This window comes from Helianthus annuus, chromosome 14 (genome assembly GCF_002127325.2).
Source record: "Helianthus annuus cultivar XRQ/B chromosome 14, HanXRQr2.0-SUNRISE, whole genome shotgun sequence".
Classification (NCBI taxonomy): Eukaryota; Viridiplantae; Streptophyta; class Magnoliopsida; order Asterales; family Asteraceae; genus Helianthus; species Helianthus annuus.
In genome coordinates, this window is record NC_035446.2 from 125,820,462 (window position 1) to 125,891,886 (window position 71,425).

Genomic DNA, 71,425 nt, shown 5'->3' on the forward strand with positions numbered 1-71,425 from the left:
AACCAAATGGGTTTCTTGGGAGAGATTTATTCTTTGATGAGTTAGGAGATGATGGCCTTGTGAACACTTGCAGACTTTCAGACATTCTTTTGAATGCTTCTTCAATGACTTTGTTTGCTGCAGCTATGTCTTCTGCAGTTTCTTTCTCAATTTGCTCTTGCCTTTCAATTTCTGACATGTCTGTTGTAGTGTTTGGTGATGCAGGTTTGTTTAATACCTTCTTAACAAGGTTTTAAAGCTTTGTTGAGCTGTCTTCTTTTGGACCCATTTTCATGATGGTGTCCTTGAAGTACTCTGCTTCCTTTTCTTTGACCTCTTCTTCAGTCAGCTGTTTACCTTCTTCTTGGTTTGACACAAAAATAGGTTTGTCTGCTGATTTGAACAATGTTCTGAGGTTTTCAATCTGCTGTTCAAGCTTCATCATTTGTTCACGTTTCTTTGAAGCACTTGAAACAGTTATCTTTCTTTTCTTCAGCCTTTCATAGGCTTCATCAGGGCCATCAAACAAAATTCATCATTAGAAGCATATAGAGCAAATTTTTCATCACTAATCTCCTCAGGCATACTGCTCCAATCAACAAAGCCTTGTGTGAAAAAGCTTTGCTGATCTGGTTGTGTCACAGTTGGAGCAGTTGTTTGAGGTGCAGCAGGTTGCACTTGTGCCTGAGGGACAGGGGCTTGAACATACTGAATTTGTGGAACAGTGGTTTGAACATAATGCACCGGCACAGGGGTTGCAGCATAATGAGCAGTGTTAACATGTGCTGCAGGGGCATATTGGGTATAGTGCACAGTGTTTTGTTGTTGTGGTCTAGGATTTGTGCTAGGGTGAGTTATTATGGGACCAGTAGTTTGACTCCTACATTCTCTAGCAAAGTGACCTAGCCGACTACACTTGTAACACTTGATTTTCGATTTATCCAACCCCACCCTTAAATTTCCATGAAGCCCTGGAAATTTTCTCCCTGTTCTTTTATAGAACTTGCTTGTTCTTACACTAAGCAAGGCCAACTGATGCAAGATGTCCATCTCCTCTAAGTCAGTGGGATCAAAATGTTGCAAATCATTCAGCTCAAAACACAAATTATCTGACATCTGGTTCTCAGTATTTGCTGTGAAAGCATAATTTGTAGAGTGAGAATCAGAGTTGACGAAGTTACCCCCAGCTGTTATGTCAATAAAATGATCATAACTCTGATCCTTACTACTACTGCCAGATTCTTCCTGACCAAACAGAGCTGTGCTGCCGAATGAATAATCATCAGCAACTTTACCAGACTCTTGCAACCTCCTTTTTTGGTTCAACTCCCTTTCGTAGGTCAGGAGTCTACCATGGAGTTGGGTCAGGGCCAGATCTTTGAATTCAGCTGAATTCCTGGTGACAAAAACAATTGTGTCCCATTTTTCTGGCAGTGATCTAAGGAACCTGCTATTTTGGGTTGCATTTGGAAATGTAACCTTAACAAGCCTTAGCTCACTGATGAGACAACTGAAACGTTCAAATTGTTGGGTTAGTGATTCCCCTTTGATGTGACAAAACGTTTCATACTGCTGATTTAGAATTTCCCTATTGTTTTCGATAACCTCCTCTGTTCCTCCGAACTGTTCCTTCAATGCATCCCACAATTCTTTTGCACTGTCACAATGTAACAGTCCAGCGTAGATTTCTTTGGGGAGTGCAGAGGCTATGATGCTAAACGCTTTGGCATCCAGTTCAAACTTCTGAAAATCCAATTCAGTGTAATTTTCAGTTGGTTTAGGAACGGATTTTTTGGCGTCCTCTGCGCTTGGCACCATAGGAACATGAGGGCCGAAAACGACAGACCTCCAACATCCAGTGTTTTGTTGAGCGAGGATGTGACGCATCCTTCGCTCCCAGATGTTGTACTCATTTCTTTTCAGCATAGGTGGTTTAAACAAAGAGCCAATGTTATTTTTATCATCTTGAGATTGCGACATCTTTCTGGTTGTTTTACAGGTACTGATTAATCAACTTTGTCGGTGATTAAACCTTACTTTGTTTTTCAACACAACAAACGATCAGTATCAACAATTTTGAGCTGAACTATTTACGTCAAAATGATTGTTAGATCAAGTTTGACTGTCCAAGCTCTGATACCAATTGTTAGGATCGGAGGCTCTCATGATTGTGTTTGTTTGTATAAATTGAACAGTCAGAGAATATTTAAACAGTGAAAAATGCAGCGGAAATGGATACAAACTTTGTAAACACAATCAAAGAGGAAAATAGTTTGATAAACACATGCTTTTCAATAAGTTGAATGATTGAAATACAAAGCAAATGATTACAGCATGTTTACAGAACTAAGCTCCCCCTCAGCCTGATACCCTAAGGTTGGTTGCACAAGATGAAAGGATTGGACTGAAGAAGAAGAATCCACTCAGTCAATCAAATGTAACAGTACAGGGTACTGCTCCATTTATAGGCAAACCAAACCACTGAAGCATCTCAGCTGACGTCACCATGATAGTGACATCTAACAAACTAACAACCTATATACACTGTTCTAAACAAACTACTGATATGCAACATCTGATTATTAGTACAATACAAACCAAGAGATAACAACTGCTTCACGTTCCACTGTTGTAGCCTGAGCACTGATGTTGAACTTCAGTGCTTTCTTAAAAGGTGATCAGTCTTTGAGTGGCCAGTGCTTGTGTCTTTCAGCAGTACTTAGGAAACAGCAGTAGATAGAGCAACAGTGTCTGTCTTCAGCAGTTCTTTAGAGTTTCATCAGTGTTTGGTTCATCAGTTGTTATAGTGAGCAGTACTTAAGATCCATCAGCTGTTAGAATACCACTGTCAAGGGGAAAGCAAAGTGTAGGCTGCTGCTTATTGTTAGTCCACTGATGTGATCCGGTTTTGGCTTTACATTATCTGTTCCTCTGGTATGGTTCAATCCCAACACTTATGAAACACCTTGGGGAATGGGATACTCAACTCATGGGTATCCAATACCCGCTAGACCTCCGGCTCAGCACTTATCGTAGCAGCCGCGTTTTTCCCCACCAGAACAGGAAGAAATCCTCCACTATTTGAACAGAGTGGAACGAGACTTTGAGCAAGAGCGTAAGAACAATCGTGGATTCCTCAAAGGCCTAGCAAACCTGTTAAAAGGGAAGAAGAAGCGAGATCATTAGTCTCTATATGTACTATTGTATTTCCTATTTTAATCAAGTCCCTGTGTGGACATTTATTTGTTTTAGTCTCTGCGTGGACTTGCCTTTCAGTTCCTGCGTGGACTTGTCTTTCAGTCCCTGCGTGGACATCTATCCTAGTATTTGGTCCCTGCGAGGACTTGTTTTCTGTATAACCTCTGCGTAGGTATTTCGTCTTTTAAAAGTCCCGTTTAGGGCAGTGTGTAACTTTTTATATGTATTGAAATGTTAAGTTTATAAATTTCACCTCTGTCATTATATGCATAATTATATGAAATATATAAAACAAAAATCATTCCTTTTAAATCAATCTGCCTACCAGTTATTAAATAAAGAATCTTAGTGGTGAAACCTAGCCTGGTGTCGTTATAAGACCTGGCCAAGATGGTAAGACCTGATTAAAGGATTCAGATTCCGGTTAACCTCTGTAAACATGTTAACACTCCTGGCAGACGTGATTCGTTAAAATCACACGTGTCATTTTACACAAGGATCCTTCTAAGGATTCCAAAACCTAAATTAATGAATCATAAATCATGGGTTTAAAGCATCAAGTAAGATGATCGATTATCAAGCATCCATTAGCGATGTAGTGCCTACGGGCTATACTCATTGTCATATAAGACAAAGGACAGCGGTAGTCTATGACTCCCTGTCAGAAAGGTAAGGAACTATGTCCAAACCAGCATGCCTTGATTCTCTGGAATCCTGGCTTATAATATAAAATGTCCCTGTGACTAGGCTTCTGTGCCACTAACAATATTATTTGTAATTAGGATAAGTTATATTAAAATCCTAAATAAATGTGAGTAACAAATTAACCAGATATGGTCTATGTTTACCATGGTTGATGAATTACCCAATAAGGGTAATTCCATAATAAACTCCCGAATAAGACTTCTGTTATTATCTTTTGTAGCAGATCAAGATTTCAATGGCTGATTCGGACGAAAATAACAGTCATCCAAAGGAGAATGAGAATGATAACGCCCAAATTAATATAACGGGTGCTGAACTAAAAGCGTTAGTAGACGACGCTGTTAAAACGGCCTTAGAACGGTAGTATGAAGATTATAGCGAGTCTCGAAGTAGGACCCGATCTGCACCACACTCTAAACCAAGAACCCATTCTGAATCTCATAGCAAACCACCCTCTACCCAGTCTAAACCTAAGAAAGATGATGATTGGCATTCATCAAATGAGAATAATGTCCGTCCCAAGAAAATAGTGTTCGATGATGCACCTCGCGCCAAGGGTTGCACATACAAGTATTTTGTTTCCTGCAAGCCCCGAGATTTTACTGGGGAAAAAGGCGATGTGGATTGCATGACCTGGCTGGACGAAATGGACACTGTTGTGGACATTAGTGGTTGTGCTGAAAGGGATGTGGTAAAGTTTGTATCCCAGTCATTTAAGGGTGAAGCCCTAGCGTGGTGGAGGTCATTGGTTCAAGCCTCTGGAAAGGTTGCTTTGTACAGCATGTCATGGGAGCAATTTGTTGCTCTCATCAAAGAAAACTACTGCCCTCAACACGAGGTCGAGAAGATAGAATCTGACTTCCTATCTCTGGTCATGAAGAACTTGGATTGCCAGGCATATCTTACAAGTTTCAACACCCTGTCCAGATTGGTTCCGTACCTTGTGACCCCGGAACCCAAAAGGATCGCGCGTTTCATTGGGGGTCTGGCCCCAGAAATCAAAGCTAGCGTGAAGGCCTCTCGGCCCGCTACATTTAGATCCGTAGCAGATATATCTCTGTCTCTCACACTGGATGCAGTGAGGCAGAGATCATTGAGAAATGCTGACATTGAGAAAAGGAAACGTGAAGATGATAATTCACGTCGGTCAAGCAAGAAACATCGGGGGAACCGTGACCAAGAAGGGGTCTGAGGCCAAGAAGGGTGATCAGCAGTCGGGCGATGGGCCCAAGTGCAAAGTTTGCAAGAAGCACCATTTCGGGAGGTGCAGGTATGAACAGAAATCCCAGCCGAATGCATGTGGGATTTGCAAGTCCTCTGAGCATAGGACTCTTGAGTGCAAGAAACTAAAGGATGCAACTTGTTATAGTTGCAATGAAAAAGGGCACATCAAGACTAACTGCCCAAAGCTGGTGAAGAAGGCTGAAGAAGGGAAAAAGACCAATGCCAGGGTCTTTCAGATGAATGTTCAAGAGGCTATCCAGAACGACAACGTCATAACCGGTACGTTTCTCATTAATGATGTATTCACAAGAGTATTATTTGATTCTGGAGCAGATAAATCCTTTGTGGATAGTAAGTTTTGTGAGTTGTTAAAATTACCTGTTAAAGCCTTGAGTGTGAATTATGAGGTAGAGTTAGCTGATGGGACTATGGAAACAGTCTCAACTGTGTTAGATGGATGTGTCATATCCATTAGGAACCACTCATTTCCTTTATCCCTGTTACCCTTTAAGCTAGCTGGTTTCGACATAGTGTTGGTTATGGATTGGTTATCGCATAACCAAGTTCAGATTGTGTGCAACAAGAAACAAGTGGTGATCAAGACTCCGTCTGGAGAACCACTTACCATTCAGGGAGATACTCGGCATGGATTGCCTGCTCAAGTGTCTATGTTAAAGGCATCCAGATGTTTGAAGAAGGGATGTGTCATTTATATGGCACAGGTGACTATTGGTGAGGAGAAACCCAAGATTGAAGACATCCCAGTCATCTCTGACTACCCTGAAGTTTTCCCGGAAGAACTGCTTGGTTTGCCACCAGATAGGCAAGTGGAAATCAGTATCGACATCGTTCCAGGAGCAGTGCCTATTGCAAGAGCGCCTTATAGATTGGAACCAACAGAAATGAAAGAATTGAGAACGCAGCTAGATGATCTGCTAGCCAAAGGTTTTGTTAGACCTAGTTCGTCTCCATGGGGAGCACTAATCTTGTTCGTCAAAAAGAAAGATGGTTCGATGCTTCTATGCATCGATTACCGTGAGCTTAATAAGGTTACTATCAAGAATAGGTATCATTTGCCGAGGATCGACGATCTGTTCGATCAGTTGCAAGGAGCAAGCTACTTTTCCAAGATTGATCTAAGGTCAGGCTACCATCAATTGAAGGTCAAGGACGAAGATGTGCACAAGACTGCATTTAGGACTCGTTATGGTCATTTCGAGTTCCTAGTGATGCCTTTTGGGCTCACTAATGCACCTGCCGCATTCATGGATCTCATGAATCGCGTTTGTAAGCCTTATTTGGATAAATTTGTCATTGTCTTCATCGATGACATCCTCATATACTCAAAAAGTCAAGCTGACCACGAGAAGCATCTTCGATGTATTCTTAAACTGCTTCATCAGGAAAAGCTTTATGCCAAATTCTCTAAATGTGAATTTTGGCTACGAGAAAATCAATTCCTTGGACATGTAGTCAGTGAGCGTGGTATCCAAGTGGATCCCGACAAGGTTGAAGCCGTCATGAATTGGCAGGAACCGAAGACGCCTACGGAGATTCGCAGCTTCTTAGGGCTAGCGGGATACTACAGGCGCTTCATCGAAAATTTCTCAAGGATTGCTGCACCCCTAACTTCTTTAACTAGAAAGAATATAAAGTTTAATTGGGGCCCTAAGCAGCAAGAAGCTTTTGATATTGTTAAACAGAAGCTAAGCAATGCTCCTGTGTTGACATTGCCGGACGGAGTGGAAGAATTTGTAGTATACTGTGATGCATCACACACCGGGATGGGATGTGTGCTTATGCAGAAAGGCAAGGTCATTGCCTATGCTTCACGTCAGTTAAAAGTGCATGAAAAGAATTACACCACCCATGACTTGGAGTTGGGTGCCGTTGTATTTGCACTAAAGCTATGGAGGCACTATTTGTATGGCATTAAATTCGTGATCTATTCTGATCACAAGAGCCTGTAGCACCTGTTCAATCAGAAAGATTTGAATATGAGGCAACGACGTTGGATGGAAACTCTGAACGATTATGACTGTGAGATAAGATACCATCCAGGCAAAGCCAACGTAGTCGCAGATGCCTTGAGCAGAAAAGAAAAAGTGAAACCAATAAGGATCAATGCCAAGAGCATTGAAATCAAGAACAGTCTGAATGAAAGATTGTTAGCTGCACAGAAGGAAGCTGTGTCAGAAGCTAACTATCCTAACGAAAAGCTAGGGGTAACTGAAGAACAGTTATCCTATGGCAAAGACGGAATTCTGAGATTAAATGGAAGGATATGGGTTCCTGTTTATGGAGGTCTTCGGGACGTCATCCTTCAGGAAGCCCACAGTTCCAGATATTCCGTTCATCCTGGAGCTGACAAGATGTACCAGGATTTGAAGGCAAACTTTTGGTGGATAGGCTTGAAGAAGTCTATAGCCACCTATGTAGCAAAATGTTTGACTTGTGCGCAAGTAAAAGCTGAACATCAAAAGCCGTCAGGCTTGCTGCAACAGCCTGAACTCCCCGAGTGGAAATGGGAAATGGTGACGATGGATTTCATCACCAAGCTGCCAAAGACAAAGAAAGGAAATGATACAATATGGGTCATAGTTGATAGACTGACTAAGTCAGCACATTTCTTACCCATTAAAGAGACTTATAGCTCTGACATGTTGGCACAATTGTATGTCGACAAGATTGTATCTCTGCACGGAGTACCCGTGGCTATTATTTCGGATAGGGATACCAGATACACGTCACACTTTTGGAAAAGTTTCCAACAGTCTTTGGGCACGCACTTAAACTTCAGTACGGCTTACCATCCTCAAACGGACGGACAAAGTGAGCGTACTATCCAAACCTTAGAGGACATGCTTCGTGCATGTGTGATCGATTTAGGTGGTAATTGGGATAACCACCTACCATTAGTCGAGTTCTCATATAACAATAGCTACCATACGAGCATTAAGGCTGCTCCTTTCGAAGCCTTGTATGGTAGAAAGTGTAGAACGCCTGTTTGTTGGGCAGAAGTCGGAGATGTCCAGATGACAGGACCTGATATAATTTTTGAAACAACGGACAAGATTGTCCAAATTCGTGACCGTTTGAAAGTTGCCCGAGATAGGCAGAAAAGCTACGCAGATTTGAAGCGTAAACATTTTGACTTCGAAGTAGGTGACAAGGTATTGCTTAAAGTATCACCCTGGAAGGGAGTGATGCGATTTGGTAAGAAAGGCAAGTTAAGCCCGAGATACATTGGACCCTTCGAGATAATCGAACGTGTCGGATCGGTTGCCTATAAGGTAAACTTACCGGAAGAGCTCAGTAGTATTCATAATGTTTTCCACATCTGCAATCTAAAGAAGTGTTTCGCTGATGAATCACTGGTTATACCGCATACAGATGTACACATCGATGAGAGCTTAAAGTTTGTTGAAAAGCCGGTGTCGATCGAGGATCGACAGGTTAAGAAGCTTCGAAGGAAGTATATACCGATTGTAAAGGTAAAATGGGATGCCCGTAGAGGTCCCGAGTACACGTGGGAGGTAGAGTCCACGATGAAGGAAAAGTACCCTCATTTGTTTCAGTAAATCTCGAGGTCGAGATTTCTTTTAAGGGGTGAGGATGTAACACCTCGAAATTTTGCGTCCTACAAAGTAATGACACGTGTCATAAGTTTGCACGTGGTAATAAATACTACAGAGGGACTAAAGTTGACAAACATAGAAAGTATGTGAATTCAAGGGTTCAAGATGTCAACAAGGGATAAATACACTTCACAGTAACCCGACATGATGCTCGTACCTTCAAACGAATGAATCATGGATCATACGGAACGAAATGTGGAAGAAAGTGAGAGATTACAAACTACAGGGGTTAAGTGTGTCAACATGTTTACTTTATACCTCTGAGTGACCCTTTAACAAACCCGAAGCTTTGTAACGGTAAAATATGATCACTAGAATGCACGATATAAATTTCATCAAGTTTCGTTATAAAATGGGAAAGTTATGATCGAATTCGTATGAGAGGGGTGAAAAGCGTCAAACATTGAAAGTTATGACTTTTCAGGTAATAATAAAATAACCGAGGATTAATAAGTTGGGTAAAAGTCCCGAGGCCCTTATACGTAAATAAGAAAGGCCCAAAACGCAAAGTTACCCCTTCGAAACGCCAAGAGCCGACTGTAATATTTGAAAAAGATTTGAAAATCTTACAGCAAGTCTCAGGCAGGCCACATAAAGGTTGCAAAGGGCTATACGTGGGCCGCGCTAGCAGTAAAAGATATGAGCTCTGACAAAGAGATTCATACGGGCCGCGTAAGAGTTTCAGGACCTCTCACGCGGGCCGCGTCAATGGCCCAGATGCAGAAAGCGTGGACAGAAGCACTGCTTGGTGTTTTAACCGACTCTAGACATTATTGCAAGGGCATGGGCGCCCCCTAAATGACCCCTAGCACTCAGGGACACTTGTTGATGATCTGGTTACACTTGTAGAGTTGTGTGGCATGATCTAATGCATCTAAGACTACTATAAAAGGCCATGAGATGCACACATTGTAACCACACCTCATTTCAACACTTCTGATCATTTCTAGAGCTCAAGTGTCTTCACTACTCATCTCTGGTCGTGCATAGGACTTCAGTAAGTGTGCTCAACCCTTCTTAGTTAAGTTTTTGCTTAGTTATAGCTTTGAAGTCAATCCGTCGTAGTTAACGATTGACTTAACGATTAATCACAAATGGTCCAGTGATTTGTCGAATCAAAGGTAGTTATATGTTGGTAATTATGTGGGCATTAAACCCATAAAAGGGCACCCTCTGATTCCCACTCTAACTAGTCCAAATGTCGGGTCAAAGTTGCTTAGAAAAAGTCAACAGAATGCTAATTTTTGATTTAATGCATAATTAACAATGTAGATGGCATGTAACCTGTTTTATCACTCATATAACTTGATAATAAGTATTATAACTGGTCTAAGCTTGTTTGATCCGACCATTTACTGTTTTGACCCGGTTCGGAACCGAAAGTCGCAAAACTTTGACTTTTGCTTTGACTTCAGTTCTGACCCGATTTAGTATGTTTTAGATATGCCTTAGGAATCTCCTAGGACCAGGTTACATGATGGTATAACCCCCTGTGGCTGGTTCGTTGTTTGTCCGAGTCATTTACACATTTCCGTTAATGCTCGAATATTGACCATAATGCCCTTTTGACTTTAAAACGAGAATCTTGGATATGTGAAAGAACAATAACTTTAGTTACTGAATGTTGGTGCATATTTGTGACAACAGCTTAGATTTGGTCTTTGGACATCTTGTAATTAGTTAAACGATAAATGGTTAGCGGGTTTAGCTTTGTAATAGTTAGTTGTAATGTTTGGGCTTACTAAACCCAAGGAATTGGGTGATGGGGGTGAATTGGGCCTGTCCAATTCGCAGCCCAGGAGTCTTTGACCTAGCCCAGTTGTGAACCTTGTGTTATATAAACAAGGTTAAACATTAGGGTTTAGGTTAATCAGCCAAAACAGTTTGTGAGAGACATAATTTCGTGAGAACATTAGGGTTTGGACGAAATTAGGGTTTGGTTAGGGATCTTGGATTGATTGTAATCAGATTGATAGATAATCAATAAAGATCCAGTTTGAAAGTGAATTGCTGTTTCAGTTTCTACACGTTTTCTGCTAATTCTGATCAAGAGGATTCCGCACTCTTGATTGGAAAGACGATTCTGTGACGATCCATATACATCAAGGGGACCAACAATTGGTATCAGAGCGTTAGGCTCTTGATTGCTCGGTTCAGAATTGTTTGCTGCAGAAACAGGGAGATTTTTTCGAAATTTTTGAAACCTGAAAATTAGGGTTTTTAAAATTTTCGATTTTTTGTGTGTTTTGGTTTGATAAAATTTTCGAATTTTTTTTGGCTGTTTGATCTTCTGGTTTGTTTGTTTGGTGGTTTGCAGGTTTTCTGGAAAGATTTGGCTGATTCTGGAAAAGTTTTGGGGTGATAGACTTGAAGATTCGAAGACTGTTCTTCGTGTTCTTGAGTTTATTCAATCTGTTCTTGAAAAATTTTCGAAATTTTTTGCTGATTTGCTGCTTTGATTTTGCAGGAAGTTGTTAGAAAATCTGAAAAATCTTCAAAATTTTCGAACAGATCAAGTTTCCAGATTTAACTGGCGATTTTGATTAATTTTGCTGACTGACCAGCGAAATTGACAGACACAGCGAATTTAAAAGTTCCAGCATATTTGTCGGCGAAGTAAATCCAAAGGCGACTTTGGTGATCGTATAACTTTCCACAGCGAAGTTATTACGATTCTCGGCGAATTTACTGTTCGTCGTATTCGCGAAATAGAGCAGCAAAAATAACCAGCGAACCTTATCAGCGAAATTGACTGTTGAACCTTATCAGCGAAATTGACTGTTGAGTCTTACCAGCGAACCTTATCAGCGAATTTAACTGATTTCCTAGCGAATTTAAGCATAACCAGCGAAATTAAGAAAAAAGTTAAGGGGTGGAATTTAAGTTGGCAAGCGTCGGAAAATTTTCAGTGTTTCGCAAATAGAATTTGATCCGTAGCTCGTTTGACAGAACCGTTTGGACCGTTGAACTCGTGTGATTTTTAGGACAAAAAAAAGTCTGGAAAATCCCGATTTCGGTCTTTGACATTATATATCATTGGATTCGTCTTTTCGAGACGATTCTAACGGTGTAATTTGGTAACCACTGTTTTCGGACGACTTTTGTACGGTTTTCTCAGTCTGTTAACGTTAAAATGTCAAACATGTCTACTTTGAACGAGTTGTTGAAGATGGAGCATGAGGTTGGTACTACCAACAAACCACCTAAGATGATGAAGGTGGAAAACTATCTGACATGGAAGGATCGTTTTCAGTCCTTCATTGAATATCAGGATACGCGCATGTGGATATGCATCGAAGATGGTTACGTGAATCCTACACACGACTTTGAGGGCAGACCACGTCGAACAGAATATGTGAACATGCAAGATAATGATAAAAAGATGTATGAGGCTGAAAAGAGAGCCTTGGCTGCAATCAAAATGTCGTTGCCTGATAGCATCAAACATACCTTCAAAAAGTACACTAACTCAAAGGATATGTGGGATGCTTTGGAGAAAAGATACGCTGGTAATGCTGATGTCAAGAAGAACAAGATTGATCTACTGAAGAAGCAGTTTGCTGTTTTCAAGTACATGAAGCATGAGTCACTTGAAGACGTCATCACTCGTTACTACCATCTGATGTCAGAAATGGACAATTATGAGATCGATTGCTATTCTGATGTAGAGAAGAATGACAAGCTGCTAGATGCTTTGCCTACTAAGTGGGATATCTACACTTTAATGATCAAGGGTGAAGCAGATTATGAAACAAAAGAGCTTGAAGAGGTTGTAGGAAAGTTGAGAGCTTATGAGCTCAGCATGAAGAAGAAAGATACTGGATATGATCAGGTTCAAGATCCGGCAGTGTACAATGGGCTTACATCTTCTTCATCTCACAACGCTTCTAGCGACTCTGCTACTGCGTTTTTATCATGTGAGAATGAGCAGGTTATGGTGAATCAGGATGGTGATGTGTGTTTTGTTGCTGCTTCAGGAGGATCATCAGGAGTTAAGAAATCGTCAGCTTCTAAGCAGAGTACTACTGCTAAGTCAATGCCAATGAGTGTGAAGTCTGCTGAAGAGCATCTGGCTCTGCTTGCTTCGTTTGTTGCTTCCTATGAAAACTATATTCAGGGAAAGATTTCTGATCCTGCTACTTTAGATGAAGACTACGATCAGATTGACCCTGATGATCTTGAAGAGATGGATTTGCAATGGCAAATGGCCATGATTTCTAGGCGTGTGAAGAGGTTTATGAATAGAACTGGGAGGAAATTTGTTGGAAGGAGTGTTGGTTTCGACAAAACCAAAGTGAGGTGCTTTAATTGTCAAAGTTATGGGCACTTTGCTAGGGAATGTCAGAAACAAAAGCAAGATAATTCGAGCCAGAGTTCAAACAACAGGAATGCATCAAACAACTCTAGCTCAAAGGCGTTGATCTCTACTGCAAGAGAGGGTTCATATGATTGGAGCATTCACTTAGAAAATGATGGGGATGTCTCTCAAGCATTCATGGCAGAGATTACTCCAATCGATGATGGTGAAGCTAAAGTAGATGATGCAGAAGTGAAAGTGGATGCTGAGGTGAAGGTAGAGAATAGAGCTGAAGAAAAGAAAGTTGATCAGACAACAGGTGCTGAAGATGAAAAACAAAAGTCAGAATATTAAAGAGAAGCTGAGGAAAAGGATGCTAAGTATAAACAATTGGAAGCTCAGCTTGCTGCTCTAATGGCCAACCTTGACAAACAAACAGGAGAGGTAAAATCTAATTCTGTGTGTTTAAAATGTCGTGAACTGCAGGGTGAGGTTGACAGGTTGTCTGCACAAAACAAAAGTTTGGTAAGCGAAATGTCTAACATTAAAGAATCAAACTTTTTTGCTAAAAGAAACGAAACGTCATACTTGAAGAAAATAAAAGGTTATGAAAGTGAACTTGAAGCCGTAACCTGCAAATTAAATGAAAAACTTCAAGTCATTGACTTAGCTCATGACATGATGGCTGAAAAAACAAAAGAGATTTCTGATAAAAACAAAGAGTTGTCAGATGCTCAACTCAAAATTGTTGAACTTGAAAAGAAATTGGGTCAATTCAGGGATTCTGCTTTTGTTATGAAACACATGATGGGTGGGTTAAAGAAGAGTAATGACAAGACTAGTGTGGGATTCCAAGGCTATATTGAAGTCCCACCTCCTCTTAGTCATGATTATTCATTCCTACCTGATGAAGATGAGCTAACAAAGTTTATGTCAACAGCACCAAGTAGTTCCACAGCAAGTCGAGGTGATGAGACTGAGAGAGGTGATGCTAAGAAGGATAATAACAGCAAACCAGCTTTGAAAAAGAACACTTCACAACCTAAGAATAAAAATTCGACTTTTGCTAAAAAGATAAATTTTGTTCAAGGAAGTGACATGAAAAATGAGACAGCTGTTATTGAAAATGAATCGAACGTAGAGTTTGCTAAAAATAAAAACAAAGAAAATTCTGAAATTAAGCAAACTGAACCAAATCCTTCTAAAGCATCATCATCAAAGCCTGAATCTAGTTCAAAGGCTTCAGATAAGAAGTCTTCGAAAAGGATGTCGTGCTTCAAGTGTCACACCAAAGGACATGTAGCTAGCTGCTGTCCTAACAAAAATAATGAAGCACAGGTGAATGAGAGGAAAAGAGAGAAGTCACCAGAGAAAAGTGGTGATAAGCAGGAGAGAGAGTCCAACTCTCCAAAGAAATCTGCTCCTAAGCAACCAGAGACAGTTGCTGTTGGTGTGGATAAGGCTGAAAAAGGAACTCCACAAGTTCCTCGTTTTCAAAGAAATCAACCTAGATTTCAGCCTAGATCTCCACCAGGCAGATTTGAGAGACCTAGAAGCAGTTCACCAAGAATGAACAATCAAAATACAAATAATTTCAGAAGTCAAGGTCAATATCAAAATCGATACCAAAATAATGGTAGCCGAAATTTTTATAACAATGGCTTTAGAAATTATAACTATAATGCTTCTTGGAATCAAAATCAAAATTTTCAAAGGTCAAATAGTCCAAACACACATAGGAACCCTCAGGACCAAAGACCTAGTGGAAGTCAAAATCAATTTCCAACAGGTCTAAGATCCAAGACTCCAGTTAGGAGTAATGGATATTGGATGGACGTTCCGGTGGTTGGTGAATTTGGACGACCCAAGACCATTAAGGCTTGGGTCCCCCAATCTAACTAATCTTTTGGTTGGTGTGTGCAGGAGCTGCTAAGGAGGATTATCAACTTGTGGTATGTTGATAGTGGCTGCTCTAGGCACATGACGGGGGATGCGAGGTTGTTGACTGAATTTGAAGATTATGATGGAGGACATGTGAATTTTGCGGGTGCAAAAGGTGGTAGAATTACAGGCCGAGGAAAGGTGACCAATGGGAAGATCACACTGGACAAAGTGAACTATGTGGAGCAGCTTAAACACAATCTGATGAGCGTGTCACAAGTCTGCGACAAGGGTCACTCGGTCCATTTTACCAAGAATGAAGCATTAGTGTTGAAACCAGGTTTGAAGATACCGGACGATTGGATAGTGATGCGAGCGCCAAGGAGAAATGACACTTATGTCATGGACATGGGTGCTAAGGATCCAACTGCAGTGGTGGCGTGTTTACTATCAAAAGCATCTGAAGCTGAATCGATGTTGTGGCACAGACGCATGGCCCATATTCACTATCGGAAAATGAACTATCTTGTTAAAAATGAGCTAGTGAAAGGGGTTCCATTGCGGAGGTTTCAAGTGGAAGACAAATGTCTTCCATGTCAAAAGGGAAAACAACACAAGAAACCTCATAAATCAAAAACAGTAAATTCCATAGATGCCCCTTACGAATTACTTCACATGGACTTATTCGGTCCAGTGAACGTAAGGAGCATAGGTGGAAAGTACTATTGTTTAGTTGTCACTGATGATTACTCACGTTATTCATGGGTTTTCTTTTTAGGTACAAAAGATGAGACGGCAGAGATGCTGATAGATCTTTTTACAAAACTGGAAAACGTCCATGATGCAAAGATCAAGAGGATAAGGAGTGATAATGGCACGGAGTTTAAGAATCGTATTCTGGATCTCTACTGTCTTCGCAAGGGAATTGAACATCAATATTCTGCTCCTTATACGCCTCAACAGAATGGAGTTGCTGAGAGGAAAAACAGGACGTTGATTGAAGCCGCTAGGACAATGCTTTCAGATTCTAAGCTACCAGTTCTTTTCTGGGGAGAAGCTGTGAATACAGCATGCTATGTCCTAAACAAAGTTTTGACTGTTAAACGTTTTAACAAAACTTGTCATGAATTAATGTTTAACAAGAAACCAAACTTAGAAGGCTTTGAACCATTTGGATTACCCTGCACCATTGTGCGAAATAAAGATAAACAAAAATTTGGTGAGGTGGCTGACGAGGGCTACTTTCTAGGTTACGTACCTGGCGCACCGAATAAAAGGGTTTTTAATCTAAAAACTGGTAAAATTGAGGTTGTGTTTAATGTTGAAATCACTTCTTACAAACCTCAACAGTCAACAGTGGACCAGCTATATTATATGATTATGAAAGTGTCTTTAAATCATTTAATATTCCTGAGTTTTCCAATGCAGATGAGTCTCAGCTGATTCAAACAGTGATTGGTGATGATGAAGGCGAGTTCATGCCTAGATCGAATGTTGATACAACAGATGCTCCGGGACCTTCCCAAGATGCTGATACTGATTCAAGTGACGATGAACCCGAACCCAATCAGGGGGAGGATTTCATTAATCCGTTTGCGGATCAGCATATTCAGGGGGAGGTTGGCTCAAACCTTGGTGACAATTTAGAAGTCGATGCTGTTGCTACTACACGAGCAAATAGAGATCATCCAGTTGACATGATACTGGGAGATCCTGCTGCAGGTGTTCAAAAGAGAAGAAGCATAGCAGCGAATACAGGTTTATTTGTGTCGATTGAGAAGACTGGGATAGTGAATGAGTGCTTGTATAGTTGCTTTATTTCCCAAGAGGAGCCGAAGAACATTCATATGGCTCTTAAAGACAATTCATGGGTTGAAGCTATGCAAGAGGAATTGGCCCAGTTTGCTAAGTTGAAGGTTTGGGAGTTGGTTGATCTTCCTAAAGGTGAAAGAGAGATTGGCACTAAATGGGTGTTTAGGTGCAAGAAGGATGAAAGAGGTATAGTCACGCGAAACAAGGCTCGATTGGTGGTCAAAGGTTTCAATCAGCAAGAAGGGATTGATTACAATGAGGTGTTTGCACCAGTGGCAAGGTTGGAGGCAATTCGTTTGTTTCTGGCTTTCGCAACTTTCAAGGGCTTCAAAGTTTACCAACTAGACGTGAAGAGTGCGTTTCTTTACGGGAAAGTCCAAGAAGTGGTGTATGTCTCACAACCAGATGGGTCCGTTGATCCAGATTATCCAGATCGAGTGTACAAACTTGATAAGGCTTTGTATGGGTTACATCAAGCTCCCAGGGCGTGGTACGAGACACTGTCTACACATCTGATAAAGAATGGTTTTGAAAGAGGTCAGATTGACAGTACACTGTTCATCAAGAGGAAGAAGGAAGATTTTCTGCTGGTACAGGTGTACGTGGATGACATCATCTTTGGGTCATCTGATGAAAGCATGTGTAAAGAGTTCGAGCAGGTGATGAAGAGCAAGTTCGAAATGAGTGCTATGGGTGAGCTGTCTTACTTTCTGGGATTACAAGTTGAACAGAAGGCGGATGGGATGTTTATTCATCAAACAAAGTATGTGTATGACATTTTGAGTCGGTTCAAAATGAATGATTGCACTACTTCCAACACACCCATATGTGAAAATCACAATCTTGGCCCAGATCATGAAAGTACTGAAGATGTTGATCCTACTCAATACAGGGCAATGATTGGTTCTCTAATGTACTTGACTGCTTCAAGACCCGACATCATGTTTGCTGTATGCTTGTGTGCCAGATATCAGGCGAATCCTAAAGAGTCACACATGAAAGCAGTGAAGCGAATTATTCGTTACTTGAAGGGGAAACCTAAACTTGGGTTATGGTATCCAGCTGATAGTGATTTGACGTTTGTTGCTTACACTGACTCAGACTTTGGAGGATGCAAATCGAACAGGAAGTCTACAACAGGTGGTTGTCAGTTCTTAGGAGGCAGGATCGTGTCTTGGCAATGCAAGAAGCAATCCTGTGTGTCTACCTCTACGTGTGAAGCTGAATATATTGCTGCTGGAAGCTGCTGCTCTCAGGTTCTCTGGATTCAACAGCAGATGCGCGATTACGGTTTGGATTTCACTCGTACTCCTATTATGATAGACAATAATGCCACTATTTCAATAACTAATAATCCCGTGAACCACAGTCGCACAAAACATATTGACATACGTCATCATTTTATACGGGATTGTGCTGAAAAGAGACTAATTGAATTGCATCGAGTCGACACAGAGGATAACCTGGCAGATCTTTATACTAAAGCATTTGACAGGGCTCGCTTTGAACACTTAGTCGAACTCAACGGGATGAGGAATCCTGAATAACTGGTTTTTCATAAGAATTTTTGTAAATAGTTTACTGCTTTTCTTAAAAAAATCAAAAACACAAAAAAAAATTGAAAAATCAAAAACATAAAAAATAGAAAATCAAAAATGAGATATCACTGTGTGAAAAGGAGAAATGATAGTACATCAGCAAGTTAGACTGTCACACTGAAGTTGAACCAAAATTGCTTAAGTGTGATAGCAGCTTCATCATATGATGTACCAGTAGGCAAAAGCATGAAATAATCAAATTACCAATGTGATATAAACTTAAATGAACTGAATATGAGTGGGGAACACATTAGTGGTGTATGGTTTAATGACCTTAATTCTTGCGTTGATAGATTGCCAAAATCTGAAGTTTTGGGTCTTTATACTGTTGTTTTATCTAGGGATATCTTGGCTGTATGTCTGTTAGAACTAAAATTGTACATGACCCCAGAAAAGATAGTCACTTAGAATTAGCTCATTTCTATTTGAATGTCTGTATATTTCCCGATACACACAATTTTGATCTGATTCTGAAATCTTCTCTGAAAAAAGTCGTGTACCTCCTCTGCTGCATCCAGATATATGCTGACCTGGAGGTGCTAGGCAACGACAGCTTCTGCTGCATCCAGATACATGCTGACCTAGCTGTTCGTTGTCGCACTATAGATCTAATACACCCGAAAGAGGCCCTCTAGTGCCCAAAAGAAACCCAATAAACCTATATCAAACTGAGAAAATCTCATTTGATCTGTATATTATACCATCTCTACTAAAGATCTATTCTGTTCTCTTCTCAACCTATTCCCAGTTAAGATTTCAGAACTCAGGATTGGACTTGTGAAATATGTGGTAGGGAAGATACTTGCATGATAGAGTGTGCTGTTTATATTTCCAGGATTTGATTAGTATTTATTTGGGTGTTCATAGTTAAGCAATTAAAACATGATAAAAACAGTTTAAATGCAGAACTAGACACAGTCAGAATATCTTAAAGTATGACATCAGTATACTCACCTACTACGATGAATCTTTGTGCATACCTTGATCGTGGGGGTATATCCTGAAGTGGGACACGCTCGTATTTCAGAAAATAAAATTACCTTAATGTATCATATGGTAATGGTACTTGAAATGTTCATGCATTTTGTTTAAGTGGACAAACATACTGGTAATCGTCTTGAACTGCTTTTCACGAAAAATTACATAAAGAATTATCTAATTGTGTGAAACAGTTTGATTATGTTGATATGATCTTCTTACCAGTGATTCTCTCAAAAATAGAGTGTTTATTGCTTTTGTATTTACTTGCTTTCAGAAAATATAAAAAAATCCAAAAATAGTGTCTTTTTCTGTTTAAAATTCTTAACGTACGGAAAACTGTTATTCGTGGAGGAATTGTTACTGATAGGGGGAGACAGTGTAAGAAAGTGAGTTCAAAATTTTCAATCAGGCAGGTTCTTTTGTGTTGGACAAAAAGTTTTGCGTGTTGGTGATAAATTGAAAATGCTTAATCTGTTATACAGTTTAACTAATCTCTTGAAAAATAATAATTTATTTAACTTATGGTTTCTCGAGATGTTTGTTTTATAGTATACAGATTGAAGCAGTTTGTTGCTGAGAAGTTGCTGTGAAGTGTGAAGATGAGAGTTTGATTGGCTGCATGGTAGAACCTCCTTTCTATATTGCAGACAAGATTGAAGAGTTTGAAGATTACTGTGCAAATGCTGAACTGGAGTTTACTCAAGTGCTAACGTGTTGAAGATTTGGTGATTGGATGCATCAGCTTAGGGGGAGTCTGTTGCTGACAGTCTGTTGCTGACAGAAGCTATTGAAGCTGAAGCTATCCAAAGACCAAAGACAGTGCAAGATTACTTGAAGATTGCAAGAAGACTGAAGACAAAGTTTTGACTCAAGACAAAGTTTTTATGAAGCTATTGTCAAGGGGGAGTTTGTTGGTGCATATTTGTGACAACAGCTTAGATTTGGTCTTTGGATATCTTGTAATTAGTTAAACGATAAATGGTTAGCGGGTTTAGCTTTGTAATAGTTAGTTGTAATGTTTGGGCTTACTAAACCCAAGGAATTGGGTGATGGGGGCGAATTGGGCCTGTCCAATTCGCAGCCCAGGAGTCTTTGACCTAGCCCAGTTGTGAACCTTGTGTTATATAAACAAGGTTAAACATTAGGGTTTAGGTTAATCAGCCAAAACAGTTTGTGAGAGACATAATTTCGTGAGAACATTAGGGTTTGGACGAAATTAGGGTTTGGTTAGGGATCTTGGATTGATTGTAATCAGATTGATAGATAATCAATAAAGATCCAGTTTGAAAGTGAATTGTTGTTTCAGTTTCTACACGTTTTCTGCTAATTCTGATCAAGAGGATTCCGCACTCTTGATTGGAAAGACGATTCTGTGACGATCCATATACATCAAGGGGACCTACACTGAATTCTAAACATGTCCCTAAAATTTCATGTCAATCCGAGGTCTAGAATAGGAGTTATGCTAAATAGCGCAATTAAGAAAACTTTAATGATTAAACGGCGGAATTAGCATAAAGCCTATCTAAACCCAAATTTCGACACCAAACCTTTTACACCTTGATGTAAAATAATATTTTGGGATTTTAAAGATTTTTACTTATTTTTAACCTGCTCATAACCTGCGGTTATGGCGTTGATTCGGTAAATACCGAATATACCCTTTTCGGACATAAAATGAGTTCTACATGGTATTTCGACCCGAATCCAATTGCTACTGATTTCATATAATAAATAGAGTAGTTTGAACTTTATAACCTGGTCAGAAAACTCAGATTTCCTGTATAAACCGGAAATCCCTTTTATAACCTTTAAAATAACCAAAATACCCCTGCGGGGCGTATATTGGGATTAAACTCGTTATGGGCATAATGGAAGGTATCCTACTGATACCACAACCTCTTTGGAGCATATTAACTTAGGAAACCTGTGTAGGACTCTTTCGGTTACCCGTCACGCCATTTACGCGTTCGGTCCGGTTTATGTAACTAGTTTACATAAATTAGCCGAAACGGGTCCAACCTTGTCGTTTTTACCTCAAAACAGAATGTGTTTAGTTTACCCATAATATACAAGTCTCCGAACTTGTTGGGTCCAAACCACATTCCATTCCCGGTTTTCGCCTTTCATGCGACTAAACCGTATTTATCCTTTGAAACTAACCGGTCTAAGCTTAGGCTAAATTAAAGACCCGTTAGGATGCTAATAGGTTATTATGAACCTTCGTTCCAGAATAGGAGACCAGTAAAGATACTTGCATTTGCTTGTTGTGGTTATTACTTGCTCAGGTAAATACTTTTAACTTATTTCCCCTTATACGGGCTTGGGGTATGGTATATAAAATACCGCTTGGTCGGGCAATTGACCTTAACTTGTTAGTAGTTGAGTATTATCAATGTGACCCGTTTAAAAATTTGGTTTTGTTTGTTTTACGTTTTTGGGAGTTTAATGACCATGTCCTGGATATCCTTGGCATCATTTTACGAAATGGCCACGACCTTGGCACGCGGGTGTAGGCGTACACCTGACAATGTGTCCATATTTATAAAGTTATAACCGTTGGTTTTCCCGCCGCGGTTTTATACTATGTGGTGTGTCAATTAACCTTAAACCCGGCACGAACCGGGCGACTGAACGCATAACGAACATGTAATTCTTTTACAAGATTAGATTTGATTAATTATCCCAAGTTATAAAAATTTGTGCCACGTGCATTCAAATCAATTTCATTAAACTTTTTTTCTAAAAGTGTCGGTTGAATGTATTTACTAGTGTAAACTGACGTATTTTCCCCAAAAAGATTAAATGTAGGTTCTACACGAAATAGGCTGGCCACTCCTTAGCATCGTTAGAGTCTCGCAAGCCTGGATGCTACTATCTGTTGAACATTATTTCCTATTTTATTTTTGATCCCCTGTGGATTATTTCGACTACTTGTGATACTTGGATATTAAATTTGTTGGTTGAAATATATCTATCTTTATGCTTCCGTTGTGCATTTAAATATTGTGTTGTTTGACTGTATTGTTGCCAACTACGTCACAATAATCCCCCACCGGGCCCACCGGTGAAACGTGTGGAAATCGGGGTGTGACAATCTAATTCAGTCATGATTTCAACATGTAAACATTATTATTCTAATCATCCTAACCACTGAATCTTGTATTTGTCAATAGTCTATCATCATAGCAATACATCTATTATCATGTAACTTATCATCAAGTATGACCATAATCACCAATTTCAAACATGTATCGACACACTAGACATGCATGACACAAACAGCAAGCACATAGTCTCATAAACACAAAAGATATAAAGCACAGGAGCTAACCGAGATCCCAAGTTAAGCGAGATAGAGTCTCGCAGGGGGGGGGGGGGTATACCCACTGCCGTCGCACAATTCAAAAGAAAGGGAGTAACGCTTTAGGGTTTTATTATTATTTTTCTTTGAGTTCTCAGCTAAACAAGAATACAATTCGTGTATTATAATTGATAAGAAATTAGGGGGCGGTTACAAGCTAATCCGAAGTGGGCTTAAGCCCATTCACTTGGGCTGTCAAAACAATTTAGTAAATCTTCGGGCTTCACAGGTTTTGGGGATCCCATTTGGGCTTTAGTAAGCCCGTGCATAAATGTGATCCAATTAGACTAATTTACGTGCGCGCAAATCCGCGGCCTGAATCAGGTTAGTTCCCTAAACGACACCTAGAAACGTTTAACGGTTCCTTATAGTTAATCAGTCAAACACAGGTACACATACACAAACACGTTATTCATTTAGCAATCACGTTATAGTCACAAGTGTTTACGTTTACTAATTTTTATTATCGCAAGGAATATGAAAGAGAAATAACAAGAAACAGGATCACGTGACTAAGAGACACTGACCCTGAAAGTTCGGGTCGTCACATTTATCAAATACGCCAGGTAACTTGAACTCGCGTTCAAGATTTAAATACGTTGGGCTTAATGACGCCGGGAGAACTACGCCGGGAAACTTGAACTCGTGTTCAAGATTTGAGATGACCTAGAACAACAAATCCGCTAGCTTATGGAGCGGAATGATGTAGCGTAAATCGCCTAGATCAATGCAATGGAATTATGCAGCGTAACTATTGGGGAAAAAATCCCAGATCTGTGCAGCGGAATTAGCAGCGCAATTGTCGAAAAATTAGGGTTTTGGTTTTTTTGTGTGGCGACTGAACTATTTTGTTATGATCGGAACTGATCGGAATTGATTGGGATTGATTGTCATTGATTGAAGCTGATCAGAATTGAAAACAGAACTGATCGGGATTGAATATGCGACTAGTTTTGGTGTTCAATTGAAAAAACAACGAAACTGTTTGATTGAAAAAGGAACGGCTGCGGCTGAACAATTTTGGGTGGAGGTTGCTGGGACTTTAGGGTTTTGCTGAGCAGGATTTGAACTCGTTTGATGGAACTGTGCTGGAACTGATGTGCAGCGGAATTGATTGAACCGATTTGCCAAAACTAGTGGTGGTCGGGCTAGAAGGTTTCCTGTTTTTTTTTCCTCGGAGGCAATTGAACTAGGGTTTCCGGCCAAAAGTGAGTGTGGCGGCAATTGGTTGGTTCGATTTTTCGGAGTTTGATTTTTGATTGTTTCTGGTTTGAGGTTGGATTGGCTTGGATTAATTGTAGATGATGAGCAAGTGTTCCAGAATCAGAAATACTGCTCTGATACCATGTTGTCTGGTATAGAGAAAACTCTGTGATTGGGAATTTTTATATTGAAATTTTATTGTACTAAATTAGGGTTACACAAAGATGGTGTTTATATAGAACACCATATTACACACTAGCCCCTATGTTATATCTATTTTCCTTCTTTCCGACATTTATCATCTTCTTTGTTAAACACTTTAAACTTATCAAAATCAAAGTTAAACATTTGTCGCGGTGTAGTTCTTGTATCTGAATGGTCTTCATAAAGCATAGAATCTAGGGAGTTGAAAAGCTCAGTATGTTCTTCATAAAAACTTATTAGCTTCGGCGATTGCTGCTAATAATCTTTTGAATTCCTTCACATTTTCGTAAGCTGAAACTTCATAGATTCTTAAGCATTCGTTTTCTTTCTTGAGGAAGTGTACAGATTTTTCTTTTTCGTCTAGTAAGTCTTTGAGCTCTGAATTCTAGACTCGTACGATGTTTGCAGCCAGTTGCGAAGCTTGAGATTTTCGACCGGGGGGTCGAAAACGTATGTACCAAAAAATTTCTATAAAACCGGGGGGTCAAAAACGTATATACCTAAAATTTTCTATACGAAAACTACCTCTTCTCCACTACTGAGCGAAAAGTTTGGGGGTCGGACGCCCCCTCCCGCCCCCACAAAGCTACGCCCTTGTTTGCAGCTTCTTTAGCCACTGATGACTCGTTCAGAGCTTCATTGAGAATATCCCTTAGCTTCAAACCTTCTTCTCATGTTGCAATAAAGCTTCATTTAGTTTATGGTTTTCGTGTTTAAGTGACGCATTGTCTTCATCGGCTTTCTTTATATAACTTATAAATCCCATTTCTTTCGCGGTCCATGCAAGAACCTGTTCTTCAGACTCCACTCTTAATCGTTCGGATGTCTCCGTTTGTAACTCAAGTTCTTCACGCAACCGTTCGTTTTCCTTTTTCAAATGGGCTACTTGTTCTTCTGATAATCGTAGCCTTTCATTCGCTGTACTGGATTCCATCGCTACTTCGCTTAAAGCCGATGCTAAATCATCCATAGCTTTCTTGCTTTTCTCCTCAGCTTCTGTTGCTGATTTCACTTCTTTTCTCAGCATTGTGATTTCGTCTCTCAGGGTTTTGGTATTCAAAGATGAATCCATATCACCCTTCCGATCGAACCCATTTCTACCACCTGTTTGAAGGTTATCGAGCTTTTCTTGTAGGGCCATGACATCTTGCTTAGATTCTTCTAAGTCCATTTTAGTTTGCTCGATTTGTTGGGTTTGAAACATCAATGATTCCAACATTTGTGATTCTGATTGCCTAGTTTTCTCCAGTTCATTTTCCAGATCCCGAATCTTTTTCATAAACTGCTCGATTGAAGCATCCCGTTCATCTAACCTCGCTTTCGTGTTCTTTAGTTCCTCTTCTAAATCACTAACTTGTTTCTGCGTCATTGTAGCTTTAGCTATCCGATTCTACATAACAAAATTATAAATCATAGTCATATATGCAACCAATCTCAACCCAATCGAAACAAATTTATAATTCAATCAAGATCTTCCTAGATGAGTTGGTAAATCATTTTCGAAAACATACGTCTCAAGTTCAAATCTCACAACTTACAAAAAAATCATGGAACAAATTAGATATACGTCAAATAAACTAACCGAATTGCGATCAACAAAACTAAGGCTTGTTTATCAACAGAAATGCTTCTAACTAGAAACGCAAATGCTTCTTTTGTCCGAATTCCAAATGACCATATCTAAAAATAAACAATAACTCGTAAAGAATATGAATTGCAACTACGAAATCCACATGTAACGGATGATCTTGATCAGATTATATACAAATCTTTAGTGACCTAATAAATAAATGATTCCAATTTTTATTAAACGATGATGCAATTGGGGACGAACAGAGCCAAATTTTCCTCCAAAACACTCTCATCATTTGCAACACAGATCTTTTAAACACCAACTTAGAAACTAATGGATGTTAAAAATCAGATTCTCTCCACCAATATAGGTATCTATTTCCACTTCTTTTCATTATCAATCTATATTTAGAAGTTAGAATTTTATTTTACTAAATTTATAATCGATTTATACATATCTCCAACATTCAAAACTATTTTGCTTTTCATGTTTTATGTTTTTAACAACTTCATAATGTCTTTCATTGCTTTTCATGTTTTATCTTCCAAAATATTGCTACAGGGTTGTTTTTATTTTAATCTTTTTCTCTTGAAATAAGAGCGTTCTAACGCTACCGTTGGGTTTGTTTTCAGACCCACTGCACGTCACATCAATATTCCAGACCTCCACCTAAAAAGATTACATTTTTCCTTCAACGCTAAACCAATCCGGCCTCACACCCCACTTTTGTATAAAATATATATATTATAAAATAAAGTTTGTGTGTGTGGTCCCCATACACTTAGGTCCGGTTGAGTCCACACAGTGGACCAGACCACACTTCACTACCCTTCATATATGTATATTTCACACGTTTGCAAACTTAAAAGGCCTAAACTTTTCTTTGATAACATCATATATGTGAAAGTTATTATTACAGGCTTTAGATCTCAATTCAGTTCTATACAAAACTGATCATAGATCTCAATCTGTGTGTGTGCGCGCGCGATGGAGTTTGTTAATGTTATTGTAGGTCGTAATGTGGAGATGTGGTCGTAGGATTCTATAAAGTATGTGGATTACTATGGTGTGTGAAGTAGGTTTGATGATATTATGATTGAGACGGATTATTTGTCAACGAGTGATGTATGTGTGACGTTGCTAATGTTGTATATTCTTTTGAAGCGTATAAGAGATTTGATGGCATGAGGGATGGGTTAACAGTTACTTTGGGGTAGAGAATTTGAATCTATGAATTTGATCTTGATCGATATGAACAATATTTTGTTATGGAAATTTATTTGATGTCTTATTGGATGGTGCAAGATTTTACCCTTAAGATAATTATAATTTTTTTTGTAAAAGTTAGTGCACTATTTATTATTGTGGTAACTATCTATATATATATATATATATATAAATGAGATGTGATTTGGGCTAGGTGGCATTGGATTTGGGACATTTTTGCTGATGTGGCAACTTATATTTTTGAGTTTAGGAGGGAATTCTCAAATGCCTTCATCATTCACGATTTTAACAAAAAAGTGGCGGGATCCGGCTGTGATTCGGGTCACCCAATATTAAAAAACGGATCCTATATATCATCTTTACCAGACCACCATATCTCATAACCTCACTTTTCACAAACCCTACATACCATTTCCTAAATCTGCTTCTTCGTTTTTCAGAGATTCATCGTCCTTAGGTATGTTATTATGCCATTCCTTCTTTGTTTTCGTATTGTTAATCTAATACATCTTTGATTTTTTTCGATTTCATCAACTATCTTACATATTCAGATGAGATTCATAAGGACGATAATGTTTTGATGCTTTCTTCATCTTCATGTAAATGCTATTTGTTTCATGTTTCCAGATTTGAAGAGATCGATTTGTTTGCTGTTTAATAATGATTTACGATGTGTTTTGTCATATCTAGGGTTTGCTTGTGGTCTTTCGTATCCGTCGAAACCCTAATCGATCGGAGAAATCGTCAAAAGTTCTTCACAATATGGTTAGTTTCTTCTCTCAATTTTTTATTCAATCATCTTTCATCCACATTCAATTTTACAAACCCTAAAGCTCATCTACGGTTTCATCTGTAATTAGATCTTATACTGTTTATTTATGTTATTAGATCTTATAGGAACTTTTTTTTTGTTCAAAACCCATTCGGCAGATCATAATCATTTTCGTTGTTATTTGTTTGTAGATCGTTCCACATAATTTGCAGGTATGTAATTTATATTAGATTGTTATTTATTGTAAATGTTTAATGTGAATTTTTGATGATTTTTATGTTTTTTTTTTTTTTTGATCGAACCTGTTATATGTAAGTTTAATCAACAATCTATAAAAAAATTGTTCTTCATCTCCTTCTCCGCAGATGCTTATTGTTTGATTTTTCTTTTTTTTTTCGTTGTTTGTTGGTTGTTTGTTGATGATGATTTTGCATTATCCGATTCCAATCATATGAAATGATATTTTGTTGATGTTTTGATTTTGTTCTCATGTTACTCATATTTTTATTTACAGTCTTTTAGTTTGTTGTTGATGATGATATGTTTTGATTGTGTCCGATGTTTTTTGATTGTGTTGATGAAGATTTACAGTGGCCTGATATTTTTTCATCCGGTATAATGTTTTTGTCTTCGGAATATTGATTTTGTTTCTAAAAAATAAATATTTTTTATTTTTTTTAAACCGTTTCTTTTTATTTTTGGATTTGGAAGTTTCTCAATTGATTAAATTATCTTTTAAAGCTTATTGATAGTTGATTTAGGAATATTGATTGTTTTTCTATAAATACTTTACCGTTTTATTATTTTAAAAACCTTCATATATATTTTTCATATATGCATCCCTTGCACAACAGTCCTTCATTTTTAAAGCTTATTGATGAAGATGACCCGATATTTTTGGTATGTTTATGTGTATTCTAATTACTAATCATATTTTAAGTAAACTGATTTTTATCTTTTTTTTTTAACTTATAGCAAATAAACGGTGATTTATATTTAGTATGATAATTTATGGCATTGGATGTTAGTGATATAATTTTCAGAATTCAAATTTTAAATTTTAAATTTTGAGGTTTCTATTTTAAATTTTAAATTTAAAATTTTGAGCAATTTTAAATTTCGTTAGTGATTTACTTTTAGTATGATAATTTTGCGGAATTAAGGTTTCTGTTTCTATAAATAAATGGTGTTACGTTTTTTGAAACCTCAAATTTAAAATTTTAAGGTTTCTATTTATATTTCCGGAATTTAAATTTTAAATTTAAAATTTTGAGCAATTTTAAATTTCGTTAGTGATTTAAATTTTAAATTTAAAATTAGGGTTTCTATTTCTATTTCCGGAATTCAAATTTTAAATTTAAAATTTTGAGCAATTTTAAATTTCGTTAATGATTTTTTTTTGAAACCTCAAATTTAAATTTTAGTGATTTATTTTTAGTTTGATAATTTTTCCGGAATTAAGGTTTCTATTTAAATTTTAAATTTAAAAGTTTTCCATTAATGTGTTTCATTTTAAATTTCGAATCTGTAAATTGAATTTAAATTTGAAAGGTTAGACTTTCCTAATAAGTTTGCTTGATTTACGGGATTGGATATTAGTGATTTGATTTTCAGATTTTAAATTTTAAATTTTGAAGTCAGTCATTATTTTAAATTTAAATTTTGAAGTAAACCATTATTGTGTTTGATTTTAATTTTTGTATGCTTTGAAATCTTGATGTTTTTTTATGAGATGCTTTGACTATATTATTTGTAATTTTAGGGATGCTTCGAGTCTCTGACTATTGTTTTTGTACTCGAGTTGCATATCTCACAAACTTTTTGTGTTTTGTAATTTTAGGTGAAGAGCTTCTTTCAGACTCCTTCCCCTACAAGGAACTATTGAATGGGTTCCTATGAGAAGTTGAAGAAAAGGTATATCTTGCACTGTTTTGTGAGTTATAATTTTTTGTATTTTAGTTATAATTTTTGTATTTAATTAGTTTTTAATTGTTTAAAGATGTCTTTAATTTCTTTTTAAATCTGTTTTTGTTTCTATAAATAGATTAGTGTTGTTAAAGATGATTTTTGTATTCGAAATTATGATTCTGTTTCTGTAAATAGACTTTGTTTCTATAAATAGATTATGGTTATATTTTTTTTAAACAATGATTACTTCCTTTGCAGTTATGGATAATGAAAACAACGCTGCTTCGTTATTAAAGTCGATTGAGGACTATGATCCTATATTTTTCGAATTGTTCGTCGACCAAAAACAGGTTAGTTCAGTTTTGTTGGTGTTGTTTGTTTTTTGATATGTATAGTCTTTTTTTTATTTTTGTCTTTAGGTGTTAATTTGAAATTTTATGTGATTATCTTTTGAAGTTCTTATGGTTTGTTTTGTGAGTTATAATTTTTTGTATTTAGTTATGATTTTTGTACTTAGTTAATTGTTAATTCTTTAAAAATGTCTTTAATTTCCTTTTAAAGTTGTTTTTGTTTCTATAAATAGATTAGTGTTGTTAAAGATGATTTTTGTATTCGAAATTATGATTCGGTTTATGTAAATAGACTTTGTTTCTATAAATAGATTACCGTTATATTTTTTTTAAAACAGTGGTTACTTCCATTGCAGTTATGGATCATGAAAACAACGCTCCTTCATTGTTAAAGTTGATTGGGGACTATGATCCTATATTTTTGGTATGTTTCTTAAGTTTTCAGTTTTGTGCACACAATAAGTTATTGCAACTTATATGTTTTTTTTTTTGTTTCGATTGATAGGAAATACCATATGATTTTGCAACCTTATTGTGGGGAGAACAACTTCCATATGTCAATGTCTTAAAATTATTGATGATGATTTATCATGAGTCATTGAGTTATAATTTTTGTATTTAGTTAGTTGTTAATTCTTTAAAGATGCATTTGATTTCAATTTTAAAGCTGTTTTTGTTTCTATCAACAGATTACTGTTGTTAAAGATTATTTTTGTATTCGGAATTATGATTCGGTTTCTGTAAATAGACTTTGTTTCTATAAATATATTACCATTATATATTTTTTAAACCAATGGTTACTTCCTTTGAAGTTATGGATCCTAAAAACAACTCTCATTCGTTGTTAAAGTTGATTGAGGAATATGATCCTATATTTTTGGTATGTTTCCTTAGTGATTTGATTTTTAAATTTTAAATTTTGAAATCAATCATTATTTTAAATTTAAATTTGAAAGTTTTCCATTAATGTGTTTGATTTTAAATTTCGAATCTGTAAATTGAATTTAAATTTGAAAGGTTAGACTTTCCTAATAAGTTTGCTTGATTTACGGGATTGGATATTAGTGATTTGATTTTCAGATTTTAAATTTTAAATTTTAAAGTCAATCATTATTTTAAATTTAAATTTTGAAGTAAACCATTATTGTGTTTGATTTTAAATTTTGTATGCTTTGAAATCTTGATGGTTTTTTATGAGATGCTTTGACTATATTATTTGTAATTTTAGGGATGTGCTTTTATTTTGATTCATTAGGTGTTTATTTTGGATGGTCCGGAGTTTTTGGCTGCAACTATGTTGGACAGAGATATGCATGCTATTGCTGTAAATTGGTACCATGTCCGTTGGTTTTGCTTGGTAAGGTTAGACTTTCCTAATAAGTTTGCTTGATTTACGGGATTAGATATTAGTGATTTGATTTTCAGATTTTAAATTTTAAATTTTGAAGTTAATCATTATTCTAAATTTAAATTTTGAAATAAACCATTATTGTGTTTGATTTTAAATTTTCAATTTCGAAGTTAATTATTATGTTAAATTTAAATTTGAAAGTTTGCCATTAATATGTTTGATTTTAAATTTCGAATCTGTAAATTGAATTTAAATTTGAAAAGTTAGTCTTTCCTAATAAGTTTGCTTGATTTACGGGATTGGATATTAGTATACTTTGTTTATTGGGTTTTAACTAATAATTTGATTGACTCGGTTGTTAGATTTTTGACGATGCGTCGGACAAACAACATTGGGAAAATATACAGCCTTGAGCCTTGGTAAGTTAACACATTAGTTAAGGTTATGATGTTTTTTCATGGCACCGACACATTATTGAGTAGTAGCGCATTAGGTTAGTGATATTAAAATTTGTGCCTTGAGAAATTTTGTATATTGATTGATGTTTGAAATTGATTGTGAGGTCTTTGATTGTGCATTGTATTGTTGATTGATGTATGAGATTTTGTTGATTGGCATAAGGTATTAGATAAGATGTGTTTGAAGTTATGAAGATGAATAAGTGAGACATGTGTAGCAGATATTAGTGAGTGCACAACACATTAGTTAGGGTTTTGAATTATTGCTACAGGTTAGTGATGTTAGAGATTGTGTTATGAGAAATGTGTAGATTGAATTATGTCTGTGTTTGATTGTGACACCTTTGATTGTGCATGAAATTGCTGGTTATATGAGATTTTGTTGATTGTAGACAAATAAGTTTGAACAGAACTTATTAGATTTGAAAGTTTGCCATTAATGTGTTTGATTTTAAATTTCGAAACTGTAAATTGAATTTAAATTTGAAAGGTTAGACTTTCCTAATAAGTTTGCTTGATTTACGGGATTGGATATTAGTGATTTGATTTTCAGATTTTAAATTTTAAATTTTGAAGTCAATCATTATTTTAAATTTAAATTTTGAAGTAATGGCAATCTGAGTCTGATTTTTTTCGTGATTAATATCCGCTTGAGTAACCCAATCTGAGTCTGATTTTTTTCGTTAACGATTCTGGTAAACTTTCCCGATTTGGGTTTTCTGCAAGGCTAATCATCTAAATTAATTTGTTATTTTTATGGTTTACCATTGCATAAGTTAGTATAATTTGTTGACAAAGTTTTGTTTTGTGGGATAGTAGTCATAAATTGAGTAATATTCAAGGTTTATGTGTTTTTATTTTGATTCATTAAATAAGATGTGTTTGAGTAATATTCAAGGTTTATGTATATATGAGATTTTGTTGATTGGCATAAGGTGTTAGATAAGATGTGTTTGAAGTTGTGAAGATGAATAAGTGAGACATGTGTAGCAGATATTAGTGAGTGCACAACACATTAGTTAGGGTTTTCAATTATTGCTACAGGTTAGTGATGTTAGAGATTGTGTTTTGAGAAATGTGTAGATTGAATTATGTTTGTGTTTGATTGTGACACCTTTGATTGTGCATGAAATTGCTGGTTATATAAGATTTTGTTGATTGTAGACAAATAAGTTTGAACAATTAGATTCACATTTAAGTATAAAAAATGAGAGGTTGTTATAATCTGAATTATATTCTGAACGAAAAACTGAAAGGAAAAGGAAAAAAAGAATAATTTAACACAGAGAAAAGAGGATAGAGAGAGAGTTGCCACATTTTTAAAACAAAAAATATCAGGTAACCATGCTTCTAAAATCTACTATACTTTTTAATAATATTTTTTGGAAAATGGACTATATTGGGTAGGTAGTCAAACATGGTTTTTAGGGTCAAAACGGCTGTGTTGGGTTGACTCGGGACACTTTTATGAAAAACTTGATGTTTCTGACCTTAATAAACCATTTTTGTAGATGACCAATGTATATCTCTATTTGAGGAATTCTCCAAAGATCCAGAGCCGATTGTTTCATAGAGCTGTGAAGTTGCGTTAAACATACTGGTGAACGATCCGACAAACCATTCGAGGTACTTGGAAGATTAAGTCTCTTATCTGGGTGGTTCTTACAGGTTTAGGATGTTAAATGATTTTGGATATACTCTGCGATGTTGATGATGCAGAGATGTTGGTGAAGCTCAGGTTAACAACTTCATGTGTATATTTTAATGAATAAAGTTTTTGTTGTTTATATTTTTCTAATTTAAACTTTTAATTAACTTCTAAATTTAATTAAATGAGTTTGTTTTGCAGGTTCGAACAACTTCATGTGTATATTTTATTATAAAAAATAAAAGTTTTTTTTTGGTTTAATGGGTCGTTCAGAGAGGCAAGTTTCTGCCTTCGGTTCTTGCCCGAAGTTTCTGACCTTACTCACAACCCATTAACTACAACTTTCAATTCAAAACAATTATAAAAAAATTACGTTTGAAAACATGTATTTTTATTTTATTTAATGACATAACTCGATTAATATAAAATAAATTTTTCTACCCGCGAAGTTCGCGGGTGATAACCTAGTTAACAATATATAAAAGATAATTCTTTACTTCTTTAGATTATTCACTTTCTCACACTTTTGAATTTTAAATCAGTTGTAAATAAGGAAATCAAATATTTGTCGTAACTGTACTTTCCTTGATCTTCATCCGTAACTTACATTGTAATCCTCTTTAAATATTATATTGTGATAATGAGAATGTATCAGTTTCCAGTATCACTTTTCCAATATGGCCAAACTAGATAGTCACCATTAAAAGGTGTTTTTTGTCCTTACATGCACACTCTGTAGTGTCGAACTGTGACCAAAACGCGACGTTTTAGTCCGGTTAACCAGACAAAGACTGACGGGTCTGTTGTCCGGACCAAAACGGCGAGCTTTGGCCGCGTTTTGGTCATGTCAACCAGACCGGGTGTCAGTCTTTTGTCTGGTTGACAGGACCAAAACGCGACCAAAGCTCGGCGTTTTGGTCCGGTCAACAGACCCGTCAGACACCCGTCAGTCTTTGTCTGGTTAACCGGACCAAAACGCCGCGTTTTAGCCACAGTTCGACACTGCAGGGTGTGCATGTAAGGACAAAAAACACCTTTTTTTGGTGTGTAGATAGTGAAATGGGTGTGTAGATAGGTACACCCTTCCAATATCCTTATTCGGCTCACATGGTATCAAGAGCTTGAATCACAAACTCTTATGAGTTATCTTCGATCATGCTTCATTCTAGATTTTTTCCCATGGCTTCCTCCATTGTTCATCTCACAGCCGCTACCCACTTCCCAATCTGAAGTGTTAAATACGCAGAGAAAGATTAATCGAAAAAGGAAAACATGAAACCCGGTCTAACATACAAATCAGATATCGGGTATCAACGTATACTAGAGGTGACAACTTTGGCACATTTACTTATGTTATGTACGATCAAACATATAAAACCAAAGAGTAAACTGCCAGTTTTGCCACTTTAGTCCAAATCTCAAACTTATTACATCCAGGGCCCTGTGGTTTGGTTTTTGTTGCCATTTTGGTCCAAAATCCAAAAAACCTCTATTTTGAGAGTTGAAAACTGATTATTTTGTCCTTTAGTGCAGGGGCATTTTGGTCATTTTTTAAATTTCATTTTTTTAACAATAAAACCCAGATCTGCATAATCAGCTCTCTCTCTCTCTTCTCTCTCTCTCTAGCACCACCACCACCGCCACCTCCTCCCTCTCTCTCTCTTCTGTCTCTCTATAGCACCACCACCACCGCCACCTCCTCCCCCTTTTCACCACCGCCACTCCGGTGTCGTCCCATCCAACAGTCACACCCACACCCACACCCACACCCCCTTCCCAATTACATCATCATATTCAACCCTTTTTCAAACAAACAAACAGACATTCAGTGCATATTAACTTCACTGAATCTGAAGATATCGAGGTAAAAAGTTTATAACAATTCTAAACCCTTTCAACTAAATCATAACTAGCTAGATTTAACATCATAACAACAACAATCATAAAACTAACTGTTCCTAAATTGGCAACAACAACAACATCCAAAACTAGATATAAAATTAAACCAAAATCTCACATCAGTTTCAGAACCCTCATATCTCTTGGGCTTCCGTTTCTTCCGTTTAACCTGCCAAAAAACAACCAGATCCAGTATTCACCAACACAGGTAAACAAATTTATTAATAACATATAACCAGATATTATTAGCGGTACCGGTGCAGAAGCGTCAGGAAAGTCTGAGGTTTTCGCCGATTGAGCGGAAGTTAAGTTGTGTTCAGCAGGATTCGGTAGATTCAAGTCGGTTATGGTGAGATGATGATCGGATGGTGCTACGATTGAGTTGAAATCTCCGGTGACTGGAGACGCCGTAACTAAGGGTTTTGATCGGAGAGAGAGCTGCAAGTGTGTTCAACAACGGCTGGGCAAACACTATAGGGTTAGGGGTTTACCATGTGTTCTTGAGGCGGAGATCTTGAGGCGGAGATCTGTGTGTTCTTAGGGTTAGGGTTTTCGAGCGTTTGAGCTTCGATTTGAGCACCAGCAGAAGATGCCATTCGTGCCCTGCTCGTTGCGGTATTTTAGAGAGAGAGCAGGTCATTTTAGAGAGAGAGAGCAGAGTTGGCGGCGGTGGGACGGTGGTGGGGATGATGCGATGGTGGGGGTGGTGGTGGTGTGGTGGTGGTATTTTAGAGAGAGAGAGAGAGAGAGAGATGTCTGTATTGAGGTTGAAGATGATGATAATCAGGGGTTTTATTATATAATAAAGAGATAATAAATCTAAAATGACCAAAATGCCCCTGAGGGTAAAGACAAAATAGCAGGTCATTAATGGGAAATCTGGTCAAATTTGAAATTTGGACCAAAATGGCAACAAAAACCAAACCACAGGGCCCTGGATGTAATAAGTTTGAGATTTGGACTAAAGTGACAAAACTGGCCAAACCACAGGGACCAAAATGGCAGTTTACTCAAAACCAAATAAAATATCTTATAAAAGGCCAAATGGTTTAAGCTGGTCAAAAGTCGCCTGATGGATATTTTAATGCATACAGCCTTCTAATTATCATAAGTAACTTTATTATTATTATTATTATTTAAATACTATAATCTCCGTAAACATATTTAGCACCCATAATTTAATACTGAGTAAAATGTCATTTTCTTCCCCGAGGTTTGGCCACTTTTGTGACTTTAATCCAAAGGTTTGTTTTTCATCCAAAAAGCTTTAAATCTTTGCCATTTTCATCCCTGAGTACCAAATTTCGGGGGACGGAAGTCGCAATAAATTGCCAAACCTCAAAGATGAAAATGGCAAAACAAAAACCAAAGGTGAAGGGTTGAAATTCAAAAAAAAAAGTCATTTTGGATGGAACAGACAATTAGGCAAATACGCTCGAAACTCAGGAACGATTTTTAGCATTTTACTCTAATAAATTTAAATCATGAACACAAAATGTAACTTGTGCCGAAGCAACCCGGCCCATACCAATAAAATGTAAATTACTCGTTTTTACTTGATAATGAAACACACGATAAGCCCATTTTGCCATCAATTACCTCACTACGGTGATAGCTCGCTCGTCAGCAATGCACCTTGCAACTTCAGAACCTTGCTTGCATTCAAACGTGCCACGTACTGTAGTGAATTTGGATATGAATCAAACATGAAACAGTACCATAAAGGCCTCACATTTGTAATGGCTGCATCCACTTCCATAAATCGGGCTTCTTGCAGAACTATGTTCCATTCTTTGAAGCTAGTGTCCTGCAAATAAACAGTTTGACTTTAAGTTGTACCAGAGACAAGGTCAATATGCCAACCGAACACACCCCTGGAAAATATTTTTTTCTTTTTAAATAAAGTACAATTATTAGATGACAAAGACAAAAGAACCACACAAGAGCTGAAGAAACAATTAAAGTATACGAAAGGGGTTGCATCTATGATCAAGATCAGTGATATAAGATATAAAAAAATTATATAATTATAAGAATTGTTTAATTAAAACATATAATCATAACTCCAAATCCCAAGTATAAACTTTCTACAAGAAGATCAATTTACTTGTTCAGTTGTTCTTCTGCCATTTCTTTACCTTGTTCTTTTGCATTTTCTTTACCTTGCTCCAGGGAACCCTCTTTTTTCTTATTATTTTTCCCGATTATAAGCTCTCCGATCTTCCTAAACAATTTCTTCCGGTTATAAAGACCGGACATATAGGACCCCTTATCATCACCGTCTTCCGTGTGATGATGGTGGTGGTGGTGACCATTAGTACCACCATTGACACTATGCTCCACTTCTTCAAACTGACCTGACCCACCCAAATCAGCAAAACCCGTTGCAACCCGTTGTTGTTGCCCCTTCGATTCTAGCGTGTGCAGTTCTGATCTAGGTGATGCGCTAGTATCAAAGATCGACCCTTTAAGTACTTCAGCTTTCTCAGGATCATCATCTACCACAAATTCTGCCACATTATCGTCGTTTTTGCTAAACGCTTTAAACTCATCAAAGTTAAATATTTGTGGTGGTGTAGTTCTTCCATCTAAATGGTCTTCATAAAGCATAGAATCTGGGGAGTTGAATCCCTTCGCGTTTTCATGAGTAGCATCTTCGTTGATTCTTAACCGTTCTTCCTTTTTGGCTAGTAAGTCTTTGAGCTCTGAATTCTCAGCTCGTGCGATGTTTGCAGCTTCTTTAGCAACTGATGACTCGTTCAGAGCTTCTTTGAGGATATCCCTTAGCTTCAAACCTTCTTCTCTTGCGATTCTCGTGGCGTTCTCTGCTGCAACTAAAGCTTCATTAAGTTTATGGTTTTCTTGTTTGAGTGACGCGTTGTCTTCGTCGGCATTCTTTATATAACTTATGAATCCCATTTCTTTCGCGGTCCATGCAAGAACCTGTTCTTCAGACTCCACTCTTAATCTTTCAGATGTCTCCGTTTGTAACTCAAGTTCTTCACGTAACCGTTCGATTTCCTTTTTCAAATGGGCTACTTGTTCTTCTGATAATCGTAACCGTTCGTTCGCTGTGCTGGATTCCATCGCTACTTCGCTTAAAGCCGATGCTAAATCATCCATAGCTTTCTTGCTTGTCTCCTCAGCTTCTGTTGCTAATTTCACTTCTTTTCTCAGCATAGCTATTTCGTCTCTCAGGATTTTAGCATTCGAAGAAGAATCCAGATTACTCGTTTGATTGAACCCGTTTTTACCGCCGTTTTGAAGGCTATTGAGCTTTTCTTGCAGGGTCACAACATCAAGCTTTGATTCTTCTAAGTCCATTTTAGTTTGCTCGAATTGTCGAGTTTGCAGCATCAATGATTCCAGCATATGTGATTCCGATTTCTTCGTTTTCTCCAGTTCATTTTCCAGTTCTCGAATCTGTTTCTTGAATTGCTCTAAAGAAGCATCCCTATCAGCTAACTTAGCCTCGAACACCTTTGCGGATTCAAGCCGCTTGCTCAATTCATTGATCTCTTCATCTCTTAATTTAATCTCTTTTTTCGAATTCGATAGCAACTCTTGTAAACTCTTGAGCTCTGAAAACATTTGTTCGGCTTTTTGAGGCGATAATCCTGCATTAGCCAACTCTTTAGCTTCTCTAACCTCTGCAACTGCTCGGTTTCTTTCGGTTTCCACTTCCTCTAATCTCGCTTTCGTGTTCTTCAATTCCTCTTCTAGATCACTAACTTGTTTTTGCATCATTGCAGCTTTTACTATCCGATTCTACATAACAAAATCAAAATCATAGTGATATATACATACAATCAACATCAAGTTCTCAACCTAATTGTACAAAAAAAATTCACATTAAACAATTCTAATTTACGATTCACCGAACAAATTAGGTGAAATACCTCAGATAAGCTAACCGAATGGCGATCGACAGAAACTAGGGCTTGTTTATCAACTTGTGATGCAAGCGCATCACCTCTACAAAGCTTTGATCCAGAAATGCTTCTAACTAGAAACGATGTATGCTTCTTTTGTCCAAATTCCAAATAACTAGATCTAGAAATCAACAATAACTCGTAAGAAACATGAACTGTATTAACGAAATCCGCATGTAACGGATGATTTTGACTGATTATATACGCTTAAACAATAGATACAGAGAGAGAGAAGTTAGTTAGCTTAGCACCTGGATTTGGAACGCAACATTGTGGAAAATTCAGTAACTTCTGGAAGCTGCGAGAAAAATGGGGATCAAAAACGTTGAAATTCTCAGGGTTTGAACGTTGAAGGAGTCTGAAGTTGGCGGGTGCATACTTTGAAGCAGATGTTTATAGATGAATTTAGGGGAAATGGACAAATGGGAAAAAGAGTTAATTACACAGTTAGTCCCTGTGGTTTACACTAAATAACAATCTAAGGTACTAAGAGTTTAAAATCACGTTTTAGGGTACTAACTTTTAATTTTTTAACAAAGTAAGGTATTAACGTTAAGTTGCTGTTAAATGCTAACCCTGACACCCTCACGTGCCATAAACGTGAGGGTAAATATGTCATTTAAATGAAGGTCTCCTGCTTTAATTAAACTCTGTTTCATTCAACATCAGTCTATTCATCTTCACCCCATATACTCTGTAAACCCAAATCGAGTAAACCCTGATTTCTAGGGTTTTAGCGTTGAGCGATGGATCTTTTGAGACAAGAAGATGAACCATTTGACTACGTTGGCAAATACGGTAAGTCGCCTACTCAATAATGCTTTATTGGATGCTAAAGGCAATGGATTTTGCATAATTTTCTTGTTCTAAAAGATGATCAATGTTGATTTCAGGTACACAAACAGGATTATTTTCTCTGAAGATACACTACAATGGGCAATTTGGAATCAAAAATCAAAATCTTTGCTACATAACTGGTAAGGTAATCTATGTTGATTTCATGGATACGGACATGTTTTGTATCCATGATGTCAACGATGCTATGAGGTTGTTAGGGTTTTCAGAAGATAAAGTTCATCATTTTTATTTTGTGGTTCCTGGTAGTGAGATACATAGTGGTCTTATGTCTTTAAGCACTGATGATGATGTACGAGTCATGAGTGAATATGTGCTACAAGGTTCCAAAGTTATAAGTCTTTATGTAGAGCATGGTTTAGGCATTGCAACTGAAGATGTGACAGTCAATAATGGTAAAGTAGATGACCCTAAGAATGCACAAGTAGATGAAGATGTGACAGTCAATGCTGGTAATGTAGATGACCCTAAGAATGCACAAGTAGATGAAGATGTGACAGTCAATGCTGGTAATGTAGATGAACCAAAGAATGCACAAGTAGATGAAGAGGTAACAGTGAATGTAGACTTTGATATCAATGATGTTGAAAATAGGACTGAGAAGTTTAGTAATGAAGATGTTGAGAATATCCTAAGACAGACTGTTGTTGATGCTTCTTTTAATGAGCTGTTTAGTGATCACAACACACTTGGTGATGTTTTAAAACCTTATGTAAGGCCAGCTGAACAGAAGGAAAAGGGTAATGAGAATGAAAAGGGTAATGAGACTGAAAAGGGTAATGAGAATGAAAATGGTAAGGAGACTGAAAAGGCTAAACAGAGTGAAAGGGTTGAACATGATAATGAGGATAGTGGTGATGAGGACATTGTCGATGAGGAAAATGAGGTGTTTGAGGTAGAAGTTGATATGAGTCAGTTTAATGACAAGTTCCAGGCTAAGCATCAGATGAACAATGAAAAAGAAACTGATAATGCTACTGAAACAAGTGTGGATGATACTGAACATGATCCCTTAGAAGAAGAATATCTTAGCAATGATTCCCTTGGCACATCTGAATCTGAAGGAGAACTTACCATTGAAAAGCATAGGAAAAAAGCATTTAGGAGGATTAGGAAACAACAAGAAGCTAGTAAGGAAAAATGTGCATTTTATGTAGGTCAAACATTTGGTGATAATTCACAGGTGAAGACCCTCATCAGAAGACATGCAATTGAAACAAGAAGGGAGATTTTTTTCTATAGGAATGATCAGGAAAGGATAAGGGCCCATTGCAAAGGGAGAATTCCTGATTTTGAAATGGCCCAAGAAAAAGAAGGCCCAAGTGAAAGTCAAAAAGATGGCCCAAATGAAAGTCAGAAAGATGGTGGTAGGTTAACAAAAGAAAACCCTAATAAATGTCCTTGGGTTGTGTATGTGGCTAAGCTTAAAGATGAACCTACCTGGGTGGTTAAAACCTATAACCCACAACATAAGTGTTTTCAGACAAGAACTTCAAGACACTTCACATCTGAATGGATATCCAAGGAGATAATGTTGGATATTGAATCAAACCCCAAGATCCCAATCAAAGCTATCAAGGATCAGTTGCAGAGGAAATTCATGATGGAAGTTTCAACAATGAAGGCATTTAGGGCCAAAAATATGGCTGCAAAGCATGTGATTGGTGATTATACAAAGCAATACAGGCTGCTAAGGGATTATGGCCTTGAACTACAGAGAACAAACCCTAACACAACTTTTAAAATTGACCTTGAACCATCCAGTATTAATGCTTCTTCAAGTAACAGGGTTTTCAGAAGGGTGTACATCTGTCTTGGTCCATTGAAGGAGGGATTTAAGGCTTGCAAAAGAGAAATCCTTGGTTTGGATGGAGCTTTTATGAAGGGGCCATTCCCTGGTCAACTGTTGACTGCTGTGGCTATGGATCCCAATAATGGGATCTACCCACTGGCATATGCTATAGCTGAGGCAGAGTCAAAAGATTCCTGGACATGGTTCTTGGATCTTTTAAGGGATGATCTTGAATTACCTGTGAATGCCAATTTCACTTTCATCTCAGATAGGCAGAAAGGAATCATCCCAGCCATTGCTGCTGTCTTCCCTAGTGCAGAACACAGATATTGTGTTAGACACATTCATCAGAATTTCAGGTTACAATGGAGGGGAAAGGCATACAAGGACATGTTGTGGGCCATAGCTACAGCCAATACAGTTCAGCAGTTCCAAGACAAAATGGAGGAAATGAGATTGATGAACCCTGATGCTCATCACTATCTAAGCCAAATTCCAGCAGTTCATTGGACAAGAAGTCACTTTTCAGGTATAATATTTATTGTAATTCAATTGTTTAATCACTATTGTTGGTTTGTATAACAATTTGTGTTGTTAACAGGTAGGGCTAAGACTGAGGTGTTGTTAAACAATTTGTGTGAGGTGTTTAATGCAAGATTGGTGGATGGTATGTATGATTACTTAACTGAATTTATGTTATTATATTTATATTATTATATGTGTTTAATCAATTCATGTGATTATATTTGATTATGTTAACAGGCAGGGATAAGCCCATTATCAGTGCTCTTGAATATGTTAGAGAGTATTGCATGAAAAGGATTGTCAATGTGCTGAAGGTTATTGCTAAGACTGATGGTGTGTTGACTCCAAAAGCTGCTGAGCATTTTGAGCTTGTCAAAAAACATGCAGCCAATTTAATTGTCCAGTGGAATGGTGGTCCTAAGTATCAAGTTAGTTGTTATTTGGGTGAAAGATATGGAGAGCAGTTTGTTGTGGATGTCATTGAGAGGACCTGCACATGCAGGAAATGGGAAATAAGGGGCATGCCTTGTACACATGCTGTTGCCACCAACTGGGATATGGCTGCAAATGGTTTGAAGGTAATTTCATTACTGCAACTGAAGTGGCTGCAAATGGTTTAAAGTTAATTAATGTATTTTTTTTTTGTTTGCACAGGTTGACATACCAGAGAGATGGGTGGATGAGTGCTACTGGTTGTCTACATGGAAGAAGGTATACTCTTACAAAATAGGGCCAATCAATGGAAGAAGCATGTGGCCTAGGGCACACTGTAGTACAAAACTCCTTGAACCAATGTACCACAAACCTGTTGGCAGACCCAGGAAGATGAGAAGAAAGGATGAAATGGAGAAGGAAGATAGCATGGTTAAAGATGGCAAGTTGAGTAGGAAATGGAAGACAGTGACATGTGGAAGCTGTGGAGGAAAAGGTCACAATAAAAGAAGGTGCACCGGACAAGGCTCAACTGCTGCTCAATCTAGTTAAATAGGATGTTTGGTTATGCTTTTTGATGCTTTTTTATGTTATTAGGCTGCTAAAACTTCTGGTTATCCTTTTTTATGTTATTAGGATGTTTGGGATATGTTATCAAACAGTTTGGGATATGGTTTTTGTAAAACTGTTGTTACCAGTTTGGGATATGTTCAGTTTTATCTTATGTTCAGTTTTATCTTATGTTCAGTTTTATCTTATGTTCAGTTTTGTAAGACTTTGGTTTTATCAGTTTGGTCAATTTGCCTTGTCAGGTTTACTTGTCAGGTTTACTTGTCAGGTTTTAAAGACATATTATGGTCAATTTGCCTTGTCAGGTTTTAAAGCCATATTATGGTCAACACAAACAAAACACAACTTCATTATAAACAACTTCATTATAAACAAAACACACTTTATTACAAACAAAACACACTTTATTACAAACAAAACACAGCCTTCACATTTCATTACTGGACTAACATTATGAATCATTACTGGAATAACATTATGAAGGCTTCAAGAGAAGACTGATCAAAACAACTACAAGGATTAACACTAAAAGGCCAACAAGTATACACCAACTCATCACTAATGCAGCATCCTTTCTTCTAATTTCATGCTTCAATTCTTCAAATCTGACTTCAATGCTCGAACTGTGATTTGGGGCTTTATGAAACCCTAACTCTGGGGATGGAGGAGAGTTCACAGGAGGATCAATCCACACAAAGAACTTACATTTTGATCTCTGAAAATAAAAAATTTCAGTAAACACACGAATTAGGTGATAAGGGGATTCAAATACTTACCATTTGTGGGCATGTATAAAATCTCCGTTCAGGGTTTTTGGAGGTCTTCGATGTCTTCATCAATGCTGCTCTACCACACTTGCACATCACCATGACGGCTGTTAGGGTTTAGTATGTATCTTCGATGTCTCTGTTCACAGATGAGGAAAGGGGGAAGAGCATGTTAGATTTAGGGTTATAAATTGGGAGGGAAAGCAGTTCATTAGGATTAAATGACATTTTTACCCTCACGTTTATTGCACGTGAGGGTGTCAGGGTTAGCATTTAACAGCCAACTAACCTTAGGACCTTACTTTGTTAAAAAATTAAAAGTTAATACCCTAAAACGTGATTTTAAACTCTTAGTACCTTAGATTGTTATTTAGTGTAAACCACAGGGACTAACTGTGTAATTAACTCTGGGAAAAAGGTAAACGGTTAAGGTTACATGGAAGATACATATTGACCAAATCATAATTTTTTAATGAGTTAAAATGTTGGCTATTTGTCACTTTAATTCAAAGTTTTTACTTTTTTGTTTGTGGGTTCATAAAGATTTTACCGTTGTCATTTTAGTCTACTAGGTTAACTTCATTCATTTTTTCTGTTAACAAGAAGAGCAATTCGGTCATTTTATATGTAATTCTGTTAACTAGAAGGGCAATTCGGTCATATAAAATGACCGAATTTCTCTTCTCGTTAACATAAATAGTGGATGAAGTTAACTCAGTGGACTAAAATGGCAACGGTGAAACCTTTTTGAACCCACAGGCGAAATATGAAACATTTGGAGTAAACTGCCAAAATGACCCAAACCACAGGGATTAAAATGGCATTTAACTCTTTTTTAATTTTATTTTTTGTAGAAAAATATATGGTTTTAAAAGGGGATATGAATATGATGAATGGTAGATTGGGCAACGATATCAAATAGGTCGGTTTTAAAACAGGTTTGGATCTAGTAAAAAATAAGTTAAAACCGCATCGGTTAATACGGTTCGGATTAGATATCAGTTTTTAATGTAGGGGGAACTTGTATGGTATGAAACCGGTTATGATATAGATCTGGTTTGGTTTGTTTTAACCGGTTACAATTAAGAAGTTCTCAAATTGACGGTTCGGTTCAGTTGTTGACTATTTTACCCAACCTGGTTTATGGATTAGAAGTTTTGGACTATTTTACCCAACCTGGTTTATGGATTAGTTTCGGGTCAATTTATTACAGGATTCGGATCCGGATAAATTTGGATGTGCACCTTTAGTTTAAACTTATGCTGATTACGTGCCCTTTAAATGGTTATGGCAGAAAATTAGTGAAGAAAAATATTTGGATGATTTTTTCTTTTCAAATGAAGAAAATATGATACAGTAATCAAAATTTTGTTTAACTTTGGTGTTGTAAAAATTTATAGCCAGTTTAACTTAATGGTCGAGATGAAAATGCTATGGAATTTAGTTATTAGCTGATAGTTACGTGAAGGTTGAACTTGGGAGAAATAAGTTTGATAATCTTCAAGTTATGTTGTTATGTTTACTAATTTTTGAAAGTTTCGTAGTTACAAAGTAATATTGAAATTTAAGTGACTATAATAAAAAATATATAAATAAGAGTTTAACTATTATTTGAGGGCATTTTCTATTTCTAGAATGTTAAAAATAACCAACACAAAAGGGGTGAAACATGCATACCCATAGAAGAGGGACCACGACCATGTGACGTAACACTATGGTGACCAAATTACACAAACGGTTGCCACTTGACAAATAAGACGAAATTGTAAGAAATTATTTAAATTAAATAATTGAAATTTATGGACAACCAGGTTGGTATGACAACCAATGGTTGCAACCAACAACCAACATAATATTAATTCTTTATTCTTTTTTATATTATTTAACTTCTATTTTTTATAATATTTAATTCTTTTTCCTTTTTTTATTATTTAACTTCTATTTCTTTATATAATAAAATACTAGTTTAGGTTGGGTTGTGATAGTGGGTGAAAAATTGGATTGGGTTGGGTTGTGTAGGTGGAAGAGAGAGAAATTAGTATTTTAATAAAAAATTGGGTTGGGTTGGGTTGTGATAGTGGATAGTCTAAGAAACCATAATAAAAGCATGGAGAAGGTGAAGACCTTAAGTTTGAGTTTGTTTTGCTTTGTATCTTTATATTTATGACCAAATATTCGTAAGGTTAAATACTTAAGTTAGGTTTGGGCTCCGTTTCGTTTGTTGTGTATTTTCTTTGTTCAATTTATTCTATTTATATGTGTAATTGTTCTTTTTATATAGTTGTAGTTTTAGTTACATAAATGTGTGTAATATGTAATCAACATTAAATATACACTGATATACATTTCATTTCATAGATATATAATTTTCATATTATAATGTTTATACAGATAATAGACTCATCAGCCTATCAAGTTTGATGTTGAAAATCCAAGCTTGTTTATTTAACAAACTCCAATTTAGGTTTGAGATCAGCCTGATTTTCCTTACGACTGACTCAATTCAAGATTCCAAAAAACCAATATCAAGTGGCTCACGAGTGGTTTGACTCATTTACACCGCTCCTAAATATAAACTTCATGCAACACAGAATGGATAATGAAATCTCTGTTAGGATATGTTGAAGCATATGTTTTCTAGCCCATATGAATATGTATCATATATCATAAAAGGTCGAAGTATTTATTACGTATCCTAATAGAGATTTCATTATCTAAGTTGTTAAAAACTTAGATATTTAATTTTCTTCATACAATGTATAATTTTATAGAGAAAATCATCAGGCAAAACCTATAATAAAATTTTATATATAAACACAAGTCATGGAGGGGAATAGTGTCGACGCAGATTTTATATATAAACAAAAGCCATGGAGGGGAATAGTGTCAAGCTGTCTGACACTTCTCCATTGGCCCAAACAAATTACGATTTTATCCCAGCTTAGAATTACGATTTTGCCTCTGGTTCAAAATTACAATCTTGCCATCGTTGTAGATTTTAACAAATTATGATTTTACCCCCAACCAAAATTACGATTTTGCCCTTACTTCAAAATTACAATCTTACCATCGTTGTACCTTTTGATAAATTACAATTTTACCCCAGTCAAACTTATGATTTTCCCCCAGTTTAACATTACAGTCTTGTCAACGTTTTTCTTTTTTTTTTGCAAACCTATAGTAGTGTTTTCTTTTAATTGGTTGACCCGGTGTAATTTTTATTCGCTATCGCTCGCTTATTGGTCGTGACAAATTACAGTTTTGCCCCAGTTTAAAATTTTAGTTTTTTCATCGTTTTAGTTTTTTTCTGGCAAAACTATAATAGTGTTCAGAGTCGTCCCCTAAAACTTTTGAAAAAATTTAGGCCTCGGGCGACGGAAAGAATTTGGCCCAAAATTATGGTTAAGGGTAAATGAATTACAAAAATAAAAACTTAGTGATGGAGCAAAGACTTGAACTTGAGACCTGAAGGGGTATGGTCCCAAAACGACCATTACCCGCATCAAACAAACCCCTACCAGTAAGCAAACCGCACCCATGCGGTCACATCCTTCGAACCCATTCGGTTTGAAGATGAATAGCTTGACCCAAGTACGAAAGAAGATGAACATATCGATGCGGCTGGCACCGCATCATATGGCCATTTTCGTCACGACAAGGGAAGCGAGCAAATAGTCTCCACATACGATGATGCGGCCAACACCGCATCTCGCGTATTTCTTGATCACAAGTAGGAGACGCGGTAACTTCAGACGTTACCGCATGCAGCGATGCGGCTCGCACCGCACCCTGCATATCCAACAAGTGGACTGACACGCCAGGCAAGTGGCTGACACCACGAGGCAAGTGGCGCCGGCGACAGTCCCCTGTCAGAGCTATTAAAGCAATGGGCTGACGTGGCGTAACCCCCACGGCCGGCGAGACTGACACACCTGCAACGGTGCAGCTCGTCGTCAGCCCATCCATCAATCTCCTCCTTCACTCCTCGGCTATAAATACCGACCCCAAACCAGGTTTGAGGTATCTCTTCACAACTCTCTCACTACTACTATCTTGCTTTGCTTCCCAAGCAAACTACTGATTCTCACGCCGGAGAGTGGTAACAAGGAGCACCCCCCACCCCATCCTCCTTGTTACGAGTCACGGCTTGTTTCCTTGTGCAGGAGATCATCCACCGGTGACCCAGCCAGCGATCTCCGAGAGGAAGGGATTAACCCTTCTTGACGAGACCAGTGTGTTAACCCTGCCCGGTTAACCATTGTTTCATCAAGACCTTTGCATTATTTTGAGATGATTTTTGCCACTACACCACCAATATTTTTTTGCATAATAAACGGATAAATATATTAAATATATAATTTAATAAATATATACAAGCTTATAAAGACTTTTCGGGCCCTTTGAAATTTTGGGTCTCGGACGTCGGCACGGGTTTATCGGGCCCAGAGCCGGCCCTGATAGTGTTTTGTTTTAATTGGTAGAGATATATTTGGTCTAGCGCCCCGTAATGCAGGCGTGGCATAAACCAGTAATAAACATAAGTACGTTAATAATTATCAAAAGGAAATATTGCCTAGCGATATTTGAGATCCGCCATTTGTAGTTACTATAGTCTATAGCCTAGAAGACGTTACTTTCATTTATATGGATTTTAAAAGCATCAAATGAGGGGGGTGATTGTGACAGGTTCTATAATTTGAGGGACCTTGTAGTACGTAACATTTTAGAATAATTAATTGCCGTAAGCAACGGGCGTGTGACCGTGTCCAAGGGCCGGCCAACATTGTCTTGGTAAAATGTGACCGACTCAACTCGTCGTAACTTGGGCTCAGTCATGAAATTGGGCTTTTGGGTATCTAGTCAAAGAACTTGATTTTTATATTCATCTTCCAAAGGAAATAAAGTAATAGAATAATTTTTCTTTGAATAATTAATGTGAATATATTATATAAAAAGGTAAAATCAACCAACATAATAAAAATTTCTGTTATTTGGTTTATTTTACAGGGTAGCATATTGCAAACCAGTGACATGTTAGTTTTTTCTCCATCTTTTAATTTAAAAGTTGACATTAATATAAGTGACGTGAGTATTTTATACTAAAAAATAATACGACCTTTTAAAGCCCTTAATATTGTCAAAATACCAACCCTTTGCTTTATAAATTGAACAATGGACACACCCTTCGGTTCAAAATTTGAACACAGGCGACACTTCGACTATATGAGAGAACGTATGTCCCATCATTTTTTTTATACTCCATTATAGTCTTAGTAATTTTAACAAAAATAATTGCAGCGATATAAAAAATAATAAAACTAATGAGTGATCAATTCGCAACTGGCTAACACTTAATAAACCAATCTTACAAATTGAACATGATTACTATGTCAACTTAACACGTCATAAATTATAACTTTTGATGAAATTAAATTTTAAAATTGTTTATTTAATGTTTTAAATAACTAAGAACTTATGAAAAATTCTAAGAAAATCATGTGATAACTTTCATCGTTTTAATTAATGGTTTTATAGCAACATTGCAACATAACATGTGATTGAAATTGTTGAGGAAAATAATCCAAAGTGAGGTGCTAACGTATAGCGTTTCTAGTAGCTATGCATTTATTTGGCGTTAGATGCCTATGTTATCCCTCGATTTCAATTGTGTACCACTTTTATTAGGATCTAAATGCAATTTCGATCCCTATTGAATACCACTCTTTTGCATTGATTATTTGAATCTTTAATTATAAATATAGAAATTGTAGCATTCGCCCTTGTGTGAGCTTGTTTGAACTTTAAGCTTATAAATCTAGAAATATAGTAATCGCCCATTGTGTGACTAGGTTTGAACTTCAAACTTTAACTAGATTTTGTCAGGCAAGTTTTGTACCCAGATTTTTGTGCATCTCTACCGAACTTGCCTGACAAGAATTTGGTTTTTGTGCATCTCTACACCTATGGAGGACACAACTACACGAGTAGTTAAATTTATTCAAGTCGAATGGGCTTATTGAAATGATCAAACGGATAAATTTTATTGATGAATATTTTTTAAAGTTAATAATATTGTCTCTTAACATGTTAATTTGGGTTATGTAACAGCTACAATCTATGTATATTCTGACAAACCATACACCAGAAATGTCATTATTAATGTAGAATTTTTAAAGAACTTTTGTTGATAGAAAACCTGTCATCAGAAACCTCACGAGATTCAAGAGGTTTAATTTAGATATAAAATACCCAAATTCGTATTGCATAGGCCATGACAGCATCACTTATTTTCCACTACCAACATTAAACCTATACACACCTTACATCAGAAACTACCAAGCCAAATAATTAAGACAAATCTCACCTAAGTGTTGGAAATATATACTCCCCACTCTTTTTAAGCTTTAACAAAACACACCCAGTTCAAAAAAAAAGGATTTACATTCTGGTCCTACTTATGGCTATAAGTTGTCAAACCGAAAACAATGTGAAACCTTTAGATGCTTTGTTAATGCGATGGCGGCTGACTGTACGACTCTCGAGTGTGGAGACACGGAATCTGGAAGTTGAGGCAGACAAACAGGTACATAAAGATCCTTACCTTCCTCATGCTGGTATAGCGTAAGCAAACACCGGCAAAATATAAATCTGGACATAATACAAAAAATCAAATAAAATAACATTCTCATGCTATTGTAACCAGAGGTGGGCTTTGACCCACTTGTACATCAGGTGGTCACTAAAGAAAGAGAAAGCAACCACCTTTCACTGCCACTCCCAATTGTTAAGGTAGAAGCATTATTTTAAAAGAGAAAATACCTAAGGATAAGCCGACGTAACAAAGGTTCCGATAAAACCTGGGCCCACACTAGATCAAGGGCAGTTGAGGTACAAAGAATCACTTCCCACTCTGAGAAAGCAGTTGAAACAATACTATGAGCCTCTTCCATTGCATCCTAGAAGCAGAGACACGGAAAATGAGTCGTGATATTTTCTATGCTTGTTAAAATTTAAAAGATGTTTAAATAAATTTCCAATCAACATACAACATCAGAATATGTGAGTCCAAGCATTTGGCAGCATGCCAGCAACGGTGCGGTAAGAAACAAGGTGAATTGACTTCCATATTGGGTGACATCACCTAACGGACTCTTGAATGTTGGTCTTGAAGGAGAAAGAAACAAAGCAGCTGGTTCCCCCCTTTCGGCACCATGTAAAACCTGGGAAATAATAAAAGAATTAAGAGCACATAAGCTACTTAAAATATAAGATAACATAAAAAATGTTTACAAGTCAAGCACAAGTTTTGACAAACCTGCCTTGAATGCATGGCTGTTGTTGCTATCGATAATAAAAAGTGCTGGTTTTCTAGTGAAAGGGATTAGATCCCCGGGGTAGAGGTCGTTTGAACCTGCAAATGACATGACAACGATTGAGTAAAAACACGTAATAATGATTTACGAGTGGCAATTTCAGCCCGTTGATTGCGGTTATACTTTTCACTAACGGGTCAGATGAGAAATTTAAATAAAAGTTGGCTAAACCAAAAACAGGTTGACCCAACCCGGTAAAAAATCCCTACGAAGACCAAAAATTGTGACCCCTGTGAAAAAAATCTTGGGCCCACCACTTTTAATACTCCAAAGTGTATTCAAAATGCATTGAAAAGATCTAAAATCATTTTATTTCCTATATTAGCACATATATGAATATAAACTGACGAAAAATAAAGACAAAACGTGTTTGTGTTGGCCCAAGCATTTTGGCATGTACTAAAAACTATCTGTTTTGACTTATCCATTTTGCCGCCTCAATATAAATTAGTGATTTCGAAATGAAAAAAAATCCTACTTCTCACCTACAGTTCTTGAAGGACCTAACCACAGAGAGCTTTCAAAGGGATGACTGGAGCTTTCCTTTTCATTAAAATTATTTTGAGGAATCAAATTATTGCTCTCACTAACATTAGATGTCCTTGCACTTTGATTATTTTGCCTCTGTGTAACACTGGTTTGACTTTGACCAGAATTCCCTGCATGGGGTACCATCTGTTAGTATCAGCTGCTAATAGCAATTCAGCCCATTTACTAATGACTGAAGCATTCGGAGTGTGTTAAATCTCTAGCGAGTCATACGGGTAGAAGAAGTAATGTTAGCTAAGAAAAGAAATGTGTCAAAGGGGTTGAACAGGTCAACCAGGTCAATCACCAAGCAAAATGTAATTCTAATGTAAATAACTCCCAAATATATTTTTCAAAAAAATTATATTATTGTTGAAATAATATAACTTTAGTAATCACTTTGGGACACTAATTACTTATAGATAAATAAATAAATAAAACTTGCAAAAAATGTGCCTAGTTGCCTACCCTTTACTCTTTTTCTTTATGTGTTACCCAACCCGACCATTTTACCGGATATACTTTCAAGCTTGACTACAATTCCACTGGATGATAAAAATAAAAGCTAACCTGAGGCTGCTATGTATATAAGCATAACACTATCTGGAGGAAGCCCATCACACATTGTAGCCATAACCTGCAAATACAGAAAAGTAAATATCAAGAATAATCTTTTAATACATTTTCACACAATTTGTAAGTACTTTATCTATGTTGAAAGATTCTTATTACCCAGTAACCTTCATTAGAACCACCACACACATTTCTCACATGTTTCGAACAGATTATGTTATTTTTAATCCCTCCCAGAATATATAGCTAAAGCAATGTTAGGAAATTTATACTCACGGATACTAGTTGTGTTACAGATGGTCGATAAAGAAGAGCTTTTTTAGGATTTGGAGGCAAAGATGGATCCATCATATCTGCCACCAAATTTATATCAATTAATCCAGAAGAATAAGACTGATTAGTCAACCCAGCATTCCCACGAGAATCAACAGGTTGTTTTTGGTATAACTCTTCACTTGGTTCCCATTCTAAGCACTGCAGCATTCTGAATGTATCTATTGTAAGTTCTCCAAACTTAACCTGAAGTGTTAGATAGGCAGAGAAAGATTAATCGAACGGGTAACATGAAACCCTGTCTAACAAACAAATCAGATATCAGGTATCCACATATACTAGAGGCGACAACTTTGGCAAATTTACTTATGTACGGTCAAACATGTAAAATCAAATAAAATAGCTTAAAAAGGGCCAAATGGTTTAAGATGGTCGAAAGTCGCCCAACGGGAATTTTAATGCATATATTTTTTATCATTATTGAAATACTATAATGTCCGCGAACATATTAAAATATCTTTATTATCATTATTAAAATACTATAATCTCCGCAAACATATTTGGTACCCTCATGAATCAATAATAAATTTTAATCATGGACAAAAAGTGATTTGTGCCTAAGCAACCCACGGCCCACATCAAAAAATTATTCGTTTTTACTCGACACTGAACCACACAATAGACCCATTTTGCCATTATTACCTCATTTCGGTGATAGCTCATCAGCAATGCATCTCGCAACTTCAGAACCTTTCTTGCATGGAAACGTGCAACATACTTCAGTGAATTTGGATAAGAATCAAACATGAAACAGTACCGTAAAGGCCTCATGTTTGTAATGGCTGCATCAACTTTCATAAACCGGGCCATTTCTTGCATAACTATGTTCCATTCTTTAAAGCTAGTTTCCTGCAAATAAACAGTTTGACAATTTGAGCCCTACCAGATGCAAGGTCAATTTGCCAACCAAACACACCCAAAGAAAATAACTTTTTTTTTCTAAATAAAGTACAATTATCAGATGACAAATACCAAAGAACCACACCAGAGCTGAAGAGACAACTAAAGCATACAAACACCTCAACTACACAAGGAATAACAATAAATAAGGTGACGTTTGAGTGTTTGACAACTGATTCCGAAAGCGATCATGTGATATGAAACAATCACAATCAGATAATATATTGTAACTCAACAGGCTGCCACAAACAGTATTCGGATCTATTTAAAGTAATAGTGATCATATAATCATTCATTTGTCAATTTTTTTTTAATTATCTAAGGGTTTACATTCCCATATATAATCAAATAATCAGAATCAATCTTTGTAAGATGTTGAAAGACTTAATGATTTTATTCATTCAATAACGATTACAATATATAGATAATATAGGAAACTTAAGGTGGACCCGTGCGCTTATACTAATAAACTCTAACAATAATATACTCCAATAGTCTTATTACAGCTACTCTTAAACTGATTATTCAAATAATCACATTCAGTTTCACAATCCTCAAACCACAAATTAATAACAATATTTACAAACCAATAACCAAATTGTACAGAACAGAGTAATAAATCCAGAAACACATAACTTACCCCAAAAGTTTTATTACTATCATCAACAAGTGCCCTAAACCGATCCAAAAGATGCGTCACCATCTCCCACCGGTTCAAAATCAACGAAACCTGCAAAAACCTAGCGTAAAACCGTAACTCCTTAAACCTAAGCCCTCGATCCTTCACCTTACAATGCGATGCATCAAAATAACCTCTATTCAACACAGCCTCATAGAAAATATACGATTCGATCAAAAACCTAACTTCACTCGTCCTCATATACTGCATAAAGTAAAGCTGGCCGATTCGTGAAGCGATCTCACCGATCTCCCAACGCTGCAGTCCTGAATCGGTTAATTTCGACCGGTTTTGTTGCTGAAACTTCCAGAGCTTCGTGTACGCTTTGAATACGGTTGAGAAGTAGTGGTTTGGTGCACGAATGTGTGCCGGAATATCGCGAACCTTCGAGAACTTCTTATCGGCGGTTTTGACGAGTGTTTTGAATGTTATTGGAACGACGTCGTCGTCGTCGTCGGCCATTGAATATGTTAGGTTAACAAACGCGTTCAGTGGTACCGGAAAATAGGTCTCAACGGATGTAAGGCATCGGAGAATGGAGAAGTTGTTGTTGGTGTGTGCATTGCTGTGTGTTGTTGTTGTCTGGATATTATTATATGATTACTTTTTTGGTAGGGTTGGTTGGATTAGTTGGGTCCAAGGGTGGACTTCTGTTAGTAAAACAGTCGCTAAAGTAGGTGTCGAATATCGGTTGAATTTGATGCAAAAGATTCCTCACTATGCAACATTTTATATGTTATGAACTAAAAGTATACTTATTGAGGTAGTAGTTTTTTATTGTTTGAGTACCGACTAGAGACTTATCGTTGTATATCGATCTATTTATAGGATTTAATACGAACTTAAAACTAAGATGATATTGATACGTAACAGAGGATTATTAGATTTTGTTTCAATTTTTTAAGTCGTACGGTAGTAATTAGCAGATTGATAAGTGATGGCCTTTTGAAAATAAGTGAAAATTATGGAATGATAAGTTAAAATGACACGAGTATTCCAATTATTTTACACTTAAAAATCTAAGCAGATTTTGTTTTTTACAACTCTACGAGTCAAAATGCACTAATTTTATTGTGTTAAATTTTAAATTTGGATTAATTTACAACTTGAGGTTTTTATAATGATATATATAACACATATAGTGAAGAATCAAATACCCCCCACCAATCGGATTTGGGTAAGTATCTCAACAAGAAAGAACCCTGAGCCTCTTCATCAGTAGATCGGTATTGCAAAACAAGATGTCGTTAGTCTCGTTAGAGGAATGGAATTTTTCATGCATCCACTCTTTGCTGTTAGGTACTATATCTCTTTATATAGAAAAGAGTGTGACAACTGGATGTTATATTTCAATCTATGATATCATATACAATCAAATTTGTAATAATGTAACAATTCGTTTGATACAAAACCACAAAAAGACAAAGACCTATTATCAAATAAGTATTTGAATAAAATTTATAATTAAAATCAAAATGAATCATATCATTATGTACTATATGGTTGGTAGTATATAGTGTAAATTTGAATAAAATTTATAATTAAAATCAAAATGAATCATATCATTTTGTACTATATAGTTGGTAGTATATAGTGTAAAGTTGAAAATAAGATATAGAAAAACTGTACACATCCTTTTTCCTACTTTTTATAGAGGGTGAAATTAGAAATTATTCCAGCCACATGTTGAGTAGTTTGACTTGTCTCATTTAAGAAGGTGGGATCCAGTGTGAGAAGTCGCACGGAATAGCTGAATCAGAAAGGGATGGCCATTTAGGTGTCTACATAAAGCATTTTATGAATTGGGCCCCTTGACAACCCAAATCCGCATCGTGACTTGTGTTGTGTACGAGTTGGCCTGGCCATGTGACCAACGAAGCCTAATATTATAAGTTTGTTTTTTTCTTTCCTATGCCAAAACAAAATATATATGTCACCGATATATATTTGTTGCAAAAGTTAATGATAAAGGACGGATGGGTTATGAGATGACATAAAACATGATACGATTGGTTGGTATGGGTTAAGTTATTTTACAAAGACTTCTAATTGTAAGGTTAGACGGTATGGGGACCGTTCCCCACCCGTCCATCACCAACGACGACGCGCACACCGTGCCCCCCCCCCCCATCCGTCCTCATCCTAAGCGTTGACCTGAAGCCGTTTGAGACGGGCCAGAAAAGGACAAAAAATTTGTGGGGTTCGAGGCATTTTTGACCGTTCGAATAAAAAAAAATTCACTTTTTCATTTAATTACCAACGGCCATTTTTTAAAAATTTACCAAATTCATTCCAAATTTTATAAATACTCACCACTTTTATGTCACACCCCGATAAATATCAGAGCTGGCGTGACCGGACTGGTATCTTCATTGCACAGCGTAAGCAAAAAACTAAGACTTCTAAACAATGAACGCCCGCTAAGTACTCAAAATCCCATGGGTTCTCCTACTCCAACCGTTCCGTAGTTTTGAAAAATGCAACTTGAGAAAGAACATGCGAAAAAGTCAACATAAAGTTGAGCGAGTTCATAGTTTGTTTTGAAAAAGATTTTAAACAAATCTTTTTGTTCACCGGTTTAAAAGTTGTGGAGAAAATTTAGTAAAATCATTTTCTCGGCATGATATATGAAAAGTGTGGGTCTAGCCCATATGAGTCTTTGTGCATTGCACGAGAGAGAATGGGTCGAGCCCAAAAGAGTCTTTGTAAGTAAGACCAACTCGTCCTCTTACTTGTACATAAGTTGAAAACGTTACCAAAGTTTGTAAATCCATATATTTGTGAGTTTCCATCAAATGAATCTTAACAACATTTGAAAATTTGAGTATCAAAAGCTGATATGTAAGCTTCTATGAACCTAATGATCATCAATGTGTAGCTAAGACATTAATATGTGTGCCGACATATGAAGCACTCAATCCGGTAGGCGATTTAAGTGTCGATTCACTTCGACAGGGACACAAAAGCACTCTAAGTGGCTGCACAAGGACCGTGAGTGGGGCTCGCCCGTACCCGATAGATCTACCCCCTGTTCCGTGGTCCTTAAAAGGATTAATGGTGCCTAAGTTAGCGCCTATTCGCACTCCATAGCTTAATCATACCCTAGTTAAATTGTATTTCAAAAGAAAAGGGGGACATGAACCCATTGGGTTGTCTCGTTGTTCGTACGCAGACCAACCCAGTCCCGTTGTAGTAACTAGGATATTCCCGTCACTAGTCATGAAAATCATGCACGTTTTGTAGAACCGGTATGTTTAGTCTAAATCGTTCATAAACCATTTAAGTTCCTTGAAATCCATTTGCAACACGGTTTAGAAGTATGAGTTTTCGTTCATCAAAAAGTTGTTTATTTTTTGCAAAACTTGCATGTCTTTCCACCCCCGAAAACATTTGTAAAAATATAAAACTAGAAAAAGTGGGGGTTATGAACTCACCTTGATATTCCTATGCAAAGCTAGCTTAGCGTGATTTCCGTAGTGTCGTTCCAAGAACGTGAATTAGCTAGCGTGCATCTATAGTATTCTTAACAGGGAATAACTTATCAGTTTCTAGTATAACGACGTAGTTAAACTACGTGTCCGAGCTCTACCGAGTCGTTAACAAAACTACTCCACGAAGGAAGGTATGAATATTTTGGTTTGAAACAACCCAACTATTGTTAGTTGATCCCGTTTATGACCGGGATAAAACTAAGTCTCGAAAACGACTTAGTTTTCGAATAGTTTAATATATATATATATATATATATATATATATATATATATATATATATATATATATATATATTTAAATATAAATATACTTAAAACGTCGTGTTATTTATCATGAATAGAAATATGTAGGTGGACAGCGGTACGTGTCGTGTTCGGTTTAGACGTTTGTAACATATAATTTTTATAAGAATATTCGAAGTCGCGAAACTCGAAATAAATATAAATAATTTTATCTATGTTATATATTCTCCGAACACTAGACTTTTGAAATACGATTTCCGAATTTTGGGCGTTTGAAATAAATATAACATTATATTTGTTTGTAAAAACATTCGGAAATATCGATGTTCGAATTAAACATAAATAATTATGTTTATTTTAATTAAGTATCGGAAATATCGATGTCTGAAATAACTATAAGCGTTATATTTATTTTAAAGAAGTATCGATTTCGTAATCTTATAACGTCGTCAAAATAAATATACCTATAGTTATATTATACAATACTCGGATTCTCGTTAGACGTCGTAATTTAAATATAACACGTATCGTGTATCGGGTTTCTAAGAAAAAACGGAAAGAGTTTCCTCTGTTTTTAAGATAACCTCAACATCCAAAGTGTCGATATTTTAATCAAACTCAATCAATAATTCAACGGCTCCAATATATGTATAAAATTTCTCGTCAAAATATCAAAACATAAACTAGTATATAATCGAATCGGTTCAAGCTCGGTCGCGTATCGAAATATGAAATCTATAACTATATAATTACAAATTTCGCATCAATTAAATTTTATCGAATCTTCGTGTCATTTCGTTGAAACGCGTTGACTGACTTTGACCCGAGTTGACCTGTTTGACTGTTTGACCACGTTTGACTGGTTTGACCGGCTGAGTCAAATTTGGGTGATTTCTCAACCCGGGGTGGTAAGTGTTAGAATTCATATTGTAGTTTCTACCACCCCCTCCTTGACCTTGCACAGCATGAACCTCTTCATATTGCCCTTCACCTCCTTGGCAATTTTCAGCCGCATGTCCTATTTCATTGCAAATAGCAGAAACATCATAAATTTGGTTAGAGGTTTGAACATTACCATCGTCTACCGCATGCACTTGAGTTCGGGTAACGGTCGGTCGTGCTCTCCTTGATGCTTGAGCTTTTCTTTTTGATGTGATTGCCATTTGCTCCGAAAATTCCCAATCGTCATGCTCATAGTTTGTGCCAAAAGTGCCATTGGTAATAGACATCAAATCACGAGCATCTTCGGCACTCAAACCCTCGTGGAAAGCATTCATCAATTCCCAAAGTTCAATCCCATGGTGAGGGCAATTCATGATCATCATGTTGAAACGCTCAAAGGCCTCATGAAATATTTCACCTTGTTGTTGTTGAAAACTCCTCAACCCCTTCCTAGCATCATTGGTCTTTTGAGCGGTGTAAAATTCATCTAAAAATATTTGTTGCATCTCCGCCCATGTGTAGATAGATGCTGAAGGTAGAGTGTAGAACCACTTCTTTGCCTTGTCTTCCAAAGAAAATTGGAATAATACTAGTTTGACATCATCGGCCGAAAAACCTTGACTCCCAAGAGTGTTGCAAATCGAGTCATAAGCCTCCAAATGAAAACAAGGCTCCTCAGTTGCTAGACCCTTATATTTCGGCAAACTTTGCAATGAATTGGTTCTCACCTCAAATGTCCTCCCTTGATTATTGTGATGAATAACCACCGGTGAAGGATTGTGAGTGATTACCGGCCTAAAATGCGCTTCAATGCCCCTCGCATGTTCTCTAAGATGTCTTCTTGGTACACCCAACTGACCCCTTGGACGAATAGGACCCATTGGTCTTTGCATAGGCCCTTGAGGTATATGTGGTTGAAATTGATGTTGTGGCATCGGTGGGTGTTGAATTGGCTTCTGGAATTGTGGTTGTGCATTTTGTGGACGAACTTGTTGCAATGGTATAGGATGTTGCACTTGTGGCCCTTGTGGCCTTGGCCGAATATGTTGTGGTATAAGTTGTTGTTGCGGCATTCCACCAACACTTGGCATTCCTTGAGTTTGGCCTTGTATATAAGCAAATTCCCCTTGATCTCCATCACCCCCATATGCATAACCGTCTTTATCATATCCCTCATAATCTTCATACCCCTCATCATATCCATCTCCCCTATACCCGAAGATTGCCCAAATGGAATAGTCAAATATTGAAAACCCAACTGGTTCGATGGTCTAAAAGTAGAGGTAGCATGGACAATGGTTGAGTTTGGTGCTATTGAATAGGTTGAAGATCATTGACCCCCACCCGGGAAGAAATGGGAAAATGGTGGAATTATAATAGAAGGGTTAAAAGTGAGTGTCGATTCTTCTTGGGTGGTAATGGGTTGTGTGGTGTTTGTTGGTGTAACATCATGAGGTGCAGTAGGATCGGTAGTGGTGTTTGCAATGGTAGTATTTGGTGAACGTTGAGTGGATGATGGTATGAAAGGTGGTATAAGCTCACCCATAGTGGGTGGTGGGGGCGGTGGATCCATGTATCGAAGTGGTGTGATTGGTGTAGTTAGTGTTGTTGGTGATCCGCTAATTCTGTTTTCCCTTAACAAAATTCTGTTTCCTCTTAATGTTCGCTCAATTTCCGGATCAAATGCCAATGGTGATAGCTTGTGAGAGCTTCTAGTACGCATGCACCTGTAAATACCTGCACACTAACACACCCAGCGTAAACCAGAAAAATAACAAACTTAAAAAGAACAAAAATAACACACGTTGCGCACTGCTCCCCGGCAACGGTGCCAAAATTTGACGTGATGTCGTGGTCACAATCAAATTTAATCCAAATACTACTAATAGATAGCGGTAAGTGGGTATCGAACACAGGGAGTTTGTGGAATATGTGTTATTTGGAAGATTATCTAAATTGACTAAAATTACACTAATTGCAATAAAAGTAAATTTCAAGAGTTGTTTGATTGATTAGAGTTTTAAAATTAAAATTACTATTCTAATTGCAAATTGAAAGTGTTGGTTGTAAACAAATTAGAGATGAATGACCATCTTTAGTTTCCGGTTTGCTTCAACATTTGTGCTATCATTCACTAGAAAGAACTACATAGACATAGTTCATGTGCAATTACTTGTTGTGATAAAAGGGAACTAAGTACTCAGATTCCTAGAACGTGAGGTTGTTACCAGATGACCAATTAACCCTTACCCAATCCTAATTCTACCCATGATATCTCGATTGCCAACGGCACCAAGAACGTATGGTTTCAAAATAGAATAATCATAAGAATCAACCATTTACAAGCAAATAAGAACACACCATGATAAACAAAACATAAATTCAGTTTACCACTCTAGAAATATGAAATCAAGCACAATTGTCTCCACAAACCTTCAACTAAAGATGACCATAAAGTACTTAGCCACTCATGGCTGAATCAACATCATCATACAAGTCTTAATGTTCATAGAAATCACCAAACATAAAAACAAAGATCAACAACTGTTCTTCAAGCTCAAAAAGTCTCCAAGTGCTCTCCAATTCGTGTCCAAAGTGAGATGTAACCGAATTGCCCATCATAGGACCATAAAACATCATTAAAAAGGCATTAAATGCCATAAGTTACAAATTCAACCCAGACGGTGCCGTAAGCTACGCCGCCTGCCGTAGCTTACGGCACCCAGCAGTCAACGGAAGTCAAGGACAGCGCCGTAAGCTACGGCGCTCACCGTAGCTTACGGCGAGCATCAATTCCTTACGGCATGGAGGTACTGTCTTACGGTGTGGTTTTTGGCACAAGATGAGAGCCGTAGCCTACGGCAAGAGCCGTAGGTTACGACGCTGTAGGCTATGCTTTTCTTATTTCCTTCATTACAACTTGAATTCTTCACCTCTTGATCATGCCAACTTCCCACATCCATCTAAGCTTCCTAAATCCCGCATCTTGAGCACTTTAACACCTGCAACATCAATTCATCTAGTGGTTACCAAGTTCAAGCAATTAACCATAATAAGCATAGAATGTGCATAGTATTGAACCTTTTAAGGGTTGTCCTACGAACCACCCGTCACATCCCCACACTTACCTGTTACTTGTCCCAAGCAACCCATTCAAAAATTATTTCATAACCAAACGCGATCATCATGCAAACCAAGCTAAGATGTGTCGTCCTTTTACTAACTTTTAATCATACCACAAATCACACCCCTCACAAAAACTCTCGGTGACAAGAAATATTAGAACATAATGCTAAACCACTCAATGCGTGTGTGTGTGTTTGTACGACAATAAGCTTGTATAAGAATCAAGTCTCCTCCTATCAAATATCTAGCATGCTTATGAATCAAAGGAACTTACGGGTTGTAACGGGGCTAGGTGCAAAGGTAGGAAAATGGTGAGATATATATGCAAGGAGCTAATTGATTTGACCCGCTTTTTATTTCTACTACTAACAAAGCAAACACCAAATATATACAAGACTTCCTCAATATCCTCAACTACTATTGCAACTAATCACTTCTTTTTGTTTTTTTTTCTTTTTTCTTATTTTCTTACTCTTTTTTTATATATTTTTTTTCATAACACATCAAACTTCAACAATATACACAAGAACATCAACACTACATACTAACTCTCCTAAACCGGGTCATCTCAAAAGGTAAAATTTTGTAAGAAGTAGGTTTGGGTCACAACCGAATGGTATAAGGCTTAAACATGGCTTTCTAAGGACCAAACCCCCACCCCTCACAATACCAAGCTCATATATGTAAAGTATGAGGTCCAACCCACCAATCCCGCACTCTCACACGTCTAGACGAGGCTACCTACAAGTCCCCTATAATTTTCAAAAGCATGCTAACTCTAGGATTTAACAAGAATTCGTACACAAGTTCTATTAACACAAGACACACACCGCCACTCAAAACAAAGAAATATCTATAATAATCATATGTGGCTCAAATTCTCACCAAGAAAAGACTAGGAATGGGTGTCGGTGTATCAAGTGGAACAACATCAAGTTTTCAAATTTTGACAATTTTCGCTTGGCTTTACAAAATTTTTAAAATCCTTAAAAATTCCCCCCATCCCCACACTTGGGATACATTGTCCCAATGTATGGTTTTGAGGGAAAGATCGCTTCTAATAAAAAACATTAGCTTTCGCTAATACTCTCAAATCCCAAGTTTCTTTTTGTATTTTTTTTTTGGAAATTCAAACACATCGCCACTAACACATCCCATAAATCACATCAACATCTAAACACCACCCGACCTCCCAACCATAAACATGAACATACGAGATAAAAAAAAATATACACAAATATACAAAGGAGCAAGATACGACCTGGCTAGTAGTACTTCGGCTGTGGAGGCCCGAAGATGGATGTCATCATGTCATTCCACTCGCCAAAGCCAAATGCTCCGCTACTGCTGCTACTACATTGATCACCACCTTGATTCGCCTGCTGATAACTCATGGCGTGTGGATCCACCCATTGAGAATGGTGCAATGGTGGAGTGGGATACGACATACTACCGTCATATGGCGGCAATGTGGTATAATCCACAACTGGTGGGTCCACTACAAGTGGTTGGCCTGCATGTCACTGATCATGTAAACGTTTCTGGCGGTCGTCTAAGTAGCGATTGTTCATCTCTTCCTCATGGGCATACATATGAGCACGATTCCATTGCTCATTTCTGCCGTAGCTCTGCTTAAGAGCTCTCTCTACACTTGCCCCCATAAAAGTTTGTTGATCGAAGAGCATTTGACTGGATTTAGTCCATTCGCCAAAAGTGGGTGGTCGCCTTTGCTCAATAATCTGGCCCATATTCCCCGAATGAGCCCAATAGGGATCATAGGGCTGTTGTGCATAGTCGAATGCACTACCCACATATCCTGACTGCACTCCTGCTCCCTGAACTCCACCTGGGCCAGCGCCCCCCACCGGAGCATCAACCATGAACGTGTCTTCACGGTAGTCATCGTCACCACTAACCTCTTCATCAGTTGTTTCGGGCTCATCAGCCTCGCCCGGTCGTAGTGGCCTCGCATCCGCTTTGATAACTCTCCGTCTTCTCCCATCGGTCTTCAACTTATGATACCTTTCTGATTCCTTGTACTCCCAACCCGGTCCCAAATTCTTGATGTCAAACTGTTTAAACCTCTTATAAGATCCTTTTTCATTGCCTTCAATTGCCCCATATTTTTTCAACAATGTCGTGATCAAACGGCAATGGAGCACAATTTTTCTTTCTCCACTATTTCGGCTTAACCAAATGTTGTTCAACACTAAGAATCGGAATGGAACCATGGGGGAACCACGCATCAACATGTACAAGATCGGCACCTCTTGGAATCGAACCTCCATCTTATCACCCCGCCGCGGGACGACATTGTGCGTGCACAAAACCAACAACAATTCGCCTCCATTCTCAAGTTTCGTCTAAATAATTTACCATGTGTAGTACCTGGAAGGAAAAGGTAATCCAACATGTGTTGCCATTGAGGATGTTTGTCGAGCTCGAAGTAGAGATCTTTAAGGCTCGGGTAGATATATTGATTCGATGGTTGGTCGTTAAACTTCGCTATTCAGCGCAATGAATCATAAGACATTTCGACCTTTACCCCTTTACATGTTCCAACTAATTTCATCTTTTGTGGGGCCTTAAACGGGGGACATTCAAGTGTGGCCATCCACTCTTGAATCTGAGCATCATACATCTTCTTTACCTCGTTATTGTAACACTTCAAAGCTGCCCCCCAACCCAATGCTTTAAACTTTGCCGTTATCCCGAACGGCCCAAAATCGACTTCCCGGATCTCCTTTTCACAAATAAATGCTTCACTCCTTTGCTTCAACTTGTTCATTTGCTCGTGAAACAAGTCCTCTCTCCATTCCTCGGGTTGGTCTAACAATGAACCGGATGTCCAATCCGATTTTGGACCCCTTTGAGGCGCATCCTCCTCCGAGCCAACCTCCTTCTCTTTGATTGCTCTTCTTCCCCTTGAGGTTGTGTAGACGAACTTGCACCCGCTTTACCTTTTGTTTTCACCATACCTACCATATTCATAAACCAAACACACAAACCAAGTGAGTTCAACTTCCCAATCTTCCCCACACTTGCTTTATGTTATGGGTATAAATGTACAAAAACCAAAATTTTATCTTTTCAAACAAAAATTTGGCATGATGTCTCTACAAATCAGAATTTTTCCAAAAATTTTCACTAGACATCAAATACATTTATACCCAAACATTTAATGGTTCACAAAATCCTATCATCTATCATATACAAACAAGTGTGCAAGCAAAAACAATAATGATAACTTACAAACCTCAATGTACATCAACAAATAATGTGAAATTGCATACCTTGGCCTTGTAGAAGATGAGAACAACAAACTCTTCAAGTTCACACAAAACCCACAAAAACTCCAAAATTTCGGCTCCCCCTGTGCCCAAATCCGACCACCAAACAAAAGAATCTTCAAAATATGAGGATAAACCTGGACTCCTTGTGAAATTTCACCCAAAATGGACTCAAGAATCACTAAAATCGGTCAAGATTTGAGAAAGTTATGAAGCTTTGAAGTTATGGAGGGTTAGGGTTTTTTAGAGAGATGAAGAAGAAGAAGTTGTGGTTGGGGTTACTGATCGATATGTGTGGATAGGGATAGTTAGAGATTATTATTTTTTTTTGTTTAATATATTATTATTATTAATGTAATTTTCGTTTTTTTGTACATAAAACGCCGAAGGGGTCCCCCAAGCGATTCAGTAGGCGCCGTAGCCTACGGCATCTGTCGTAGGTTACGGTGACATCTGGGTTTTTTTTTATCGCCGTAAGACAGTGTATTGTTGTCGTAAGGCAAAATTTTTCAAGTTCCCCGCCGTAAGCTACGCCAATGGCCGTAGCTTACGGCGCATACTGGCGATTTGGACTTCTTGATTTTTTTTGTTTTGCAAATTTTATTTATAGTGTTTTATGTTTTGTGTTTTTTTTTAACTTTTCCAAATTTTTAATTTTTATGGTTTTTCTAAATTTTTGAAAACATGAAAATTAACCCTACCCCCCGTTAAAAACCCGTGTTGTCCTCAGCACTATGTTTGGGAAATTCGTACGGATTTCCCCACACTTGTTTCGAACACAAGTTTTAAAATAGAACGGAATTTACTCAAAGCGAAACAAACTAAACTAAATATGTACAAACACCAAACCTGGGCCTCTCATGCTTCCCCGTCATCCAATGGCCGTAAAATGTAACCCACTTTGTCAAGCTCAAGATTGTTGATGTCGTTGCCTTCCAAATACGGTTTGAGCCGATGCCCGGTCACCGTTTGTTGCTTATTTGTTTATTCGTCTTGAATATCGACATTGCCAAATCTCCCCACTCTTCGGATGACGTAAGGACCCATCCATTTGCTCTTAAGTTTGCCCGCGAACATTTTCAACCTCGAATTGTACAACCATACCTTTTGACCAACTTCGAAGTTCTTCTTCCTTAGCTTTGCATCATGAACTTTCTTTAGTTTGTCTTTGTATGCGGATGCACATTCGTAAGCTTCATCTCTAATTTCCTCAATCTCATTTAATTGCAACTTCCTTACTCGACCCGCTTCATCATAATCCGCATTAACAGTTTTGATGGCCCAATGCGCTCGATGTGCTAACTCCATTGGTAGATGGCACCCCTTCCCATACACCATCCGATAAGGGGTAGTACTAATTGGAGTTTTTGTCACACCCCCAAAATCCACACGCGGAGTATCACCGCTTGGAGGCGTGACATGACCAGGATCAAGCCACCAATTATATCAAACATAGCATTTAATAATAACCATAGACATAATTGATGTTCAAAACCAAACATTGTATATGTAGCGGAAACATTTAAGTAAAACCCAATCATTAGTGTTAACGTATGAAATATCATAAGTGTTTAGTAAGCATTCAAGAATCCTTGTCCACAACGACCCGCTCCTCCTTGTGCAAGCTCCATAAAGTACCTAAGGTCCTGCAAGGCATGCAGCAAATAATCAACAACTAGTTGAGCGAGTTCACAGAAAGTAAGTTCGTAACAGTAATGCGTAAGTTCATCTAGTGGGGGCTTCCCATACAAGTATATACTATTTGTGAGGGATTCTCACGTTTATCCTTAACAATGGGGGATTCCCATTATAGTACTTACTAGACTAGTGCAACCATGTGTTCTTCATAAACCGAGAACAGGAATACGTACTGGGTCACGTAGGCTTTACGTGACGTGCCCTTCCCCGAGGACAGTGGTACGCGTGGGGGCTACGTAGGCTTTACGCAGCGTGTCCTTCCGACCCGGAAGACAGTAGATGGTATTGGGTTACGTAGGCTTTACGTAACGTGTCCTCCCGACCCGGGAGACAAATGGTAATTACTGGGTTACGTAGGCTTTACGTAACGTGTCCTGACTATCCTGAGGACGGTGGTCTATAGTCTAGTGATTGCGTAAGTGCGAGTAATCATATCATATCAACATTCCAACCCAATTCCCAACCCGGGGATCCCATGCCTTGGCTGTGTGAACTCACCTTGGTTTGCTCGGCAGATACACAAAGAGTACAGATAAGCTAGTAAATGGTCAACCACGTCCTATCATGGTTGTAATACAAGTCAGGTTTTGACTAAGGAAATGCACGTACGTGTCACATAAGATAACATGTTAAAAGCACATATAAGTCATGGCAACACTTATTGCACGGCATCAGTCAGTTTGTATAATAGGATCATACCTTGAGCGATTAAACAATTGGGCCCAACAACTTAACAAGTTCAATAACAAATCTCGGCCCAAACCGATCGCACATAAGGGCCTTGTGCGATCCGGCTCGGCTTGTGCGATCTAATTAATTCAGCCCAACGATAAACTGGCCCAACATGCATAAGCGGCCCAAATATAACACATAAGTGACTTGTGCGACTGAACTGGATTGTGCGACTAGAGACCCTTGTGCGACCAGGATTGAGATTGGGCCTAAGGCCCAACATGTGATTTAAGAGCCATTACTCGTGCGATCCGATACACACCTGGCCCAGTCCAGCATGCATGGCAGCTTGTGCGATCCACACCTGTTGTGCGACCGTGCATGCCAAACATCTTGTGCGACCAGGCGGTTTAGGCTTGTGCGTTTGGGCCTTGGACTTCTAAGGCCCAACCGTTAAACGACATTCCCCTTGTGCGACTGGGTAATGCCTTGTGCGACTGGTTCAGCTTGTGTGATCGGACCAGTTTGTGCGAGTGGCTTGTGTGATTCAGCCTAGTTGTGCGATTGGTTAACAACTTCCATAAATCAAGCAATCAGTTACAATAGTCAATCAATTACCAAGTTTAACATTCTATCAATTAACATAATCCCTACAATTCGGTTAACCAACTATAGATCAAACAGGGCAATAACAACATGAAATCGTATGAACCCTAGTCTAAATCTTCATGAACAACAATCATGACATTCATACAGATCCATCATATCATCTAAGTATATCATTCGAGTCCAACATATCTCAGCCGATTTGCCTAACTAATCGGTACATATAACAGAACTATCAATTCGTGTAATCATATTTAGCATACATGAGCCGATTTATGAACATCGCAACAATCAAACATCATGTCATCTATCAATACGTAAAATCATGAAATTCGTATAAACAACCTGTCATCTATCAATTCAAACAATGATCACACTAACCAGATTACGAGTAGAAGCAAAGGTGGTCCGAGTAGGGAATGATCTTGCCGTCGGGTTTCCAAGCAAACGAGAGAGAGAGAAGTCTAGGGTTCTTGTGTGTGTGTGATATTAGGTAACAAATGAGGAACAAAAACCCCTTACGGTAGTTTGTTCACGTGAAAGGAAAGTGGGCCGAACCCTCAATGGGCTGCCCTAATGGTCCGCGTACAAGAATAAGGCCCAAACGGCCTTGTGCGGGTGATGTGAGCTTGTGCGGTTCAATTTCATACATGCATACACTATATACACATACATAACACATTATGCACAAGGTTCACGTAACTTTCATTAACTCAAAGTGTCATATAGGTACGTAACGTTACATCAAAGTGAGTCTAAAGTTCGAGTTGTCACAGTTTTGTAGGCCGTCCGATATGCCCACAACGCATCCTCAAGTTTACTTGACCAATCTTTTCTATCCGTTCTTACCGTCTTCATGAGTGTTAGGGGAGGATTTTCTAACAATTAGTGATCCTTATTTGCTATCCTAATAATGATCCTTACTTCTGTGACAGATAGTGATCCTCAGAAGAGCTTCAGGATTAGGATCATGGATCACCCTAAGGATCCTTATACTAACGATTGGCTGTTTGTGTTTACTATTGTTTTGCAGGAGTATTGAGCTTGACTTGGTCTTGGCAACGTTACTATGGAATATTCCACGGGTATTTCGCACACATTTGAATAGAAATGGACGTTGTGGAGAACGTGGGAGCATGGCACAAATGTCGGACAATTAGTTAGCTTAGTTAGCTTTCATTTTTAAAGGGGTGACGAGCTAAATTTAGAACACTTAGCCATTTTCAGTTACACACACTCTCTCGTGCAATTGCAGTTTCAAAGCTTTCATTAAACACTTAACAATTCTCACACTTTCACACGAATAACCATAGTGATCCTTGTACTTAACTCGTCACTATCCGAAGTTGTAAACTTTTATTGATTTATTTGAGCTTGGTGATCGGTAGTTTCCATCACCCGAGGTTTTTTATGCCGGAGATCTTCTAAAGATCAAGGGCTTTTTCCTCGTATAAATCCTTGTGTTGTTTGTGCAATTTGCATTGAAGTGATCCTTACTATTGTTCTTCATTTCAAGCATCATACCCCGTAACTAAGAGTTTGGTTGCATTATCCTTATTAGATTTTTGACCAAAACAGTTTGGCGCCCACCGTGGGGCAATTGGTGCGTCATTTCTAAGAAAGTATTTCTGTTGGTGATCATTCCGGTTCATTGCATACGAATATATGGCTTCGTCATTGAAGAATACCTCTACTGCAATGTCTGCGGTCAATTCGTCTCAGGGCATTCCACCTTTGCCTCCACCACCTGCTGGATCTCAGAAAAATGCTGAGAAGAAACCAACTCCCATTTTCTCTAATCCTCCAACTTCTTCTGCTCCTTACACTCCCACTACTAGTGACATGTTTACTTTGATTTTGCAGATGAAGGAACATATACAGCAACAGGATAAGACCAATGATAGGATCCTCAAAGAAATCGGAGATCTCAAGAAACAAAAGAAAGCGGCAGAGGATCATTCCCCACTGGTGCCCAGATCTTTGAATTTTGACACTCCGGTGATTACTTCTCAGCCAACAGAGGTTCCAGATGTTCAATATGTGGGTGGACCAAAAGGAGTGCACTACGGTTCAGCAATAGTGACTCAGGCATCAGGTTTATATTTCCAGCCAGCAGGATCCTATCCTCAGCATATGGGATCCTTCATGAATTCAGGAGCCTACTCAGGAGCGCAGCAGGTTCAAGGATCCTCCTTTGTTCCAGGATCATCCCAGGTTCAAGGATCCTCCTTTGTTCCAGGATCATCCCAGGTTCAAGGATCCTCCTTTGTTCCAGGATCATCCCAGGTTCAAGGATCCTCCTTTGTTCCAGGATCATCCCAGGTTCAAGGATCCTCCTTCGTTCCAGGATCATCCCAGGTTCAAGGATCCTCCTTTGTTCCAGGATCATCCCAGGTTCAAGGATCCTCCTTCATTCCAGGATCATCCCAGGTTCAAGGATCCTCCTTTGTTCCAGGATCATCCCAGTTTCAGGGACCCTTCCAGATGCCAGGATCCTTGAGGAGTTTGCAAACAGGAAGTTCAGATGTCCATCAGGGAGATTTTATTCCGATGCAGACCATTGCTTCAACTGGTCCCTCCATAATTCCAGAGTCCCAGCAATATGGATTTACATCCACCGCTCCTACTTTAAACCCGATGGGAGGTAACACTTTTAGTAATTCTCTTACAACTAACCATGGATTCATGCAGGATACAGGTATCAACCATGCCATGGCCAGAGAGTTGCAAAAACTGAAGGATATGATATCAAGTGTTCCAGGAGTGGTCAAACCCATCTCGGAGATTGCAGATGGAAGCCACAGGATATCTCGTTTTGCACCACCAAT

The 71,425-nt window shown here is 37.6% G+C and overlaps 5 protein-coding genes, 1 long non-coding RNA gene and 1 other non-coding gene across 12 annotated transcripts; 3 read left to right on the plus strand and 4 right to left on the minus strand.

Moving 5' to 3' along the window:
- Positions 1-24,742: 24,742 nt before the first annotated feature.
- On the minus strand, positions 24,743-25,453 carry LOC110907318 (uncharacterized protein MCAP_0864). The gene has a single exon (XM_022152315.1). It carries the CDS (start codon positions 25,451-25,453, stop codon positions 24,743-24,745), a length of 711 nt encoding a protein of 236 aa, XP_022008007.1.
- Positions 25,454-27,620: 2,167 nt separating this feature from the next.
- LOC110905851 lies at positions 27,621-31,257 on the plus strand. 3 transcript variants are annotated; one of them, XR_002573470.2, is made up of 5 exons: positions 27,621-27,649; positions 27,848-27,868; positions 29,497-29,570; positions 29,823-29,914; positions 30,271-30,304. It is a non-coding gene; the product is annotated as an uncharacterized LOC110905851 (long non-coding RNA). The 3 variants fall into 3 exon arrangements; XR_002573469.2 differs by lacking the exons at positions 27,621-27,649; positions 27,848-27,868; positions 30,271-30,304 and adding exons at positions 28,489-28,556; positions 31,170-31,257; XR_002573468.1 differs by lacking the exons at positions 27,621-27,649; positions 27,848-27,868 and adding an exon at positions 28,489-28,556.
- Positions 31,258-34,427: 3,170 nt separating this feature from the next.
- Positions 34,428-39,589, minus strand: LOC110909303 (paramyosin). 4 transcript variants are annotated; one of them, XR_002575333.2, is made up of 5 exons: positions 39,454-39,589; positions 39,170-39,323; positions 37,378-39,038; positions 36,870-37,077; positions 34,428-34,597 (listed from the first exon to the last, which is right to left on the minus strand). XR_002575333.2 is itself a non-coding variant. In XM_022154337.2 (4 exons), exons 1-4 carry the CDS (start codon positions 39,471-39,473, stop codon positions 37,070-37,072), a joined length of 1,812 nt encoding a protein of 603 aa, XP_022010029.1. In that variant the 5' UTR covers positions 39,474-39,589; the 3' UTR covers positions 36,796-37,069. The 4 variants fall into 4 exon arrangements, 2 of the variants coding, with proteins under 2 accessions (XP_022010029.1, XP_022010028.1); XR_002575334.2 differs by lacking the exon at positions 34,428-34,597 and adding an exon at positions 35,238-35,439; XM_022154337.2 differs by lacking the exon at positions 34,428-34,597 and having other exon boundaries at positions 36,796-37,077; positions 37,409-39,038.
- A 65-nt stretch (positions 39,590-39,654) lies between these two features.
- On the plus strand, positions 39,655-43,506 carry LOC110909302. The gene is made up of 5 exons (XM_022154335.2): positions 39,655-40,000; positions 40,096-42,378; positions 42,451-42,516; positions 42,612-42,952; positions 43,029-43,506. The coding sequence occupies exons 1-5, from the start codon at positions 39,949-39,951 to the stop codon at positions 43,356-43,358; spliced, it is 3,072 nt and encodes a 1,023-aa protein (XP_022010027.1). The 5' UTR covers positions 39,655-39,948; the 3' UTR covers positions 43,359-43,506.
- A 235-nt stretch (positions 43,507-43,741) lies between these two features.
- LOC110905850 lies at positions 43,742-44,334 on the minus strand. Its single transcript, XM_022151303.2, has 2 exons — positions 44,153-44,334; positions 43,742-44,091 (listed from the first exon to the last, which is right to left on the minus strand). Exons 1-2 carry the CDS (start codon positions 44,243-44,245, stop codon positions 43,852-43,854), a joined length of 333 nt encoding a protein of 110 aa, XP_022006995.1. The 5' UTR covers positions 44,246-44,334; the 3' UTR covers positions 43,742-43,851.
- Positions 44,335-50,345: 6,011 nt separating this feature from the next.
- LOC110909301 (protein SCAI) lies at positions 50,346-55,092 on the minus strand. Its single transcript, XM_022154333.2, has 9 exons — positions 54,491-55,092; positions 53,593-53,799; positions 52,894-53,136; positions 52,615-52,681; positions 52,002-52,175; positions 51,463-51,554; positions 51,190-51,363; positions 50,963-51,099; positions 50,346-50,791 (listed from the first exon to the last, which is right to left on the minus strand). The coding sequence occupies exons 1-9, from the start codon at positions 54,989-54,991 to the stop codon at positions 50,605-50,607; spliced, it is 1,782 nt and encodes a 593-aa protein (XP_022010025.1). The 5' UTR covers positions 54,992-55,092; the 3' UTR covers positions 50,346-50,604.
- Positions 55,093-59,556: 4,464 nt separating this feature from the next.
- LOC118486980 lies at positions 59,557-59,662 on the plus strand. Its single transcript, XR_004880147.1, has one exon. It is a non-coding gene; the product is annotated as a small nucleolar RNA R71 (small nucleolar RNA).
- The last annotated feature ends 11,763 nt before the right edge of the window (positions 59,663-71,425 follow it).

What these genes read in the sequence shown, in the direction of transcription:
- LOC110907318 (XM_022152315.1), bottom strand. Translation starts at nt 25,453, where the DNA reads ATGACGCAGAAACAAGTTAGTGATTTAGAAGAGGAACTAAAGAACACG.
- LOC110909303 (XM_022154336.2), bottom strand. Translation starts at nt 39,473, where the DNA reads ATGTTGCGTTCCAAATCCAG. An exon ending in ATGTTGCGTTCCAAATCCAG is followed by an intron (nt 39,324 to 39,453) that starts GTGCTAAGCTAA and finishes GTTGATTTCTAG; the next exon opens with ATCTAGTTATTTGGAATTTG. An exon ending in GCAGAAGAACAACTGAACAA is followed by an intron (nt 37,078 to 37,377) that starts GTAAATTGATCT and finishes GTTTATTTGCAG; the next exon opens with GACACTAGCTTCAAAGAATG.
- LOC110909302 (XM_022154335.2), top strand. Translation starts at nt 39,949, where the DNA reads ATGGATCTTTTGAGACAAGAAGATGAACCATTTGACTACGTTGGCAAA. An exon ending in GACAAGAAGTCACTTTTCAG is followed by an intron (nt 42,379 to 42,450) that starts GTATAATATTTA and finishes TGTTGTTAACAG; the next exon opens with GTAGGGCTAAGACTGAGGTG. An exon ending in TGGCTGCAAATGGTTTGAAG is followed by an intron (nt 42,953 to 43,028) that starts GTAATTTCATTA and finishes TTGTTTGCACAG; the next exon opens with GTTGACATACCAGAGAGATG.
- LOC110905850 (XM_022151303.2), bottom strand. Translation starts at nt 44,245, where the DNA reads ATGGTGATGTGCAAGTGTGGTAGAGCAGCATTGATGAAGACATCGAAG. An exon ending in TTTATACATGCCCACAAATG is followed by an intron (nt 44,092 to 44,152) that starts GTAAGTATTTGA and finishes TTTTATTTTCAG; the next exon opens with AGATCAAAATGTAAGTTCTT.
- LOC110909301 (XM_022154333.2), bottom strand. Translation starts at nt 54,991, where the DNA reads ATGGCCGACGACGACGACGACGTCGTTCCAATAACATTCAAAACACTC. An exon ending in TGAGCTATCACCGAAATGAG is followed by an intron (nt 53,137 to 53,592) that starts GTAATAATGGCA and finishes CTAACACTTCAG; the next exon opens with GTTAAGTTTGGAGAACTTAC. An exon ending in GACTCACATATTCTGATGTT is followed by an intron (nt 51,100 to 51,189) that starts GTATGTTGATTG and finishes CTCTGCTTCTAG; the next exon opens with GATGCAATGGAAGAGGCTCA.